This window comes from Zingiber officinale, chromosome 3B, assembly GCF_018446385.1.
Source record: "Zingiber officinale cultivar Zhangliang chromosome 3B, Zo_v1.1, whole genome shotgun sequence".
Taxonomy (NCBI): Eukaryota; Viridiplantae; Streptophyta; class Magnoliopsida; order Zingiberales; family Zingiberaceae; genus Zingiber; species Zingiber officinale.
In genome coordinates, this window is record NC_055991.1 from 72,902,969 (window position 1) to 72,975,057 (window position 72,089).

Below are 72,089 nucleotides of genomic sequence, written 5' to 3' on the forward strand. Positions count from 1 at the left end.
TTAGTTGTACGCTGTTTTTCAGCACGTAAGGTGTGTTTAACCTCCTTCGCGACTTAGGGATTTAGTTGAACACCTCTAGATGGGCCAAACACGTCCTTCCCCTACAGTTGGAGGATGTAGACGCTGTCGGGTGCCTAGAGGTGGTCTCCCTAGTAGAGGAGAGGGTTGGAGCACACCAAGTGTTTGATAAAATGCTTAGCCCAGAAAAGAAATGCAATTTAGGCATTTTAATAACTTAGTTAAATGCAATAGAAGCATTCATTTAGCACATTCAGCTTTATTACAGCTTATATGGGACGAGATGTCCAATGGGTGGGCTCCCGCAGTCGCCTCTAGGTTCAGACAACCTAGCTTTAGGTTCAGATAACCTAGAAATAGCAAGAACGGCCAAGAATACAGCTATAATCAGTATTTTACTTTTCAGTGGCACTGTACAGGATTAGATATCCATTGGGCTGGACTCCCACAGTCGGTCCCTAGGTTTGCAAACCCAGGTCTAGTTAGGGATGCGCGCACAGCAAGTACAGTTGCCGGGCCCAACCAGCAGCATGATTATGTATTTTCACATATTATGTATATAGTTTTCAAAGGTTCATAAAATAGTTATATGAATTCAGTACAGTTTTAGTATCAGATCAGTAATAGCTTAGCTCAGTATCATGCTCCAGCTTAGTTTTTTTTCCTATGATTATGCATGATAACTCTATGTTCAGTTCGATATACATGTTTGGATGATTGTATGCCATGCCATCTTTTACATGTTCAGCATATGTTTTAAATAGCATGTTTTAAAAACATTATTAGCACTGTATGCATATTTTTGTGAGGTAGATGGTTTCTTACTAAGCTTTAAGCTTACAGATTCTATTTTCCTTATACTGCAGATAAGGGTAAAGGAAAGATGGACTAGCGGAGGCTGGAGGTCAATGCAATGATGAGGATGTGTGTGGATGGAACATGGAATAAAGATCCTAGGGATCCAGTAATTTCAATTAAGCATATGAACTTTAGTATTTCTATTACTCTTTGTTTTAGCATGTTAAACGCCATGAGCTAACGAACCATGCTTTATATTATGCTTAGAATGTTAAATATATGATGTTAGAATGTTAGTTGTCATTGTTAGAGTGTTTCCTAGCCATCTTAGAATATGTAATGTGATTGAGGCACGAAATAGTGCTGAAATCAGGAGTTTCAGTGCGAAATCAGAACCCAGATCGGTCTACAGACCGATCAGAGTCGAGTTGTGCCATTGGATCGGTCAGCTGACCAATCCATGCACGAACAGAGAGTTTATGGATCGGTCAGCCGACCGATCCAGAGGCGAACAGTGAGCACAGAAGTTCATTGATCGGTCAGTCGACCGATTAGTGAGCCACTGGATCGGTCAGCCGACCGATCAGTGTGCTCCTGGATCGGTCGGTAGACCGATCCAGCAGCATACCATGCAAGCTGGATCGATCACTGGATCGATCCGACAGGCCAATCGATCCAGGGATCGATTGAAATACCTGATTACAGCTAGCAGGTCATCCGAGAGGCATAGATTCTCTTCCCTAGCATGTGTACAACTCCTAGGTACACTTAGAATGTTAAGTTCAGATTTTACAGTAATTAGTTTAGCAAAATTTTAATCAATCCAGATTTCCGCAATAGTAATTTAGCACAGCATTACGTAACGATCGGCCTCGCAGCCTAGTCAGTAGGAGGCGGGTCGTTACATCTCGTCCCTCGAATGATATAACTATTAGAAGTAATCTTGAAGCTACTAATATTGGGTATTTTTAGCAATGGTTCTGTGTCAAACGCTGTTAATAACCGTTTATATTGCTCTAACTTCTAAGAACAATTATCAAACTATTCCTACTAAATACTTTTAACATCATTTTGTGTAAAGTGCCACTATAAACCAATTCTATTGCTCCATTATTTTAGAATTAGTTTTCAAACTCCTCCTATTGCATAGTTTTAACATCAATTTGAATAAACCATCACTGTAAACTGCTCTTAATTATATAAATATTTGAAATAATCTTGAAACTGCTGATATTGGATAATTTTAGCAGTGGTTCCATGTCAAATATTGCTACTAACCATTTTTATTGCTCTAACTTCTAAGAACAATTATCAAATCATTCATACTGAATACTTTTAACATCATTTTGTGTAAAATACTTCTATAAACCGCTTCTATTGCTCTATTATTTTAGAACTAATTTTCAAACTGCTCATATTACATAGTTTTAGCATTGATTTGTATTAATCGCTACTATAAACTGCTCTTATTGATACAACTATTAAAAAATAACCTTGAAACTATTAATAATGAGTACTTTTAATATTAATTCTATATCAAACATTGTTGCTAATCACTTCTATTGTTCTAACATCTAGGAACAATTTGTAAATTGCTCATATTGAATTTTAAATTTCATTATAAAATATTTTATATTTTATATTTTTAAAAAGTTTTAAAAGGTATCCCGATGGCATTGAATTGCTTATTAAGCTCTAAAATAGTTTATCTACGTGGCAATCACTCATTGGATAAAAAAGGGCAAGATGGAAAGGAACAAACCATTGGAAGGTCGTAGTGTAATTAGGTATTAGTTTATCTTAACTATATAATTACACTAGTACACTTAGAGTGTATTGAGTAGGACCATTAGAGGTCGTTTCTTTTATACTGACTTTATAAAGGAACAAAGACCTCAGTTATTATGGAAGTGTGTGCTCTTAATCCTAATATAATAACAATCATATATATTTGATATTTATTTCTTTAATTTATCAATGGGTGAGATTTAGTTCGATAAATCAATAAGTCCGATAAGTTGGGAAATGATATCACTTATAGTGTGTGTTGTTGATTATAGAAGGAAACTGTGTCCTAGTAATCTAGGTTGAGAATGTCCCCAAGAGAAGCTCATAAGGATTGTCATGTTAAACCCTGCAGGTGGACTTAGTCCGACATGACGATAAGGTTGAGTGGTATTACTCTTGGACTAAGATATTAATTAAATGAGTTATCAGTAACTCACTTAATTAGTGGACATTCGACATCTTAATCACAGGGAGACTAACACACTCATAATAAGAAGGAGCCCAAAATGTATTGCAAGTAAGGTGCTCCAACTTTGATATTATTTATCATTAGATTAAAACTAATCCAATAATTGAAAATTTCTATCTCTTCCATCTTACTCAATATCACTGAAATAGTCAATCACTATCTTCCCTTTCTTTCCTATTTAAACCACATGTTCGTTTACCCTTTTCATCGCATCCAGCTCTTGATCTTCAAACCCTAATAGTGCACTCTCTTTTCCTCAGTCATGTGATGGCCAAAGTTAGATTTGACTGAAAATGTATACTTTATTTATTGGTCAAATTTTTTTTTACTAGACAAACTTAGATTTGATCGGTAATATTTAATTTTTCACTGACCAAAGTTAGATTTGACTAGTAATATTTAATTTTTATTCTTGTCAAATCTATTTGTCGATAATGTATATATAATTTTTTATAAACTTTGGCCAATAATATTTAATTTATTTTTATAATTAAAGTTAGATTTGACAAGTAATATATAATTCTTTACTAACTAAATTTATTTTTTCGTAATGTTTAATTTATTATTTATCAAAATTAAATTTGAACGATAATATTTAATTTTTTACACTACTAGTGTAAGTTAGGTTTCACTAATAAATTAAAATATTTATTGGTTATAGTTATTATTAATTTTTTTATAATTTTTTTAAAAAATTTGGACATATGTTTAATATTTTTTATACAAATATATTTAATATTAAAATAGATTATTTCTTTTTAAATTTTATTTCTTTCTCAATTTCTATCTGTTGTTAATTTTTATACTATACTTTTCATATTCTCATTTATCCACTAATTGATATAAGTATTTTTTTTTATCATGGATGCTAAAAAAAAAGAATTAATTATTAATTAAATATTTTTGACTAGATAAATTTAGTTAATAACTTATTGAAGTTAAAATTGATCAATAATATTTTTAAAAAATAATAAGAAAAGTTTATCAATATGACGGATCCAACTTGACGGATCCAAGTTAAATTGATAGCCCTATCCCGAGATAATGGTGCAATGGATCGCAAGACATTGATATTATCTACGTAGCAATAGTTTTGTTATTCACCATTTCTATTGCTTAACTTCTAGGAATAATTTTCAAATCGCTAACAATATTTTTTATAAAGTACTATTATAAATCATTCTCTCTTCTAATGGATAAGAATTAGTGCGACAATAAACCACTTATATTCTCTCCTCTAATGGGTAGTGCCCTTAGGGTATAATACAGATAGTGGGCGCATGACATCTCTAACTTAATGGCTAGGAGTCGATTATCAGGAACTGACGATCTATAGTCACCCCACTATACGTCTAACACCTGTGTATCTATATTTACCTTCTTTTATATCCGTGGGGCCGATACGATGAGGGCGATACGAGGGGGCCGCTAAGATAGTCGATACGAGGGGGCCGCAAATGACATCGGCTTCAAACTGCACTCGTCTAAATTATACTAGTAGATAAATAAATAATATAAAAAAACTTGTAAAAAAATTAAAAAATAAAAACGTGCAGAAATTTTTTTTTTTTTTAAAAAAAAAGAAAATGCGAGGAAAAGTGTGTAAAAAATTAAAAAGGAAAATCGTGTAAATAATAAAAAAAGAAAATACATTTAAAAATAAAAAAAAGGAAAATGTGTAAAAATTAAAAATAGGAAAAATGTGTAAAAATGAAAAAGGAATACTTGTAAAAAATTTAAAAAGGAAAAATGTGAAAATAATAAAAAAGAGAATACGTGTAAAAATATTAAAAAAGAAAAAAGAAAAAAATCAATGATTAACTACTATTGCCATTTATTCTGTATTATTGATAATGAAGGATTTGTGGAGCATATTTTACTTAATTGTAAAGGTGGATTACCACCATGTGAAAGTTAATCGTGGCAATCGGATATCTAAATTTCTTACATCATCTAACACCTTTAGTTGTTCCACGCTGGCAATCCGAGTGATGACCCATTTAATAAAATCATGTGCAAACCCTACCCATCTGGCATCAATTGTTGTTGCTATTTTTTCTCGTCGAAGAGCTTTGATCTCTTGCGATGAGTTCGACGATAGTGGGGGCGACGATGACTAAGAGTGGCCATAGCAAGGCCAATGGGACGAAGGTTGTTTCTTGGTCGCAAAAGGTTGGCCTCCAGTTCCTGGTGGGGAGCATCGCTCACTACCTTAGGGTTAATTGCATCGCTCACTACCTTAGGGTCAATCGATACTCTCAGTGTGTTGGTTCCGATGCACCAGTCTCTCTCTATAGTCCTCAAGTACATAGATGCTGAGGTAAATTGCTTCGTTGTTTTGTACTTTCAATAGGGATCCCTTTCTCTACCTAAATTTACATTGCTTTATTGTTCAAGGTGTTGGAGGTGGCCGGAAATGACGCGTCATCCCAAGGCACATTCAATTGCTCATGAAGAACAATGAGGAGTTTGGTAAGCTCCTAGCGTGTGCGACAATTTCCAATGGTAGGTCGTGCCCAACATCCATTGGGCTTTACTGCCTAAGATGCAAGGCGAAGGGAAGAGTAAATCAGAGATCAGATCACCCTCACAAGAATTCTATGCTTTATTTTGTTCATCTTCATGTTTTGATTGTAAAAGAATCTTTAGAGTTAGTAATTAAAAATATCTTTTAATGGTAGTATTCGCAAGTATCTAATCTCAAATCATGTTGATTTATTCATCATCAGACATGATTAACATGATAATTTGGATTTACATAATTAATCAGGTAGTTTAATCCGTAAAATTATTTAGATCACTTTTAATCAATCAATAGATTGTACTTTTAAGCATAGTTTGAAACAAATCTAAAATTTCTAATATCAATTTTGAAATTACTCTTATTTTCATGACGTGTAAGAGCACGAGTGGTTTGTAGAGCTCTTAAAGTGTTTTAAAATGCTCCTTTATCCATGACATTTAGAAGTGGTTTGAACCCACTCATATATTGTGAAAACTGTTATTAAACCTTATGGATTCTAAAGCAATTTGAACCATTCCTATATTTCTACCTTTAACAACGTTTTGAAGTGCTCCTATACCTATGACATTTAGAAGTAGTTTGAACTGCTCCTAAATTTCTAGCATCAATAGTGTTTGAAAATCGCCCTTATATTCATGGCATGTAGGAGTAGTTTAAAATTGTTCTTACACCTAAAGGGTTGTAGAGTGGTTTAAACTGCTCCTGGATTTATACCTATAGAAGCGGTTTGAAACTATTGTTATATGCACAATGTGTAAGATTGGTTTCAAACCGTACCTACATAGAATAATATGAGAAATTTTTTAACTTGTACTAACGGTTACAAAAACTACTACTATAGGATATAGGGGCAACAATAAGAGGAGCGGTTTTGCAACCGTTGGTAAAAGTGTAGGAGCGTTTGAAAACCGCTTTTGAAAGTAAAAAAAAATCACTCCTATATGGGGTTTTTTTTGGAGTATGTCCATGGTACCTTGTCTATGGTCCCTCAGATGCTCCATCTTCACGGGACCCGAAATCATCAAGCTGAGTCATATCACTACAACAAAAACCCTCATAGACATCGATTTTCCACCGCTGTCTATTACATTTTCGATCGATGTCTATGAAGGCGATGTAAAAGGTCTGCCATTTTAGACATTGGGTTAAAACCGGTGTAGTATCACTTAACAACACCGGTTTTCGAATCGGTTATTAACCGATGTAATATCACTTAACGACACTGTTTCATCAACGGTGTAAAACCGATGTAATATATGTTAATAACACCAGTTTTGGCAGCGGTGGAAAACCGATGTAATATCAATATTATTTAACGATACCGATTCGATTTCCGAAACAGTGAAAAACCGATATTATACAACATTTTAATAGTACAAAATTTAGTTAATATTATTATGCATCGGTGTATCTAAACACACCAAGTAAATATCCATGTTACCAACACATAAATATTATTCTTACAATATAAAAAGATAATAGATATTGTACACATCAAGTCCGTATCCACAAATTACACAAATATTCCTCTTACAACATCAAAAGATAATTAACTATGATGCCTAAATCGCATTGGCTGATGACAAATCACTGACAGGGGCTAAATCACCTTGAAAAATTATATCAAGCTTACAGTTGCAGGGAGCAGTGTTGCCATTTTCAGTCAACTTCTGTAAAAATCTTCTACCATTGTTGAATTTATGTTTGTAGCTGATGCTAAACACATTTCATCAATTTCTATTGTAGGGCACTTACCTGCAACTGGGCATCGAGGATGTGGTTTCTTTGTGCTTATGTAGTGGATTACTGGCTCCTTCTCATAAATGTGCTTGCAGTCCATCCTGCTTGATGAAGAACAACAAATAGAAAGAACACGGTTTATGACTTTAATAATAATAATAACATACCTTTTGTTTGGGAAACAAAAAAAAAAGTGAAACAGACTAGTCATAAGCTTCTTCATCACTTGATAAATAAATATACATCAAGCATTGTTCAAGGAACATGAACAGTTGAATCAACAGAATCTGTTAAAAGGTTTTTTTGAGTTATTAAAATGAAATATAAGTAGAAAACTATGGAATGTTGTCTACGACATTAACATATCTCACATTGCATTCTACAAAGCACACAAATTCATAGTTCGCAACTAATCAAATAAGGACTCACCGTTAGGAATATAACAACTATCATCAAACATACCACACAAGATATTCTTGATGATTTACCAAACTTGACTGCTTCATCCTGTATTTGAGTGGCCAACTCCCTCGTTGGTGACAAAATTAGTACAGTAGGACCCATCTTAGAATTATTATGATTGCGTTTGAGAACAACAAACCCTGGCATTAGAAAGCCTACTGTTTTTCCTGATCCTGTCTTTCCAATGGCCACAATGTCACACCCCCTTAAGACAATTGACCATGACTGAGCCTAAATTGGTGTAGGAGCCGAGAAGCTGGCATGATGTATCTATGAAAGCAACAGACAAAAGAAGTTCAGTACCATTGAAAATTAGTCATACACTAACAGACAAAAGATATACAGGTATATTAGAAAATTAGTCAAACGTGTCAAAAGAAGCTAACACTAAAAACAAGAATAGCTAAGTGATTACGGGTCACAAAATTCAAATAAAATTTGAAGCGATAGATCCCATTGAAATTGAAAAAAAATAGACACAAAAAAAACAAACAATTCTAAGACAATGCCATTATAAATTAAGTTTAGACGCTGATCACCAACAGAATGACGCATCACTTAACAAAAAAGAGTAAGATCAATGACAAAATGGTAATACCAGAATGACATAAGATATCAAAGCATGATCTAACATAATGAAACAATAACAAGAGTAACTCAGAATTATCCTACCTAGTCTTATATCAAATACAGAATCAATCCCTATCTTAACTGACATAAAGTGTTGTCATAATTACTGACTTAGTGTGATATCATGGTTATATAATGAATCCATATATGCTCAACTATGATGTCGGCATTCAAAGGGAAAACAAAAAGTCCCATATCATCCCACCCACAAGCTGTTTATATCAGAAAGCATCCTCATCAATGTTGCTAATTACAATATAGACAAATCATTCAAAAGCAACTCATCTCAAAGCCATTCAAATCCCACACAAAATGTTAGTGAATGTGCTGATTAGAAGGTAGAAATTGTTAGAGGTAATAAGTTAATAGATTATTGGTAATTAGTGGGTTTAATCCCACCTTGATATTTTAGGTTTAGGATTTCTATTTTGGTATGAGATGATTGAGGTCATTGAATAAAATGGACCACTTAATAATGACCCCCTTGCCACCATGATGCTATCTTCTAGAAGGGCATTTTACATCTCTAAACAATCTAAAGAGAAGGTTATTGGCGGATGTCTTTATAAGCACATGATTATAACAGGAAGCAGAGGCAACTGTACAACCCAAAAAATAGATAAATCACTTACTCATCTTATGATATTTGTTAGTGGACCAGTGGTCATACACACTGGACTGTCAAACAAGGACTGGTGACCTTTTCTTCCATACCACCTTTTCTTAGTTGTTTCATATGTTTGTTAAAAACTGAACCTTAAGTACAAACTATGCAAGAACAAAGTATATAACGACAAAATACTATGAGTTACCTCTTTAAGAATATCAGGTGGAAAACCAGTAGATTGAAATGCCATATATGGATTTGGAGCAACATCTCCCTGTAAAAACATCAAAAGAAAGAGAGGTGTCTACCTTTCTCTTAGTATATTTTATGAATAGGAAAAATCCTAAGTTTATAGTTCAAAATTAGTTTTCAATAAGTGAAAATTAACAAAGAAATAAAAATAATAGAAACATAGCAGCTAAACCAGCAAAAGAACCATATATACAAGCATAACCATGAAGCAAGATGCATACAGTTACAGTTATTTCATGCTGACTTCGATATACTTCTGCAGTTGAAGCAGCTGGACCAGATTTTGCTGAACTTTGCTTGTGATGTTTCACTATGGATGGCTCTTGCACAAACTCAGTTGAATCAATGATTGAAGGATTACCAATGGATCGACTACCTACATACTGAAAGGCAAAGATTCATATCACCAAGACTGGCCTAACCTGAATATCAAGACAATGACAGTACCTTTTATCCAACTAATAAAAGGAGGCACTTCACTGTCTGTAGAAGATGAACAAGCATATAAGTTGCATCTTATGACACTCGTTTTAGCAGTGTACTACTCCCAATATCTACATATGCTGGGTAGATGATTGATATCATCATCAATAAGTAAGCATGGATCAATATATATATTAATGGTTCAACAACTCTAGAGATGCTTGTTATCATCAATGAGCAGTGATAGACCATTTTTTACATCACTAGCAAGTATATATAGAACAGATCTATTTTTTTTACAGCATTAACCGCCTTAAGAGAGAAGGCATCACTGCCAATTGAAGCAAAGCCTTCTTACATTAAATACTTATCTTCCAATCTTTTCCAACACTCAGTGGTTAGTAAGGTATCCAATTTCTTTGGTTGCATCATATGAAAAAAAAAGAGTGGTTACTTGAAGTAGTTCTCGATGCTCATGTCTAACCTTTCTCCTCGACACATTAACACATTATCGCATAATCTCTTCAATGTAAAAAATACCTGATAGGGATTTTGATTCGCATTCTCTTCAGGGACATCTAAAGGCGACTGTTGCTTAGGCTGTTGCATGGATGAGCTCACTCCAGGTCCTAGTTGTGAAGCAACCAAGGTCAGTGGTGGGTCCTCAAAGATCGGACGCTCGTACTGGGTGACCTTGGTCTCCGAATTCCAGTAGTACAGGTAATCAATGCTGCCGTCGATCAAAGCTTGCCAAGGACTGGGAAGAGTTGGATCTGGCGGAGCATATTGTGGCCTCTTTGAGGGAGGAGAGTTGGGAACTGAAGATGTAGCCATTCCCCTTCTTCACTATGAAAATGAAAATCAACAAAAATCTTGTGAATCAAGAAAAACAAATGGATCGATGATAAATCATAAACCCTAGCAAATCACACGATGGTACAAGCAAACCAAAAGCTAAGCAAAGATGCTGGTGGTTGGGTTAAACTAGGAATGTTCCCTACAAAGAATCCCCGAAGGGCACACCGATCGATTATAAGAGAGATGACGAGGAATGCGCCGCGGCTTCGGCTACATCCCGCGGTCCCTGCCTCCCAACAGCCCTCTGCCGGCCGAATGGAACGATGGAGAGTTGCTTAATCGAATAGCCACCGGCGCAGAATCCTAAATGACGGTAGAGTTACAGAAGTTGTCGCCGAAGGGAACCTACCAGGGTCTAAAGGTGATACCCCGCTACCTAGGTATCAATGCACTTATGCACCAAGACCTGCCCCTGCCCGATGTCCGCTCCCCTGCCTGATAGACTGTCCAAAGGGAGGAGTTGGAGGAGATGCGGTGTGGTTGGACGGAGAAATAAGGGCATCGTGTGTTGATCCTGATTGGGAGAGGAAGGGGCGTCGATCTAGGATGGGGAAGAGGGAGATGAGGCGACGGTATACGGTGGATGGCGCGATATAGGTTTAGGTTTGGAGGGAAGAGTGAAGTGTTGCAAATTTCGGCTAAGTATTGGTGGGAAAATTATATTATTTTATTTTATCATAGACACCTGGTTTTAAAAACCGCTGTTAAAATCGGTGTCTATTAACGAAAAAAAGACGCTCATAGACATCGGCTTAAAAACCGATGTCTATGAGCGAAAATCTGCTCTTATAGACACCGGTTTTTAGAAAAACCGGTATAAAATACTCAAAGACATCGATTTTTGCTTAAAATCGTTGTTGTTCCACCGATGTCTATGAGGGTTTTTCTTGTAGTGTATGTATATCCTGCAAACCTACATAACTCAAATATGCATATCAAATACAAGAATAAACCTAATTAAAATCTTTTGCCCAAACCATCAAAACCCATGGTTACACTGGACCATCTTAAGGTAAGATTACTTCCAACAATGCATGCATGCATTTATACAAACTCTAGACCCTATAACAAAAAAAACCTAATATATGGACTTCAATTCCAATATTATAGAAGAGAGAGATCTTTCTAGAAAATGAAAAGAAATAAAAATTAATAGAATAGGACGTTGATATAGACAAACCAGGATCTATAAATACTAGAAATACTAAAATTACTCTAAATTCCATAAAATAGAAATTACTAAAAATAATAATAAAATCTTCAAAGGCTCGGTTGAGAACCAGAATTTAGGCCCAAAAGTTTGTGATTATGGATACCCATTAATAAATGTAGATTTTTAAATTCTGCATCGATGAGATTTGACAGGGCCTGATTCCAAGTTCTGAGTAAAAAGTTATGCTCCTTTAAAGCTTGGGTTAATCCTGCATCAAAGTGTTTGTGTTGTAGCACTCATAACTGCTACCTTAGTACCCCAAGGTAGTTTTGATATGATCAACCAAGTCAGGTTAGGTCCTGTTGGTATTTAACCTCTGTGTCTAAGTGTGTAGGAACTTAGGAGCACAAGAAGTCGAGCGAAAGACGCAGTTAGTGAAATGAACAACACGGATGAGAGCCGACGGGCTCGGTGCGTCCAAGGGACGAGGTGCTGCAGAAGAGTACTCGAATGGATGAGAAGGAGGTGCATGGTGTTTCTGAGGGACGAGAAGCTTGAGCGAAAGACTGCTTGAAGGCCAAAAAAATATGTTCGGGTGAGCCCTATTCCGGATGGCCGAGATCATCCAAGCAATCGAAGCTGGAACAGAAGACCCGGACCAATGCGAGCAGAACCGGAGTGGAAGACCAGGACCAAAAGTCAATGAAATGTTGACTTTTCGGTCTGGGGTGCCCTGACCTGGTCCGGGGTGCTTGGACTTGTCCGGAGTGCTTAGAACCCCTCCGATCGCCCGGACCCAAAAAATTAGTCAAACATGACGTGGCACATTGCATTACAACAGGAATAAAGTTTTATCCCCCTAGAGGCACCTGGAACCCTTCCAGGCGCCTCGACTAGAGTTATAAATACAACCCTAATCCTAATGGTTCAATACAACATTTGTAATTGATTCCATTTGAGTTTAGATTTACATTTTGAGTGCTTTAACTATTGTAAGAGGTTTTTTCGCATGAAGGAGACATTAGTGAGCTTTTCATCTTCCTTAGATTAATAACCTCCTCGGTTATTTCTTTTATGCAAGTGTTGATTCTTATAAAACTATAAAGTTCAATGAAGGAAGGTTCATTTTCCTTTGTAGGGCTATTCATCTCCCTTCCAGTCGCCCGCCAAAGGTCCTACAATTGGTATCAGAGCGGGTTCACTTCAGGAGGATTAACCATTTAACGAAGCACACAAGATGGTCGGACCAAGCATCTAACCATCGAAGTTCAAGGGAGAATTTGCGAGCTGGAAGAAAAATATGGAGGTATTCTTTAAGACAGATTTCGACTTACTTTTAATAATGAAATTTGGTTTTGTAGCACCTAAGGGTAAAGAAGAATACCAATGGACGAAGAAGGAGCAAGCCAACTTCATGGAAAACGACAAAGCAGACTTTCACCTACTTAGCATTTTATCACCTCAAGAAGTCAACCAGATCAGAACCTACGAGTCAGCTAAGGAGCTCTGGGAGAAATTCTTGGAACTACATGAAGAGACCTCGGAGGTAAAACTCGCGAGACGTGATCTACTCAGGAACTAGATTAGCAACATCAAGTTAGAAGAAGGTGAAATATTTGCACACCTTCACTCAAGAATAAAAGAACTCATCATCGGCGGACTCACGAATCTCGGAGAAAATGTAAGCAACCGAGATTTACTAAGGTACGTGCTTAACGTATTTCTTAGGACTACTGAATGAGCATCATTAGTAGATGATTATTATATATCTAATGATCTAGAATTAAGTATGTTAGAAGAATTATTTTCAACATTTGAAGTCTATGAAACAAGATGTGCAGATCCGAAGAAGGAACCAAGGTACAACGTTACCTTAAAGGCAAAAACGGACTAACGAGACTCTGAATCTTCTCTCGACGATGACGAAACAACACTCATGGTAAGAAAATTTAAAAAATTATTTAAAACTAATAAATTTAAATAAGTGCAGGTTAATAGAAGAGAAAGAAAGATAAAATGCTAGCATTGCAATGAAGAAGGGCACGTGAAAGATAACTACCCTAAATTGAAGAACAAGTACAAGAACAAGGACCAAGAAAAGAATAAGAAGCCAACCCAGACCAAGTATAATCTAAAAGCAATGTGGGACGAAATATCGTCCGAATTGGAGATAGAAGCCCTCACCGGACTTGCGCTAGTGGCAAGTCACCAAGAAGACGAAGATGAAGCAAGCTCGTCTGAAATGAGCATCGAGAGTATCGATGAAGGGGGAGAGACATCGGAAGAAATCAACACTTCAGGGGGAGCTTCAGATTATGGGATTGACAAGGTAAGTCAGGTACGATATCTTCCTCTTGACAAGTTATTTCAGTTCGTAAAAATGTTATTGAAAAATTGATGTAAGTTAGACAAAGAAAATAAAGAGTTTAAATCAACCTTAGCTATATCTTGTCGATTAGAAGATCTCGACAAAATAAAAATGAAAAATAAAAAATTGAAAACAGAAATAGAATATTTGAAGGAACGTACATGCTCACATGTTCAAAATATTAGAAGATAGAATGGTTTAAATTGACATTTTAAATACCATAAGGGCTAAATTAGGAAAATATCATAAAAATATATTTCTAAGAAATTTTTTATTAATCCTCTAGGAAGGAATCTATTTTGGGTTTCAAAATCATATTTAGATTAATTATTTTTTGGGGGGCTTTCAGAGAGAAAATTAAATATTTACTTTCATTAAAAGGATTTGTCTAGAAGTGGTTATTGTTCCAATATCCAAGAAGATCTAGTGTCTCGCCACAGTCTGAAAGTCAATTATTGAAATGAGCATTTAATTAACTAACTATTAAACATTTAGTTGTTATAAAAATGCTTTCAATTGTTTGTTAAAAACTTTTGTTAGAAATTAATTATAAGTTAATTTTTTTTGAGAAAAATAACTTTATCACTTATCTGTAAGAAAAATTTTAAAATTTTTTGAATGTTAAATTTTTTAATTATTAATAAAAAAATTTTAATGCACAAAAGACTTTATTTCTACTTAAAAATAATTTCAACTTCATATATATATTTTTTACCTTATATATGTTAAATTTTTAAAAAAAAATCTAAATTTTTCAAAGGTTAAACTTTAATATTTTTCTAGAATTTTCTCTTAGACTTTTATTTTTTCAAATAACATTTTTAAAGTATCCCATTTTTAATGTGATCAAAAGGGGAAGTAGTGAAGATTAAGTCTAGGGGGAGGGTAATACAATTTAATTTTTGTATTTGCTATAAATACTTGTAAATTTTATAACTATTATTTTGTAACTGTTATTTTTATGGCTGCTATTTTTTAGGTTTACCCTAACTTAATTTGGGTTTGTTCATATAAAAAAAGAAGAAATTGTTAGTACCCCAAGGTAGTTTTGATGTGATCAACCAAGTCAGGTTAGGTCTTGTTGGTATTTAACACCTGTGTCTAAGTGTGCAGGAACTTAGGAGCACAAGAAGTCGAGCGAAAGACACAACTAGCGAGGAGGATGCCACAAATGAGAGCCGGCGGGATCGGTGCGTCCGAGTGACGAGCTGCTGTGGAAGAGCACGCATGCGGATGAGAAGGAGGTACTCGACGTTTCTGAGGGACAAGAAGTTGGAGTGGAAGACTGCTCAACGGCTAGAAAATGGGTTCGGATGAGTCCTATTCCAGATGGCCAAGATCATCCAAGCAAGCAAAGTCGGATCGGAAGATCCAGACCAATGCAAGCAAAATCGGAGCGGAAGACCGAAACTAAAAGTCAACAAAATGTTGACTTTTTAGTCCGGGGCGCCTTGACCCACTTCGGGGTGCCTAGACCTGTCTGGGGCACCCAGACCCAAAAAATTAGCCAAACGCAATGTGGCATGTTGCATTATGGTGGGGATAAAGTTTTATCCACCTAGAGACGCCTGGAATCCTTTTAGATACCCCGACCAGGGCTATAAATATAGTCATGGTCCTAATGGTTCAATACAACACTTGTAATTGATTTCATTTGAGTTTAGCTTTGCATTTTGAGTGCTTTAACTGCTGTAAGAGACTTCTCTACCTGAAGGAGACATTAGTGAGCTTTTCATCTTCCTTGGATTAACAATCTCCCCGGTTGTAACCAAGTAAATCTTTTGTGCCTCTTCCTTTCTTTATTTAGTCTCTTATTTCTTTTATGCAAGTATTGATTCTAATAAAACTATAAAGTTCGAGGAAGGTTTATTTTCCTTTGTAGGGGCTATTCACCTCCCTTTTATCCGACCGCCAAAGGTCTACACATATCAAATATAAGGGTAAACATAACTTAAATCCTTTGCCCAAACCATTAAAACTCATGGTCACACCGGACCATCTTGAGGCAAGATTGTTTCCAACAATGCATACATGTATTTATATAAACTCTAGACCTTATAACCAAAAAAAAAAAATCCTAATATATGAACTTCAATTCCAATATTATAAAAAAAAAGAAAAAAATATCTTTCTAGAAAATGAAAAGAAATCAAAATTAATAGAATATGACGTTGCTATAGACAAATCAGGATCTATAAATATTAGAAATATTAAAATTACTCTAAATTTCATAAAATAGAAATTACTAAAAATAATAATAAAATCTTCAAAGGCTCGGTGAGAACCAGAATTTAGACCTAGAAGTTTGTGATTATGGATACCCATTAATAAATGTAGATTTTTAAATTCTACATGAATGAGATTCAACAGAGCCTGATTCCAAGTTCTGAGTAAAAAGTTATGCTTCTTTAAAGTTTGGGTGAATCCTACATCAAAATGTTTATATTGTAGCACTCATAATTGCTACAACAACATCAAAATTAAGGATGACACTCTTGAAAAATAAAATGTATTGACGTGGGATAAGGTACCGCTTTGATAATAAATGAAAAAATGGTATTCCTTCGTGGTATTTGCCATGTTAATGCCCCCTCACAACTGTCCAACATCATTGAGAGAGTTCAGCAGGAATTCAAGTTGGTAAGTACATGGGTAGGAGTCCACAAAGGTGATTAAATCTCCTATTGAGTTTCAACGCCGACCACTATAATTATTATTTCATATATTTATCAACAAAGTCGGCCCTAGGCGAAAGGGCATTCCTTCGATTCCAATAAAAGATGTGCTCTTCCTAGTTTTTCAAATGGGATTAAAAATTGATCTAGTTTTTATTTGAGATGTCTTTTTATATATATATATATATATATATATATAAAATTTCTTAAATCTGAAATATCCAAAATACATATATTATATCATGTGAACACTTAAATTTTTTTTTATCTTGAATATTATAATCCAAAAGTTAAACCTGAACATTAGAAGATCTTATTAGTTTAAATTCATTATAATTTAATACCTAAATTTTAAAATTTTAAACCCTAAATATATATAATATATCCCGTAAGTATCTAACATTTTTAATTTTAAATACTATAGTCTAAAAATGAAGTTTGAATCCTAGAGGAAAAATCTTATTAACTCAAATTCATTATAATTTAACTCTTAAATCCTAAAATTTTAAATACTAAATATATATAATATACTCTAAAATAAATTTTTTAAAAATATTTAAACAATACTTGAATGAGTCTAGACGTCTGGAATGACTCGACCATATAACCTATGAGTGTTTGAATCAATTCCAAACGTCCCAAATTCAATCCGAACGAATCCATAAAAATCCATAGCAAATATATATATAGTCTACTAAATTTGTTGACTATGATGAAATCGGGGATTTTATCTGGCCGTTGATTCTGTTCGTATTCCCAATCTCACTTTGAACGGCTACGATTGGGAGCAGGGGAGTGATTTATCCTGTATAAAAGCCCTGATGGGGTGCTCTGTTTTTTGTTTTCGTCGTATCCTATCTTGATCGCGATCTCCGTTTTAGGGTTGGTGGTGATTATCGATGGACGCCTTAGACTCTGTGGTCGATCCCTTGAGGGAGTTCTCCAAGGACAGCATCCGTCTCGTGAAGCGATGCCACAAGCCCGATCGCAAGGGTGAGTTCGCCATCAATTTTTCTAACGTTTTTGTTGATTCGATCGGTGTCTTCTCGGTTGTCTAGAATTTTGTGTATATTGTTTGCGTTCTTATGGATCTACACGGATCGGCCTTGCAGAGTTCACTAAAGTTGCTGTCCGGACTGCGATTGGCTTCGTGGTGATGGGGTTCGTCGGGTTCTTCGTCAAGCTGATCTTTATCCCGATCAACAACATCATCGTCGGTTCTGGTTAGGTAATTAATCAGATCAAAGGAAATTCTTCTGATGCATTTGATTTCGTGGCCATTTAGTTTGAACTCAGAAAGTTTTAATTTTTTCATTAACACTTCGGAGGTTATTTTTTCTTATCGTTATGCCTTGTTTCGCTATCATTGTTCCATTGTATCCCGATTAGCAGCATCGACTTCCGGTTCTTGTTGTGCAATCAATTAGATCAGAGGAAGTTCTGATGCATTTGATTTACAAAATGATTGTTTTTAATTTACATGCCTGATTTCGTAGGTTTGTATTTAGAATTTAGAAAATATTACTCTCCTTACAATTCGTAGGTTCTTTTTTTGTGGGTTATTTTCTCAGATCTCTGTGCCTTTGAATGCTGTTATTTTGTTATCTTTGTTCCATTACTCGCTTCCTTGTTACATTAAACAATCCAATACATAATGTGTTTAGCTGAAGAACTTTTAAAATTTGATTGGTAACTTATTTACATTATGTTGTTAATATGGAACCTGTATTGTAGTTATATATAGCTTATCCGAGAGTGACTATATTAAGAACTTGCTGATGCATTAAACACACTAGAAAATACTGTATGATTTCTGTTTCATGTCAACTCTGATTTATCATGATTGAGCAGACTTCCAGTTTTCTAAAATGTATGATTTCATTGAAGACCTGCATTAACTACTATGCATTTAGCTGAAACTAGGATGCTAATTTTTTAATAACAAATAACAAAGATGTGTTATTTTTGAATCATTCATGTCAAATTGGAATTTTTGGAATATCTATTGAATGGCACACTTCCCTTATTCTTGCTAAGATGAACTGTAATTTGTGGAGTATTGTGTAAGAAAGTTTTTTGTTTATAGTATTCCTGACTAATATGAATTTGTAGGTTTGGGGAATATGAATTAACAATGTTTGTACTTACTGGTTGGCTGAAATAAAAGTTGTTAAGAGAAATCTGGTTATCCTCTTCTCCTTCAATGATTTAAGAGGCCATTTCAGGTGGCAAACCATTGGTCCATTTCAAACAATTTTATAGTGAATGCAGGGGCATAAGATTGGCATTAAAAATCGTAAAATAACAGTTTAATCAATATAGGCATTTAAAATAATGACTAAACACTAGGCATATAATTCATCATATCACATTGTAAGAAAACATATAACACAATAAAACAAAAAAATGCATAATAAAATAATATATGCCCAAGAAAATAAGTTATAAATAAACATATGAAGTCCAAGGTTTTAAAGCAACAAGCTATGAAGAGTTTAGTTTTATGCTTTGTTGTAATAGAACAAACTTGTTGATACGATGTAAAATTGCTGTCAATGTAAAAAATTGACAGCCAAAGTTGTTTTCCCCACTCTTTTGCTCCATTCTGATACAAACCTTTTCATTCCAAAGCAAGTCTCTGCCCTAGTGTCAATATCAACAATTTTAATTTACCTGATTTTTAATAATGTTCTGGGTTTTACTATTTTTGTCACACACATCAGCAGGTAATGCATCACAACAGGCTTCAAACTAATAACACCCCACCTCAATAGAGCTGTAGAAGTCCTATTTCGAGACTGAAAGTTAGTTGTATGTGATTGTACCAGTTTTTCTGGTTTTTACCAAACACACAATAGCAGTTAATGGAATCACAGCTGGGCTTCAAAATGTCCCAACCCAATAGAGGTGCTGAAGGCCCAGCATGAGCTAGCCACACCTCAATTACAGAAGCTGCACCATGAGATTGAAACCCAGCTGTATGCGATTGTTCTGGTTTTTAAGCTTCTCCTGAACACTCAGGAGTTAATGGTGATGTAGAAGGTCCACCAGGAGATCAGAAACTCTGTTGTATGCTATTGTAACAGGGTTTCTGGTCTTCAACGGTTTTTGAAATAATTGGTTGAGTCAAATCAGATCTGATTTGGTGCTAGTTCCCTATTTAACCAGTTGAAGCCATTGCCCTAACATAGATTGATGCTAGGATGACTTATGCATGCTCCTGGGATTGCCTAAACATATTGTGAATGACTTTTATAACATTAACTAAGGTGACGTTTGGTTAAATGATGAGAATAATTATGAGTATGTGTTTGATAGTAAGGTATAATGGGAATGGAAATGGAAATGAAACCCACCTAGTTATATGAGTTTGGTTGATTCCCATAAATTTAGAAATCATTCCCAAATTGTCATTCTCAAATCCACAATCTAAACACCATCTTTTATTATCATTCCATCCCCTTATCTCAAACCCATCAACCAAACATCCCCTAAAATTTGAAAGCCTCATGGAGACCTTCAACAGCTAGTTACCTGCCACTGCATGACCAACCTACAAGAATCATGCTGACCATCATAATACTTATACCTTACAAAATCCATAAATTATTGCATCATATTACTATAAATAATATATGTCATCTATATTCAACCACCTCTACCATGACCTTAGCTAAAGCCCATTCAAATGTATGTCTCAAACTAAGGTTAAAGAAAAAAAATTGTTAAAATTCTGGAGCTAGGTTTATTGTTTCGTTCCACACTAGTGTTTTGGTCTTTAGTCAGTTTTGTACCATTTGAATAGCATATTATGCCGACATTTGACACGCTTAGGAAAACTCTAAGGTTCTAATATTCGTTAGGTGCTAGTCGGGCGTTAGACCAGTGCTTAGCTCCAAGGTCGCTTAGGCAGGGACTAAGCACCATTAGGCAAATTCTACCGTATCAATATAAATTACATAATAAATCATATTCTATAATTCCAACACAATAATATCAAATTTAAAATAAGTTCAAAATTACACAACTAATAAAATATCACAAATTTATTCTACTTCTCATTCTCCATAATTTTCAACAACTTGCTATATCGAACAGAAACTCAATATCATCATCTGACACAAACTCAAGGTTCTTTCAGTTTTTTTTTAATTGGGCTTTACATTTAAAAGCTCAAACTAAAACAAATCATGAAAATTCTATACGATTTCTGCGGTGCCTAGAAGATTCAATTGATTAGTTGACACTTAGGGCGGCCTAATCTCACCTAGGTGCCAAGGCCGCCTAGGCTGGCCCACTAGTATGTTTTTAATGAGGCTGACTGACTCCTAACTGCTAGGCGGCTTGTTTAGGTCGATTTTTAGAACACTGAGAAAACTACTACTATGAGTTTCAATGCTAGAATTCTTTGTCTTCAAAATGTAAGCATATAACAATATAACTGATCATGTCAGAAAACTACAGAGATGGCGCGCTGGGCACAGTGGCTTAATGATTGACTGGTAAAACACCTTTTACTCCACTGAAAAGCTTCCTACGTCTATAGTGCATACGGAGACGAGCCAACAAAATGTCAGCCCCTAAAAACCTGGGGGGAGTCCCTAGTGAAGGCCCTCCGACTTTCAAGTTAGTACAAGTTAGACGGGTGAATTAAGAATAGTAGAATGTGTGCACGATAGTAAGTTACAAATGTTCAAAGAACGTATCTTCACAATGGAGAGAACTCTCCATTTATATACCATCTCACATAATCTCCGTAATCATGAGGTGGTAAAGTGTATTATTAGAGTTTGTTAGGTAAAGGGAAGTGTACAACTTAGGCAATATGCAATAATTATCCGAGAAATCTTTCCTTTACCCACATGTATACCTCTTTTGTCATTTATAACTTCTGCTATTGTTAAAATTGCTGAAGGAATATGCTATTATAAATGGTCTGCTGATGGGAGACATGATTGTCCTTGAAGAGGTTTTCAAAAGAATATTCCTTGACACAGTTGTTATTCTGACAGGCTAGGATTCTCTGATTATGGTGTTGGTTGAATATATCCAGGCTGACCATCTTTATACATGTCCTCGCATTAAGATGCCTTGTTATGTATTGAAGGCTATGTGGAAATCTGTTTAGGAAATAATATGATGCCCTAGGCGTATTGGAAATCCATCTAGTAATCTGTGTATTATAGATCCGTTTGGATAATAATATGAAGGATAAGCATCTTAGACCCGACCGGTCTTTTGTCTGGTCGGGCGTATAATGGGCTTCTGCAGAAATGAAACTGTCCTCTGAGAGGTTCGATCGCTATTTTGAGCCAAAGTACTTTAGGCCCGGTCGACCCTTTGTCCGACCTATATATAATAACTTATAGGTAAAGTGCACTTGACATTTTAACCAGATTCATAAAGCTATCTTATACTAATGTATAGAAGAGATGGGTATGAAGTCATATAAATTTGTCCGATTCTATTATTGAACAGATACCCTTAGGGATGACCGGTGATCAGGTCGACCAGGTGTATGTAGAGAGGCTCATACAGAGTAAGGAGTTTGACCTCCCTTTGACTAGGTCTGGCGGGTCGAATGTAAGGTGGACCAGTCATTCCGCCCGGACTGTAACGACGATCGTCCTTAAACTTGATCAGCTATTGAGTGACCGAGCATGTTATCTCTTTAATTCAAGGGTAAAGCACTGAATCCCTTATGTTCGATTGGCTTAAGGGTCGGTCGACTTTTTTTTTTGCACGGCTTGAAATTCGACCAGGCCGATTCGGCAAGCCTTAGCGTTAGGCAACCAATCAGATCCAGATGGGGAGATGTCTTCGTCCATTGACTATGATCGCCATGTCCTCTTGACTTTGACCGCCACGTCATCTCCTGCGATCGTTCATTATAATCCGTATCATTAGTCTCTTTTTCAAGTCTAATCAAAAGAGGTGTAGCCGACTGACTGAATCCAAGTCCAATTTCCGCCCGCTCATCCCTTTTATTAGGGACATCCAGAAAATCACTTGCCCCCTCGCGCCTTAGCACTTAGTAGTATTTTTTCAAAAATTGCTTGTTAGTGGCTAGTTGTCTCGGAGCGATTATCGAGGGCGTGCGGAGAGGTGTTTGGACAAAAAAAATGATTTAGTTATCATCTACATCATCAGTGCCTATTTATAGGTGGACGCCATGTGGCGTCGTTCCTCATATTTTGAAACGACCTTTGACACGCTTCTTTGTACGGACCAACGACATCTCTCCCCTTGTAGATCAACAGTCCGCTGCATATCTTTTATTTTGATCGAACGACAGTGATTAAGTTATACTTCATAAGAACCCTAAACGACGCAAAATCTCAACACTTTACCTTTCGTCTTCCCTGATTTTATCTTCGGCGACCATTCTTCTACAACCTTCTTCCTTGCGACCTAAGTGCTCTAAGTGCTGGTTCTTTGTTTGTTTTGTAGTCTCTCATGGATCAGGAATCTTTTGCCCTTGGTATACTTTCACTCGTTCGGATTTCAATGACTCCGATAGGGCATATATCCACTCTCGCTATGAAATCCCTAGGAGTTATAGCATCACCATCAGTTCTCTCAACGCTCAACCTTATCATCCTCTTGCTAACTACATTACTTTCTTTAAAGACCAGTTAGCAGTCGGTCTACGTTTTCCTATTTATCCCTTTTGATCAGAAGTATATCCATCTACAACAATTTACCCCTGCATGCAATTCGTGTTGTATGTGGCATTTTCATGTTATTTTGCCTATATGATGTTCCTTTGGCTGCTCGCAATCTTTTTCTATTTTCTTACCCTAAGAAATCAGAACTAGAGGTATTCCCTTTTCAATCTCGTCCCAAATATGTTTTCTTTGAGGATATGCCCTCTTCAAACAAGGGTTGGAAATCTTGTTTCTTTTTCCTTGAGATGCCAGATCTTGCCACTTGGTCTATCAAATGACAGTCTTCCCTCCCTCCTCTCCCTAATCTTGGGAGTTATAAGAGCGACCCCACCTTCATCTCATACTCCACTACACTGAGCGGCTAACGTTTGAAAATCCACAAGTGGCTACGCGAAGGCCTCCTGTACTTGTTTGGCCCTATTTGACAGAAACTTCCCTGCTCTTTTGGTAACTTTGATAACCTGGTTGTTATCTTATCACTAAAGTATTTTTTTATTCTATGCAGTGGACGTTATTTATGAAGTCTTGGTCGGTGGCGAGATTCACATAGAAGAGGCGACATTGTCACTAAACGATGGACACTGCTAGTTGAGCGGGTTGCTCAACCAGTTGGCCCTTCTAGTGGAGCTTCTAGCAGTCGAACGGTTGAGTTTAGTGTGACCACTGCTTCTGGGGAACTATCTTCCGATCCCCTTGCAGTACCTGAAGATTCTTCCACGGAGGCGGAGGATGTCTCGAAAAAGGGGCGTAAGAGGCGCAGGCTTGTTTGCACTCAAATCCCTGAAGAACAAGTGCCCTTTATTGAAGTGTCCTCCTATTTGTCTCCCGTTGGTGAAAATCTTGTCCTGAAAGAGACACTAGAATAATCTTCTGAGTGGACCTTGTCCGCCATTCCTTCTTCCAGTCTAACATCAGTATCCATTCAAGCACATGAGGCCACTTTTCCTCTAGCCAGCTCTCTAACCCCTACCCCTCGCACGACTCCTCATGGGAAGACCTTCCCGATCTCTACCTCTATTGCGCCGAGGAGGCCTCACCAATTTTCAATCACCTTCGCTCTACTGTCTGCCCAGGTCATTGTCTCATCTTCGACCACCCCTTCACTTACTAGCCAAATACTTCTGACGGGTCATTTAGCAAATGCCTGGAAGGGCGCCGGGAATCAACTTAGCGAGCTTAGTCCTATGGAGCTGTCTGACAAATATTTATACAAACAAACCAAGGTAATACGACTTTATTTATTGTTTTTCATATTAGATGTTTCTAACGTTGTTTGTCTCAGAGGGCTTGAACTTTGCTCGGGTTGGCTTCTATCCCTCGCTCAGTCACAATGTATCCTAGGAACCACCCGCTCTTTGCTCCGAACAGACATTTGCTGGAGTTGAGCTTCAGCTCGGATTGCTTTATAGTCTGGCAAGTTTCTTCCACATCGGCATATAGATTGGTTGATCGGAGGGACTTGATCAGATGTCATTCATATAAACTTTCATATTTTCCGCAATATGTTTTTGGAATATTTTGTTCATAAGCCGTTGGTAAGTAGTACCTACATTTTTAAGTCCGAACGGTATAACATTATAACAGTAAATGCTCTTAGCAGTTATAAAGCTATCCTTCTCCAAGTCGTCCTTGGCGAGCGGTACTTGATGGTAACCTTGATAGGCGCCCAGCATGAAAATTAACTCGCATCCAGAAGTTAAATCTACTTCCTAGTCAATCTTTGGCAAGGGGTAGTAATTCTTGGGGCATGCTTTGTTGAGATCCCTAAAGTCCAAACCCTCTAGTTGTTTCCTAGCTTGGATACCAGGACCACGTTGGCTAATCAGCTTGGGAATTGCACCTCTCAGATGTAGCCGACCTCTAATAGCTTATACACTTCTGCTCGGATGATTTTATTCTGATCCATCCCGAAGTCTCTCTTTCTCTGCTTGATCGGCCGAGCTTTAAGACATAGAGTACGTGCTCCATGACTGTGGGGAGACACTAGTGATCTCTTTGGGCTCCCAAGCAAAAACATCATTGTTGCATATTAAACACGCAGCAAGCTTTTCTTTGAGGTCTTGAGGTTAGTCGACCGCTACTTGGGGATAGCGGCTCCTGACTGGCTTGGTCAGATTTAAACCTCGTCTTTTTCTTTATAGACCAGGGTGTGTGTTACCTCTTGGATGGTGTTGACTTTCATCCATTTCATCTTCCGAGTGACATTGGTCTCGATCTAGACAATTTCTATGTAGCACTTACGTGATACTAGCTGAGCCCCCTTAACTTCCCCCATCCGGTTGTCTATAGGAAATTTTACTTTCTAGCGGAAGGTTGAGATAACTGCTCGAAATTCATTTAAGGTTAGTCGGCCCAAAATGACATAGGCTGATGGCGTGCCCACGACTATGAAAGTCAATCGTCACGTCCTCATTAAGGGCTCATTTCCTAAAGATATGGTCAACTTTATTTGATCGAGCGATTGGATCTCATTGCTTGTGAACCCATATAAAGGAGTTGTCATAGGTTAAAGTTCGCTTGGGTTTATTTGTAGCTCCTCAAATGTTTGTTTAAAGATGATATTGATTGAGCTACTTCTGTCAATGAAAGTATGAAAAATATTATAATTGGCTATAATAGCCATAATTATCAAAGTATCATCATGGGGGACTTCCACCCCCTCTAGGTCTGAAGTTGATTTCAGGCCCGACCGCTTACTGTGTATTGCAACTGACCGCGTGAATCTCTAATCGACGAGCGTGTGATTTTCTTGCTCGGTTAGAATCTCCATCAGTTGGACTCTCGACGATCATGTCAATATCGCCCCGGGCGGTGTTATTGTCGTTCTCCTCCTGCTAGATTGGGAGCTCTGGTTGGACTCAGGCGGGAGCTTACGCTCGGTTGGCGGTGGGGGCGTTCTTTAGCGCTGCTTGGCCTCTCGTCGATTTCGACGAGCCGTTCGACCTTTAATAAGGGTGGCGATTGGGTGACAGTGAACGTCGACGGAATCTTTGATTGTTGTTCTAGCGATTTGTCAGACTATAGCAATCCTCAATGTTGTGGGTAGTTGATCGGTGGTATGTGCACTGCCGTCGCACGATTCCTCGAGGGGGCTCTGGATATCTTTCTCGCTCGGCCTCCACATGCTCCACGACCTGGGGCCGTGGTTCTTGATAACGAGGTTGAGGATTTGTCCGAGGTCCTCTATGTGGTTGAGCAAGTAATGTTTGGCGTTCGGGCATTGGAATCGCAATTAGTGCGGTGACTTCCTTCTTCTGAGCGGTCTGTGCCTCCTCGACATTAATAAATTTGGTCGCCCGATCCAGCAGATGATCGAAGTTCATCGGAGATTTCCTCACCATGGAACGGACGAAATCATTATTGATTAGGCCTTGGAAGAAGACACTCACCAAAATTTTAATGGTGGCAGTAGGAACATTCATGGTCACTTGATTGAAGTTTTTGATACAAGTCCTGAGTGTCTATTTGGTCCCCTGCTTGATCGAAAAAAAGACTCGGGGGTGTCTTTTGGTAACGGCGACTACTGGCGAAGTGATGAAAGAACGTCTTGCGGAAATCCTTAAAACTGCGAATGGATTTAGCCGGTAGTTACTTAAATCATCTTTGTGCCGAGCCGGCAAGTGTGTTGAGAAATACTCGACACTTCACATTGTCAATATATTGATGCAGGAGGACGGCGTGCTCAAATTTGAGGAGATGATCCTCAGTTGACCCTGAGTATTCTCCTATCACTAAGGATTGATCATGTTTCGGCAATTTGTCTTCTAGCACCCTCTGGGAGAACGAGGTGCTAATTTGCTCAGGGGAGCTACAAGTTGTCGTAGCCTTTCCCCTACGTACATCTCGGACAGGTGCTTCTCCAGAGGTCCTTGATCCATATGCTTAGGTGGCGTGCGAAAGAGTGCCTGATGGCGTGAAACTGGTGAGTGAGATGTCAGAGGCAAATAAGTTGGGTCTGTCTCCCTAGCTTCTTTCTCTCTCTGATGGGCCGTTGTGGATGTGACAGGATTAGGTGGCGGCAGGGTACCGTCGGTAGCAACTTCTTGTTGTTGTTGCTGTTGTAATAATTTTTGTGCTCGAGCGTTGATGAGCAGATCCAGATCTTGTGTTAGGGTAACAGTGGTGAGTCTTCCAGCTTATTTCATATTTGATCTTCAGATTCAGGCGAAAGTCTCCACAGACGGTGCCAAATTTGAACATGTCTGAAAACTGCAGAGATGACGCGCTGGGTGCGGTAGCTTGATGGTTGACTGGTAGAAGACCTTTTACTCCACGGAAAAGCTTGTTGCTGCTATTGCACACACGGAGACGAGCCAACAAAATGTCAGCGCCTAAAAATCAAGGGGAGTCCCTGGTGAAGGTCCTTCAATGCTCAAGTCAGTACAAATCCGGACATGTGAATGAAGAACAGTAGAATGTGCGCACGAGAGTAAGTTGTAGATGTTCAGAGAATATTATCTAGACTCCCCCTTTATATGCCACTTCACTTAACTTCCGCAATCATGAGGTGGCGAAGTCAGTTGTTATTTTGACAAGTTAGGATTCTCTGATTATGCTGTCAGCTGAATATATCTAGGCCGGTCTATAAGGTCGACCGTCTTTATGCATGTTCTTATATTAAGATGCTTTGTTATGTATTGAAAGGAGACCAGATCTCTTGGTCCATTTTTTTTGTGGACCAGGGGATGGATAACTCGTAATTGCGATCGAATTGTGTCCGCAATTCGACTGTAATTGGTTGCGATTTCTCCTTGGGTTCACCGTTCCCCCCAGGTTATAGTTTGGGTTGGGGTGACCGACAGGAGGTTGCTGGAGGTTGCCGGAAGTGGGCAAGTGGCTAAGCTACCAGGCGCTGAGCAGGGGGCGGGTTCCGACCGCCCGCTCTAACCCAAACTATAACTTGGAAAGACAGTGAACTTAGGGAGGAATCACAACCAATTGTGATTGGATCGTGACCATGATCCGACCGTAATTATGAGTGGTTCATCCCCTAGTCCATAAAAAAGTGGGCCAGGAGATTTGCTTTCGTATTGAAAGCTACGTAGAAATCCGTTCGGGGAGTAATATTGTGCCTTGGGCATATTGGAAATCTATCTGGTAACCTGTGTGTGTTATAGATCCGTCCCGGTAGTAATATGACAGATGAGCGTCTTAGGCTCGGTCGGGCGTGTAATGGGTTTCTGGAAAAATGAAAATGTGCTCTGAGAGGTTCGGTTAGTATTTTGAGTCAAAGTGCTTTAGGCCTGGTTGGCCCTTTGTTCGGTCGATATATACTTCTAGGAAAAGTGTACTTGGCATGTTGACTGGATTTATAAAGCTATCTTATACTTATGCATAGAAGAGATGGGTATGGAGTCATATAAACTTGTCCGGTTCTATTATTGAACCAGTAGGGGTGTAAATGAATTAAGCCGCTCATGAGCTATTCGAATCTCGATTCGATAAAACTCGTTTCATGAAGCTCATTAAGATAAACAAACTAAGCTCAAGCTTCACAATATTCGGCTCATTAACTCGTAAACATATTCGTTAAGCTCATGAATCAACTTTTAAATAAAAAAATAATAATTTTGATATTGAATTTATAGATTTTACACTCTACTTATGAAACAATACAAATATATTAAATTTATTTATTAGAATAAAATTATAAATTTAAAAAATTATTATAATTTTCTCTAAATATATAATTTTATTTTTAATGAATATTTAAATTTATAATTTATTTTATTAAACTTGTTTAAGCACGAATAAGTTCGTAAGTCATGAATATATTCGTTAAATAAAACTCGAGCTCGGCTTGATTATAAACGAGTCAAACTCAAACATTTAAGAGTTCGGCTTGGCTTGGCTCAATTACACCCCTACTGACCGGTGATCAGGTCGACCAGGCGTATGTAGTGAGGGTCATATAGAGTAAGGAGTTTGACCCTCCATTTGATCAGGTCTATGACTGGTCAAATGTGAGATGGGCCGGTTATTCCGGTCATACTATAAGGGTGGTCGTACTTAAACTCGATCAGATATTGACTAATCGGGCACACTCTCTTTAATTCAAGGGTAAAACACTGAATCCTTTATGTTTGACTGGCTTAAGGGCCGATTGGCTTTCTTCCGCACGCCTTGAAATTTGACCAAGTCGATTCGGTGAGCCTTAGTGCTAGGCAGCCAATCAAAGTCAGATGGAGAGATGTCCTCCTCCATTGACTTTGACCGCCACGTAATCTGCTCCATTATAGTCCGTATAAATAATAATTATAGAGGCGATTCAATTTGTCTTGAACTTTAACAATGGATACATAACCGCTTGATATTGGCTTAGATTATTAACTTTTTCATTAAACATACTAGTTGTCTCAGATTCCCATTGTTCGTGCGTGGATTTGGCTTTGTTACTCAATCTTTTTGTTTTCCTTGTTTCAGGTCCTGATAATTCTGCTTACCTTAGAGGTAAAACAGACATGAAACATAATTTTAAGAGTCAGCTCCAGTTGTGGAAAATCGCCAAAAATCTTCTTTCGCATCGTCATCGTAGGAAACCTCTCGGTTTGTTTTCAGAATTTCAAATCGTTCAACTTTCGTTTTGTTACACTGTTATTTAACTTTGCTTTACTTGTTTTGCTGAATTAGTTTATCATGACTTGTATCATTAAATTTGAATTTAAATATATATAAATCTAAGTAGGAAGATATGGGAACTTTGATCTGCTCTTTTAATATTGTAAATACTTAATTCCAGCTGCTTGAGTATAACTGAGAACTATTAAGTCACCTAAATATAGGATTATAAATAAATATGATATTCGCAAACAAAATCAATGTTGAATTAAATAACACTAGTGAGTTGAGTTAATGTTTCCTTCCAAATTCTATAATCTTATTTTTATAATATATATTTTTTTTCAAAAAAATATAGGATGTGCAAACATCATACTATTTGTATCTTCTTTTTTTTTAATACGGTAAGAATCAATACAGTTTCAAATTATATATGATGTGTTAAAAATGAATAATTATATGTTTTATTTATTAGACTAATAATTTAACTAAACTTTGCTAGTGGAACTTGAGAAGTTTAAATTTGTCACCCTCCCTAAATTTGGGGAGAATTAGACTTAAAAGAAATAACGTAATTGGTAAACACCCCATGATTTTTTTCGACTATGAATGTTGTTTTCATTTATTTATCAAAATGATTGTTCGGCATATTTTATTCTCCATATTTTTTACTTATGTGTTTTTTTATTTTTACCTAAAATTTTAATTTTGTCGAACTATCTATCTTTAATTTTCATTTAATTTTAATTTTATTCTCCATATCTATCTTCAATATTAGTGTCGAACTAAGCTGGGACACCTAGATCATTAGAAAAATGTGAAAAATGTGATTTTTTCATGAATTGTGTTTTGGATTTATTTGGTATGCGAAATCATCTATCTCCAATATTAGCGGACACTTGAATATTAGAAAAATATGTGATTTGCTTTTCATGTGAAACATAAGTAATTCGGTAATTTATCAAAGGACGCATGTAAAGATCTAAATTTACCAAAAGATATACGCTATTTTGATATTTACTAAAGATCGTACTTTTTAAAGTACATTTCTTATTTTACTCTCATGACAATTTGATTTTTTCTACGATTTTTCTTTTCTCCACTGTATTTCTCTCTCTTTTCTTTTTTTGTATCGACATGCAGAACAAATGAATAACATTAGTCAATTTTTTAATAACATTTTAATACATTTGAAGAAGGAAAAATAAACAATGAATAACATATTTTAACTCCTTGAAATTTCAGAAATCTACTGGAACTAAAATGAGTAATCGGAGCTCTCTAGGTCGATTAATGAATTTTGGTCAAAATCCACTGATGGACCTAGAGAACTCCGATTGCACTCATTTCAGTTTCTATGAATTTCTGATATTACAAGAGTTCAAATATGGTGTTCATTATTTATTTCGACTTTTCATAGATCCTAACATGTAAAATGAAAGATTCGTCAAAAACGTCCACGTTGGACCTGATATGAGTCCATATAAGGTCCAACGTGGACTTTTTTGCCGATTCTTATATTTTATATATTAATATCTATTAAAAGTTGAAATAAATAATGGACATCATATTTGAACTCCTTGCAATATCAGAAATCCATAGGAACTGAAATGGGTGTAATCGGAGCTCTCTAGGTCTATTAGTGGATTTTGACCGAAACCCACTGATGGACCTAGAGAGCTCCGATTGCACCTATTTTAATTCCTATGGATTTCTGATGTTGCAAGAAGTTCAAATATGGTGTCCATTATTTATTTCAGCTTTTAATAGATATTAATATATAAAATCAAAGAATCGACAAAAAAATCCACGTTTGGCTTGATATGGACTCATATCAGGCCCAACGCGAGCCTGATATATTCTATATTAGGTCCGTGTTGGGCCTGATATGGAATGATATCAGGCCCATGTTTGGCCTGATATGATTTCATATCAGGCCCAACGTGGGCCTGATATGAAATGTTCCAAATGTATGTATTTAAATCGTTCCTGGTAGTACTTCTAAGATTATAGATATTGAGACACACAATCTTGGGATGAATAGTCGGGTGTGAGTGGATTGCTATTCATCAGTTTGAATTTCAGTACTAGGCTAACTAATTTTTAGTTATGAAGAGTCAATGCGGCCATGATTCAAGACAAGCAAAATGTTACATTCTTAGCTATTATTGTATTCTTTGGTGCAGTACAATGTCACATAATGATCTCCTCATACATTAATTGCTTTCGAAAATATGTAATGTTATGATACAAGAACATTTGTTGTGGATTACCATCCTCAGTGTTATATTTTTAGGACATTTTTACTTTATGATAAGATAATGACATAATCTTATGTATTGTATTGAGACAGCAAAACCATGATTGTGAATTTAGTTTTATAAATAAGGGAATAGTGATCAAACTTTTTTACTTGTCTTCCAAGAAATATTGGAAAAATTGAAAAGTATAAATAATATAAAAATGAGTACCTACAAACTATTCATTAGTCTGTCATATTTTTATGACAATCATTCAGCAGCCCTTTACCTTTCTTGTGTATTAAAACAACTGTTAGTGTTTATCTCAACTATGTGTCGTTAAAGGTGCTATTAATCCTCATTGATAGAGAACTTAAATTTTTGTTTATATGTTAGTTGGGTCTGATATCATTTCATATCAGACTCACGTTAGGCCTGATATGAGTCTATATAATGCCCAACGTGATTTTTTTGCTGATTCTTTGATTTTATATATTAATATCTATTAAAAGTCGAAATAAATAATGGACGCCACATTTGAACTCCTTGCAATATCAGAAATTCATAGGAACTGAAATGGGTGCAATCGGAGCTCTCTAGGTCCATCAGTGAGTTTTGACCGAAATCCATTGATGGACCTAGAAAGCTCCGATTGCATCCATTTCAGTTCCTATGGATTTCTGATGTTGCTAGGAGTTCAAATATGATTTCCATTATTTATTTCGGCTTTTGATAGATATTAATATATAAAATCAAAGAATCGACAAAAAAGTTCACGTTGGGCCTGATATGGAATGATATCATATTAGACCCAACGTGAGCCTGATATGAAATATTCCAAATGTATGTGTCTAAATCGTTCCTGGTAGTACCTCTAAGATTATAGATATTGGGACACACGATCTTGGGATGAATAGTCGGGTGTGAGTGGATTACTATTCGTCAATTTGAATTTCAGTACTTGACTAACTAAATTTCTGGTTATGAAGAGTCAATGCAGCAATGATTCAAGACAAGCAAAATGTTGCATTCTTAGCTATTATTGTATTCTTTGGTGCAGTACAATGTCACATAATGATCTCCTCATACATTAATTGCTTCCGGAAATATGTAATGTTATGATACAAGAACATTTGTTGTGGATTACCATCCTCAGTGCTATATTTATAGGACATTTTTACTTTATGATAAGATAATGACAGAACCTTATGAATTGTATTGAGACAACAAAACCATAATTGTGAATTTAGTTTTAAAAATAAGGGAATAGTGATCAAATATTTTTACTTTTCTTCCAAGAAATATAGGAAAAATTGAAAAGTATAAATAATATAAAAATGAGTACCTACAAACTATTCATTAGTCTGTCATATTTTTATGACAAAATCATTCAGCATCCCTTTACCTTTCTTGTGTATTAAAACAACTGCTAATGTTTATCTCAACTATGTGTCGTTAAAGGTGCTATTAATCCTCATTGATAGAGAACCTAAATTTTTATTTATATGTCAATTGGGTCTGATATCATTCCATATCAGGCCCACGTTGGGCTTGACATGAGTCCATATCAAGCCCAACGTGGGATTTTTTTGTCGATTTTTGATTTTATATTTTAATATCTATTAAAAGTCAAAATAAATAATGGACACTATATTTGAACTTCTTGCAACATTAGAAATCTATAGGAACTGAAATGAGCGCAATTGGAGCTCTCTAGGTCTATCAGTGGATTTCGATCAAAACCCATTGATGGACCTAGAGAGTTCCGATTGCGCTCATTTCAGTTCCTATGAATTTCTGATGTTGCAAGGAGTTCAAATATGGTGTCCATTATTTATTTTGGTTTTTCATAAATATTAATATATAAAATCAAAGAATCTGCAAAAAAGTCCACGTTGGGCTTGATGTGGACTCATATAAGGCCCAACGTGGACATGATATGATTCCATATCAGGCCCAACGTGAACATTTTTGACGAATCTTTCATTTTGCATGTTAACATCTATGAAAAGCCAAAATAAATAATGAACTCCTTGCAACTTTAGAAATTCATAGAAATTGAAATGGGTGCAATCGGAGCTCTCTAGGTCCATTAATGGGTTTTGACCGAAACTCATAGATCGACCTAGAGAGCTCCGATTACACTCATTTTAGTTCCAGTGGATTTCTAAAATTTCAAGGAGTTCAAATATGGTCAAAACTCACTGCTAAACCTAGAGAGCTCCGATTGCGCTCATTTCAATTCCTATGGATTTCTGATGTTGCAAGGAGTTCAAATATGGTGTCCATTATTTATTTCAGTTTTTCATAGATATTAATAGATAAAATCAAAGAATTTACAAAAAAGTCCACGTTGGGCCTGGTATGGACTCATATCAGGCCCAACGTGGACCTGATATGATTCCATATTAGGCCCGACCTGATATGATTCCATATTAGACCCAACATGGATATTTTTGACGAATATTTCATTTTGCATATTAACATCTATGAAAAGTCAAAATAAATAATGAACTCCTTGCAATTTCAGAAATCCATAGAAACTGAAATGATTGCAATCGGAGCTCTCTAGGTCCATTAGTGGGTTTTGATCGAAACTCACTAATCGACCTAGAGAGCTCCGATTACACTCATTTTAGTTCCAGTGGATTTCTGAAATTTCAAGGAGTTCAAATATGCTAATCATTGTATATTTTTACTTCTTCAAATGTATTAAAATGTTATTAAAAAATTGACTAATGTTATTCATTTGTTCTGCATGTCGATAAAAAAAAGAAAAAAGAGAGAAATATAGTGGAGAAAAGAAAAATCGTAGAAAAAATCAAATTGTCATGAGGATAAAATAGAAAATGTACTTAAAAAAGTACGGTCTTTGGTAAATATCAAAGTAGCATATATCTTTTGATAAATTTAGATCTCTACATACGCCTTTTGATAAATTACCTTAACTAATTTGCTTAAGCTCAAGCAAGTTGATTTTAGAGGTGAATTTTGAGTTGATTTTCACTTGAAAGTTCTCACTTCGTAAAGGAGTCTAATCAGTTCGTTTATGCTTTAATATTAAAAAAAACAGAAAGAAAACATAAATGTATTTTGGTAAAATTATTTACCAGAATATGTTAAAGGACGGGTAAATATCAAAGTAATCTACACTCTTTAGGTAAATTTAGATTTCTAATCTTAACTAATTTGCTTAAGCTCATTGATTTTAGAGATGAATTTTGAGTTGATTTTCACTTGAAAGTTCTCACTTCGTAAAGGAGTCTAATCAGTTCGTTTATGCTTTAATATTAAAAAAAATAGAAAGAAAACATAAATGTATTTTGGTAAAAATATTTACCAGAATATGTTAAAGGGCAAATGACAATCTAAAATATTTTTTATTGTATAAAAATATTCTTTAAAAAAATTGATTGCTACTCGGAATCTTTTTTTAGCAAAAGTTATGAACTTTCTGTGAGATAATAATTTTTTTTTAAAACAAATAGAAGTCATTGTCCTTTGTTAATGCACAGTCAACCAGCTTCATCTTCTTCGTATGTGTGATGTCTCGAGATAATAATAATTTTGTTACGATGGGTCAATTTTTAACGTGCATATCCTCGATAAAAAAATTATCTTTTAGTTGAAGGTCGACTATAAGTTATAATTTTTTTTCTTTCACGTCTTATAGCGACGGACGATTGGAGATACTTAATGTGCTAAAAAACGTGTGATCAACTCATTTGCCATCCTCTCTTCACGGCTAACTGTTGTAACCTTTCATCTTCCAATATTTATTTTATTTTTTTACATAATTTTAAAGTCTTCTTCGGTGATAAATAGGTTGCTCTATAGAGGACAAATACTTGAATTTTTGCCGTTGTAAAAAGTTTATTGGTGAAGGAAGTGTTATCATATAACTTTGTAGTCATAGATTCAAGTTGTAAAAATAGTTTTTTTTACAATAACAAGGATAAAATTATATACAATTGATTTAATATGGTCGACTCTGTTTTCGAATCACATATTGAATGAAATTTCGTGCACGTCTTTTAATAAAAAAGCTTATTGATGTTATTATATATAATCTTTTATACGTTAAATAATTTTCCAATAGTATATTTTAGGGACTCTAACTAGGGGTAGATATGAGTATGAGTATAGATCGAATTTTGTTAGGTTTGGATAGTTATTATTGTGATATTTTTTAAAAATATATAAAACATTAATGGACTAAACTAGAAGAATTTTAACACCTAATAAAAGTTAAACAAAAAATAATCTTAAGGACAAAATTAGTAGAAAAAGATAAAATCATAAAATCAAAACTTACTCATAGTAATATCATCCTAATAAATGCATTTTATGTATGACCTCATACAAAAAATACTTGATGAAATTGCTATTATAATGTAGTTATAATCATTTGCCAGAAACATAAGTCTCTAGTGTTTACAATTTAATTGTCAAAAATATCATTCGTCAATACATATTTAATCAAGAATAAATACACAAAATAACTTCAGCTTTAAACAATTATATTCTATTGGTGAATAAATAATAAATTAGGTTTAATTTATATATAATAATAGGTGGATATTCTATTGAATTTTGGATAGAAAAAAAAATTATCCAAGCTTGATCCGATAATAACAAATACTACAATAATAGTCAGGAATAACGATTGAATTTTTTGTCGGTAGTTGCGGTTTTCGACAAAATACCGACGAAATTTATGATATCGGGAGGAATTGGGTCAACGCTCAATTTACCGATGGAAATGATATTCAGTCGGTAATTACCGTCAGAATATTTAATTCCGTCAGTATATTTTAACGACAGAAAATTTATCCTGCCTGCAGAGGACAAATGGAAGGAAACGGATGTTACCGACGGAATCATAACTTCCGTCGGTAAATTACCGACGGAATCACAACTTCCGTCGATACATGCCGACGGAATCACAACCTCCGTCGGTAATTACCGACGGAGTCACAACTTCCGTCAGCAATTACCGACAGAATCAGTAAATCAGTCGGAATTTACTGATGGAAGTTATTATTCCGTCGGTAATTGTCGACGGAATCACAACTTTTGTCGGCATTGTATCGCAATTCCCTGTTGTAGTTCGATATATTACCGACGGAATGCTTCATTCCGTCGGCAATTACCGACGGAATTAAGCATTCCGTTGGTAATATTCAATAAAAATTTGAAATACCTCCTTTTAATTTCCCACTTATCGTGTATATAATTTTTATACAAATAAAAATCATCACAAACGATGATAACACAAACACAATTCATACATCAATCACAATCCATACAACCAACTCACAACATACAATAAGCTCACAACAAACAAATGACGAAACTATCTAAAATATAATACAAAACATAATAATAAGTGGTCATATCTCCAAAATTCAATACAAAATAAAGCATAACTATTCAAATATCAAGTACTCACAATCATAAGCATCCAAAAGTGACTGACAAGTGAAAGTCAAATACAAAATATCCAAAATACTTACCATATGATATATCACCTACACATATATCCAAATATAATCATGTAAAAGTCAAATATAAGAGATTATAATTAGAATGAATCGATACAAATGTAATATATAACTTAAAAATTGTAATATATAACTAATTTTACATGTAAAAAAATATCTGGATTATATTTTAGATATCTAATGATAGTATGATGGTGAATGTATCAATATGGACTTATGAAAAATGTAATATAATTTAAGATAAATATCTAAGAATATTCAAATAGAATAATTATATTTGACTTAATTAATGGATGATAAATTAAAATAAAAATTAAGTTGTAATTAAACATACCTCAGAAAAATTTAATCATCAACAGGGTCTGATGAGTCTTGAGTCTCCTGTGACTCAATACCATACTGTGACTGGGGCTGCTGTGATCGGTCCCATCTAGCAATGGCTGCTCGCATCTGGGGCAATGTCTACTCCTGAGCAGCCCACCTCTCCTCCCACCTCCGATCTATGGTAGTCATTTGAGTCTTCAATTCTTGATTTTCTTTTCTTAATGACTTCAATTCAGAAGAAGAAGAAGAAGAGGAATTGACACGCCCCCTAGGAGTCCTCAAGCGATCAAATACCACCTTGGCCTGGGAGCCAAGACCGTAGAGGGAGGAGTTCTTTGTCCTTTCACCCATAACATCATAATAAATTTCATTTATTTATTAGGTGGATAGATCCTGTGACTCCCCTTGCTCTACCGGTGGCTGAGATGTCTGAGCAACCCTACTTGTCATTTCCTCCTATGTAGAAAAAAATATACAATTTATATCTTATACACAATTACTAGAGCTAATTAATCATTATTAACAATTAAATATAATAAAGTTAATAATTCAAACCCCAATGTTCTTGGATCGAAGATCAACATATGTGTCATCCTTTCTCTTATGAGTCTTGAGAAAGATCTATTGGCAAGTGGGTTGTCTTTCTAAAGAACACTCCTGCATGCACAAATAAGTTGGGCCAAAATTATATAAGTTTGTTAATAAATAAAAATTTAATTTACATAACCTCAACTAAATTAAATTCACCAGATCGATAATGTGCTCAACAATAGATCGAGATCTTGATGTATGCCGAGCAGATCCGGTACTCGGGTCACATGGCTCTGTATTCCTATTTTCTCGAGCTTTTAGAGTGTTTGTCTGCCATCTTTCTGTAGACCAAGTGGCCGTCCATACATCCCAAATCTCGTCGGACACATAAGCTGGTCTAGTGTTATCCTTTCTCATATAATATAATTGGTCTTTGTATAACTTGGCACAGTAAATATTCCAAGTCGTCGCAAATTCTGCCTCGTGTCCATCCTCCCATGTATATTTTTTTTGCAATTAGAAATAAAAAAATTAGTATATTCAATTTATTTACCATAAATTTTTTATAATAAAAATCTTTAGTCTCACTGTCTATATGTCTCCATGTAGTAACAGCAATGCAGATCCTTTCTTTAAATTTTCTGATAATATATGTCGATACTCGATGATCCTCAGGAGTAAACCTGCATATAAACAATTTTAAGACATAAGATATATGTTTAAAAAAAGAACTTGAATTACTAATAATAAAAAAATACTTACGACTGTCCAACAATCCTAAGAATCATAGTTTGTAGAATCGCGATCCTACGCAGAATCGATTTAGGGTCAGGATTGGATCGGTCATGATCGGATCGTAGAATCATACGATCCTATCAAAAACCCTTAAAATCTTATCATACATGATTAATAATTAGAAAAAATACATAAAAAACTCATTTACATATAAATAAATAACTAATTATGTAATCATTTATACTCAACACCTCAAATTACATTACTACATGTACAAATTTAAATTAACTTGTAATTCAACTATCATTTTCGCATAGTAATAATATTTATATTTTCATATAATAAAATAAAAGAATATAAAATTTATTAACACAATAATAATAACACATTAATGCAAAAAATATTTCCTTGGTTTATAAGATAATTCAATTTAAAGGTCAACAAAACACCTAACGTATATAACATAAGCTATTGAAACGCTAGAAATAATCTTCTAAAGACTGGTTGATGTCACATAATACTAGACAATAGACATCTATAAATTTATTATTTTGGAGAAAAGAAATGACAGAATATTATTGATAAAAACTAACTCAAAAATAATTAAACATATGTTTAAATAATTTAAAATCCTAATAAGATGAAAAGCAGATAATAAAAAAAAGGATAAAATTTTCTAGACAATCGAAAAGGATTTAAATGATATTTTTTGGATTTGAAATAGGGTGGTTAAGGATAAACTTTGAAATTTATTAAAGATCTCTGAAAGAACTTTGATTTGATATATTATAGGCCTCGTGGTTCAATCCGAGTCAAAAGTTATGACCTCTCAAAGCTTCCACCGATCTTGCTCTGATTATGCTCCGATCCTACCGATTCTGTTCCGATCCTACCAATCCTACCGATCCTACTGCGATCTTACTGCAAAAAGTGATTCTGCACGATCTTGGATTGATTTTGGATTTTCGGATCATAGGATCGTATGATCCTACGATCCAGATCGCGATTTTGCAAACTATGCTAAGAACTATAGATCCACGGAGTGGTGGTGTTGGATGATCTGCCATGAGATATAATATCTACAAAATAACATTACAGCACATCATAATAAAGTTTACTAACATGATAATCGAGCAATAAAACATGATTGAAGCATAACTTACTTGATGAATAATAATGGTAAAATTTAATTAATGCTAGACTCTGGAAGCATTTCTACTCAACATCAATAGTTTGTAAGGCGTCGTCGCTAGACTTTGTTAGGTCAGCAAAATCCTCACTGCTGGATGTCTCTCTAGCATCTATCTCCTCGTCAGTGGCATTAACATCTACAAGTAATTGTGATGTAGATTAGAGTTGTGAATCAACGGAATGTCTCTCTACTTCATCATTCTGAAATGCATCATGGTTTTGAGCAGTAACGGTGTTCGACATTTCTATGGTCGAACAAGGCTTCATTCGACAAACAGACAACCATTCACTAGATTTTCTTCTCTTCGTAGGATATTCAAGATAAAAAACTTGACCCACTTGTATTGCAAAAATGAAAGGTTCAAACTTATTGAACCTTTTATTTGCATTAACCTCAACTAAATTATAATTTGAATGTATTCTTGGGGTCGGATCATACCATGAACATTTGAACTACACACACCTTTTTATAGGTAATGCTGGATATTCAACCTCTATAATTTCCTCAAGTCTACCATAGTAATCAAACTCAGTGTTATTAGTGTCGATAAATCCTTTAACACAAACACCAGAATTATAAGTTAATCTCCGTGAATCTCATTGTGTCACATGAAATTTGAGACCATTAACATAGTAACCAGAGTAGACCATTATTTGGCAAAGGGGTCCTGATACAAGATTCAATATTCTATCATCTTGCACATTTGATATTCTGCGGTCTTTCACCTATCAAAGATTTATGATATAAATTAGGACCGAACTTAATTTAATGAAGAATTATGAAAATTTCTCTAACTTACATATATTTGAAACCATAATGCAAATTCAGTCTCTAACTTTTCAACAACCTCACTTGCACTTATTGATGGATTTTGTAGATATAATTATTGTTCATACAAGCTGTGAAATAAGGTAATTTTGAAACAATTAGGATATTAAGAAAACAAATATAATGAGATAAAAGTTTGTGTGGAGAAGTTAACTTACTTGATGTATGGTTTGACCTCATCACAGTTTAAGAGTATATATGTTCTTGCAACATGGTATTCTTGTTGAGTTAACCATCTAGAAACAGATGCACCCATTGGTTTACCAGCAAATTTGAAAATAGAAAGCATCGATGAGTCTATATTCTGAGTATCATCAGAATTTCTAGGACATTTGTTCCGTCTGGTTTTAACATTATCAGCAAAATAATAGGAGCAGAAGGAAGATGCTTCATCAACCAGATAAGCATTACATATTGACCCTTCAACTCTTGCTTTATTATGAATATTATTCTTTAATTTTTTCAAAAATCGTTCAAATGGATACATCCATTTGTACTGAACAGGACCAGTTATTCGTACCTCATATGGTAAATGTACTGGTCGATGTTCCATTGAATCAAAAAAACTATGTGGGAATATGCGCTCAAGCTTACAAAGTATGAGAGGAATGTCTATTTCTAGCCTAAGTATATCGGTCGTCATAATATACCTCGCTATCAAATCTCTGAAAAACAGACTTAATTCCGTAAGTGTTTGCTAAACATTATTGGGAAGTAAATCATGAAAAGCTATTGGAATAAGTCTTTGCATGAATACGTGGCAGTCATGACTTTTCATTCCAAACATCTTTAACTTGTTCATATCAACACATCGAGCCATATTCGAAGCATATCCATCTGGGAATTTCATTTCTTTTAACCAATTACATAAAACTTGTTTACCATCTTTGTCCAATGTATAACATGCTTTTAGAAACTTATTGGTTGTTTCATTCTGATGCAACTCTGATCTGTTGACTAATTTTTTTAATTCCTCACGTGATTTTGCAGTGTCCTTTGTTCTTCCAGGCACATTCATCACAGTGTTGAAGATATTATCAAAGAAATTTTTCTCAACATGCACCACATCTATATTATGTCGAATGAGTAGATACTTCTAATAAGACAGCTCCCAAAAAAATGCTCCTTTTTTTTCCAGCCGTACTTGCACATCCTAACAAGATATTTATTTATCTCATCATAATTAGGCTGAGATACTGCGAGAAATCCATAACTATCTATTTGTTCAATGATTTCTTCACCTGAAGCATGAACTGTTGGGGGAGATTTTCTGACTACAACATTCTTTAGAAAATTTTTCTTATTTCGCTTAAAAGGGTGATCAACTGGTAAAAATTTATTGTGAGTATCAAACCAAGATACCTTCCCACTACAAGGTAATGAAAATACATCGGACTCTGTCATGCAATGTGGGCATGCTAATTTACCAGTCGTGCTCCATCCTTACAATATTGAGTATTCTGGAAAATCACTAATCGTCTATAATAAGGCATCATGCAATGTAAAATTAGTTTTACTTGCAACATCATAAGTCATCGACCCTACATTCCATAATTCATTCAGCTCGGCAATTAAAGGTTACAAGAATATATCTATCTTATCTTTGGAATTCGTTGGACCAGGAATAAGCACGGTAAGGAATATAAATTCATCTTTCATGCACATCCATGGTGGTAAATTGTACGATGTTAATATAACTGGCCAAGATGAATATTGCTGTCCTGGTTGACCAAATGATTGAAATCCATCTACAGAAAGTCTCAATCTCACATTACGTGGTTCCATTACAATGGAAGGAAATACAACATCAAGATGTTTCCATGCAGGAGAATCACAAGGATGACACATTATACCTCCTTCGTGCTCATGCTCATGCTCATGCTCATGATGCCACATCATGTGACAAGCTATAGCTGCAGATGAATACAAGCATTGAAGTCTAGCAGTTAATGAAAAATAATACATCACTTTCCAAGCAATATTTTTCCTCTTCTTCCTTGGTATTCGAGTACGATGCTTAAAACGAGGGTGAGTACAAATTTTACATTCATTCAGATCGCTATCTTCATTTCAAAATATCATACAATTGTTTATACAACAATCAATCTTCTCTATAGGCAAACTTAAATCTCTGATCAATTTCTTTGTTTCATAAAAGCTATCAGCCACTATGCTATCAGTAGGGAGCACCTCTGACATCAATTGACAGATGTCATCATAACATCTTTCAGAAAAATGATGTTTTACTTTCATATTCAATAACCTTGCAGTAGCTGATAGTTAACAATGACCGGAAGAAATGTCTTCCTACACTTCTCTTTCACTAGCCTTTAACATCTCATATAGTTGCTGATATTTAGGTGTTGGTATTTCATTTATATTGGAATAATCAACTGCATTCATCGCATCATTAACCATTGATTACATTGTAATATCAATATTAGTTGATGTTTCAAGAGCGATAACAGTTGTCTCAAATGACAAACCACCAGAAGGCCCAATTGGTTCATATATATAAATAAAGCTCTCCGTGACAATACCAATTGTAGTAATTTTACACAAAACCATTTCTACATAGATGCATTTTTACGGTATTCTCATCACGGAAAGCTCTATTTTGACATTTTTTATGATTGCACGGACACCGTAATTCGGCACCATTTATACATTCTGGATGACTTTTAGCAAAGTTCATAAACTGTTCAACTTCAGCAATAAAATCAGCTCTGAGAAATCCATTTTCTAATCGATTGTACATCCAAAATTTGTTCATATAAATTGTTACCTAATAAAAATATAATTTGAAACATTATTAAACTTGTATCACTTGAAATAAGCTTAAATAAAGTATTTTGAGCTCAGTTTCATCTCATGATCTTCTTATCATTACAAACTTAGAATATCATGTTATTGCTTAAAGAACCATTATAAACTTAGACTTTCTAATAAACATATGTTGTTGCTTAAACATTCTATACATTAGATTTGTTTTACTTGCATTATCTTTTGTTTATTAGACTTAGTTTCATTATATATATTGTTATTTCATTTAATGAACGAGGCCAACCGCAAGCAGGGGCCTACGGCCAGCCGCGAGCAGGCGCCTGCGGCGACCTGCTGCCGCGAGAAGGCGCCTGCGGCGACCTGCTGCCGCGAGCAGGCGCCTGCGGTGACCTGCTGCCGCGAGCAGTCACTTGGGGAGCAGGCCCTTGGGGAGGAGGCGCCGGCGGAGCAGGCCCCTGGGGAGCAGGCGTTGGCAGAGCAGGCCCCTGCGGCGGTCGACCGACCGCCAGTAGGCCTTGTTGCGACCGACGTGACCCATACTTGAGTCGCCGGTTGTTGATGAGAGGAGCATACTTGAGTCGCCGGTTGTTGATGGCCGAGAACGGGAGAGGAGGACACGAGGCTGCTAATCGCGGAGGACGCGAAGATCGCCAGTTGCCGATTGTCGAGGACACGGAGAGGAGATCGAGAGAAAGATTTGTTCGTGGGGAGAGGAAACTGAAATCGCGTGCCCTAATTTTAATTGCATTTACCGACGAAAATTGGATTCCGTCGATGCATTCCGACGGAATTCATATTCCGTCGGTAATTTCTGACGGAATTTGAATTCCGTCGGTAATTTCTAACGGAATTTGAATTCCGTCGGTAAATATTGAACCCGCTCCTCCATGACCCATTATAAATGCTTCTCTGTGAACCCGCACCCGAATTTTCCAACTGAATAGACATTTCAGTTGGTATTTACCGACGGAATTTGAATTCCGTCGGTAAATATTGAACCCGCTCCTTCGTGACCCGTTATAAATGCATCTCTGTGAACCTGCACCGAATTTGCCGACTGAATAGACATTTCAGTCGGTATTTATCGATCGAAATTTTCATTCAGTCGGTATTTCCCGACTGAATTTAATTCAGTCGGAAACCACTGAATGAATTGAAATTAGTTGGTATTTTTCCGACTGAATTTAATTCAGTCGAGAATGTCGATTTTTTTTAATGAAATTTAAGTTTTTGGATACCGAACCTGAATTCCATCTCTAACTCTGACATTGAGAAACAACTAATACAATATTTTGTCTTTCAAATGAAATGAATATTATAGAGGTTGATTTTTAAATATGTATAAGTATATTTTAAATTTATCCCATGAATTAGGAAAGAAAATCATTTACTAGATTGGTCGGACGGAATCTTGACACGTCTCTTTTTAGGGGTGAGCATTTGGTCAAAATTGAACCGACCGAACCGAATAGACCGAAAACTGAATAAATCGAATTTCTTTTCAACCAACTGAATCGATCGAATTTCCCTATGAAACCGAACCCGACATAATCGATTCGGTTAATTCGGGTTTTGATCGAATTAACCGAATTTTAAAACCCTATTCGGTTTTACCTTTAAAAAAAAAATTTTATTTAATTAATTATATTTTAATATAAAAATTAATTAAAATAATATTCTTATTCGGTTTAACTGAATTACTAAATTTAAAATCGAAACCGAACCAAATTAATCGAAAACCGAACCGAATTTAAAAAAAAAACCGAAAACTAAATTAACCGAACCGAATTTCTCAATTCGGTTGGTTCGATTCGATTAATTAGGTTTTTTCAAATTTTTGCTCACCCCCTATCTCTTTTTACTAACCAATCCTGCTTTGACCATTGTGTCATTAACCTCCTTATTAATCTGCACTTGGTAATTAAATCAGCTAATTAGATATGGTATTCTCAGCCATTAGCGTGACAGCTTAGCTCGTAGTTAAGAGTGTGCCTATGTGAGCTGTTGGCAAAAAATAATGAATTCAACAGTCAGGACAAACTTAATGAGCGAACCACAGCACACAACCCTAATGCCAAAATCCCACATGCAAACGATCCTGTCTGGTCAAAAATTTGTTGGTTAGGTTGCCTGTCCATCTCAACATCCAGCGCCATGCTCGACCGCATTGACCGACCGAGCAGTGGCGGGGATTTGTTAATGTTGGCGGTTTGGACGGTAGTTCGGTTGGTCTCATTGTTTTCCATAAGGTGGTTTCAGTTAGTGGTTTACCCTTCAGGTAACCCTTCAGAATCTATCTCGTCCTATCCATTTGGTTCATCTCTCATTCTATCATTCCTCGGACTTGAACCTTATTGAGAGGAAGGGTCTCTATGAGCACCAACATCTATCTAATTTGTTGCCCTAACCTATGAGCGATTCCACAAACCAACTTAGCATCAAAGCACGATCGAACTCACACCGTTTGTCTTTGACGACTCAATAGAGACGTGTTTAATTCTTTCTATTTCATGTCCATGGAATCAAATCATTCCAACTCATTGTACTTGAATGAAACTGTCGGTGAGCGAGTGGTGTGGGTCAGTGACAACCCTTTTCTCATGCATCCTTAAGCACATGGCCATGGCCCCATTCAGAGAATTGCTTGGACTCAACCACTGCAAAGGTAAATAACCCTAAAAGCAGTTATAATAACCCTAAATCGAATCTATGTATTCAATATACAAGAACTGAAACGATAAATTTGCATACAAAAATATCGAAACTCATCTCGCGTCATTATACTGATTGTTGCTATGTTAAAATTGTTAAAAATAAACTTTATATCATAGGTTTTGAGATTCTTTTTCTCTACTTAGTTATTAGAGATTTGAGTAGCAATGTAAGTGAAGTGTGGTGGCCTTTAGGTTTAGGACCCTTCAATTTATGATTGGAGGTCCTACCTGAGACATCATCTCGAGTGGCAACGATAGAGCCACTCGAGACATTAAACCGATTTGTAAAATTTGTAATATAGATATCTAACTCTTTGAACCGATTAATTTTAGAAGTGACTAATTCAACTCTACGAAATTTTTCACTAGCTATTAAAGTAAATTGGAAAGCATTTGTAGTGATCCATCCAAACAATCGACATTCTTAGGCTTGTCATCCAACTAGAGGAAAATTCTTACAGTGCACCGTAACAGAGAATAAAACATTGAATACTTGATTAATCGTTGGAGGGTCTTAATTGTTGTACCATAGAGCCAGGGGCAAGAACTGATTTATGTTATGTGGCAAAAGCTGATTCGCTTGTCCCAGCGCCCTCCTCAACTCGTCTCTAGGTCAACACGGAGGAGATAAATCACGGATGACTACTAGCTATTAGTACAAGTGACCAATGTATGAGAGAAGGTATGCTCAGACATGTCGAGTTTTGACCCTAAGACCTCATATGGTAACATTTCATGCCTTAACTACCGCATCGCCCCAAGTGGACCAAGAACTAATTTATGTTAGTTCAATAATCACAAGGTCAATTAAAGTCAATTAAATGAATAAGGTTCACAAGCAATGTCAATGAATATAATTTGTATATTATGTTCATCAATTCTTATCAAACTTATAAAAAAAAACTTATATCAACCTTACTAACCAACCAACATAACAAATTAAACAATCATATAAATTTAAATTGAAAGCTCCATAAGATTTAAACGAATCAAGCTGATAAAAAAAATTAAGCAAGACTTGAATAATTATTTTAATTGTTTAATTCATTTTAGGTTTTGTTCGAGTTAGTTATCTTAACAAACAAATTTGGACAATACAAAGTTTAGTTGAGCTTGACTCATTTACAACCATAAATCATTGTAGGGATGATAGTTTAAATTGTATGATATTAATTATATTAATATAAAAAATATTGATGCAGTAATGATGAAGGGCCTCACCCCGTTACCACGGTGGAGGTCAAAGGAGGTCAAAGTCAGGGCGGTCAACGCATAAATGACATCGGTCGGTCGGGTGAAGTATGTCCCGACCGGGGAGAAGGCTCCGACCCGACGCTGTCTTCGACATGGGGAGCAATCAAACAACCGACGCTCAAGGGAGACAATGTGTAGAAGCCGAGCCGAACGACTACCCCGCTCGGTCAAACAACAGAGATGCAAAGTTCAACTTTGGGCGAGTGGCTGTTCTGCTCGGCCTGACAACAGACTTCGGCCGAGCGGTTACTCCGCTCGGCTCGGCAACGGGCTTCGACAATAACATAGTGGACCTTCGGTCGAGCAGACACACACGGAGGAACAACTAGGTTCTGGCCGGCCAGACGGGGCACCAGGGCGGCGGAATTCAGGCCGAGCGACCAACCCGCTCGACCTAGCAGTACACTTCTGATGATATCTAGTGATATCCTTTTTGGGAGTTGGTACCGCCGACATCGAGCATGGATTGCCAGAAGATCATACAGCAGAAGCTTCCACTGTCACTTCAGAGATATGCTCGACCTGTTAAGGTACTGTGTCAGGGACACTTTACTGACAATTTTTTTTAGGGAAAGATTTGAGAAGTGTGCTCACCTTGGGAAGCGTGCACGTGCGCTACTAAAGCTCTATATAAAGGGGGGTCCAAGTATCGACAGAGGTACACAATACATGCGAGATTCACTGTTTATGGTACAGTAGTCTTCTTGTTACTCCGTTTTCCACTTCATCGTCGGTGACTGACTTAAGCGTCAGAGGGCTAACATCGGGGACCCCTTCCCTGGCTCGGCACTGACATAGTCTGTGTTGTAGGTCCGCACGGAGTCCACAGAGGTCAGCGTGAGCGCCACATCCCTAGCTTTCCGTCTCTTCGACTTTCGAACAGGATCATATTTGGCGCCGTCTGTGGGAACGTCACCTTTATCCGAGCCAAGAAGATGGAGGACGTTAGACGACTCACCACCGTGATGCTCACTTAGGAGGAGCTTGAGATGCTCATTCAGGCCCGAGCAGCAAAAATGATCGAGCAACAACGACAATAGGCACTAGCCGATTGACAAGCGCCACAACCTGCAACATCGGTAGCTGGCAAATGAGCGGGGCCGGAAGACCGAGCGGAGCAAATCTCCATGTAGGGATAGAACCGAAGGACGACCGACACACAAGGGGAAGCGCCGCCCGCGGCGATTCCCTTCCATCGAGTTTTGTTCCAAACCCCCTCGGAGATAGCCCAAGCGCATCAGGAGCGGGGATCATCTTCAGATGATGCTCCCGTTCAGGATGCACGGAAAGGCAAGGCACCCCGAGTTAATGCTATTAGTTAGAGCCCTAGAGCCAATCATTTGATGATTGTTGTATGGACTCGTTGTATCATATTCTTATATATATATAAAGACATTTGTTTAAGATTATTATGCTTACTTGTATTGGTGCCAAATAACTAAGTATAATAGTGTCATTGAGTAGAAGGTTCTTACCTATATCAATCGGTTAGTTGAATCGATAGTGAGATGATATAGTGAACACTACTCTTAATCATTCCTAGTCAAGTATTATAACATTCAAGGACAATGTTAATGCGACGAGACTAGCATGTAGGTCAACTCGATGACTTGATCTCACAAGTCATGGATATAGAGATATCAAGTTGACACATGAGTATGCATTGGAGAATGTATACTGAATGACCCGCTATGAGAAAGTATCATGGATCGTTATATGAGTGTCATATACTTTCTCATGTGACTATTAGTATGACTATTAGTCATTGGACCTGAAGTCACCATAGTTCCCTACATAATGAGTTACATACTTTGGCTTCGTCAAACGTCACCCGTAACTGGGTGAACTATAAATGCGATTACTGGGTATGTAACAAATTATGCGGAGGGATGTGAGTGATGTAGATGGGATCTATTCCTCCTATATGACGGGAGTGACATCATTATTCTTGATAGAGTGAGACCACTAAGTGCATGACAATGCCCAAATGAGTCAATATGAGATGTTGAGCTCATTTGATTGAGTGAGTCTACTTGGGATTCAAGATTTAGATTGATTAGAGGATGACACAGTCTATGCCTCATATTGATCAATCTAGATGTCAAGGATAGAAGGACACTTGTCATATATTGTGAGGGGTCACAATTAGTAGTCACAAGGTGATGTTGGATCTCAACATTCTTGTAATTTGGGTAGTAAAGATGTGTTGCTAGATACCGCTCATTACTTATGCTTCTAAAAGGGTTTGGGAGCATTGCCAACGTTACAAGAAGCTATAGGGTCACACACAAAAAGACAATTAGATGGAGATTAGGTTCATTTGATGAACCAAGAGGGTTAGATTCATATGATGAACCAAATTGGATTAAGAGTAATCCAAATTAAACTAATTGAGTTGGACTCTATTTGATTCATGTGTTTAATGGATCTAATTTAGATTATGTTTCATTGAATCAATTTAATCAATGAATAGAGATTCATTATATTAAATTGGCTTGAATCAATGGTTAGATTTGATCAACCAATGGGAGAATTTATGTCAAGTTTGACTTGACTTGAGAGGAAGATGAAGGGTCAAGTTTGACTTGACCATTTGCCACCTCATTTGTGAGTTGGCATTAAGTGGGCCAATTATGATGTGCCACTTCATCAAGGCTAGCACATGTGTGTGCCACCTCATGAGGGAGATTAGGAGTTGTGACTCTTGATATCTCATGGAGGTTTAAAAGTCTTTCTTGGAAGTGGTCGGCCACTTTAGTGCTTGTGTGAGTTTCATTTTGTTTGTTAACTCCCATCTTCTTCCTCCTCTCATCTTCTTCTCCCTCTCTTCCTCCTTGCCGAGACCTTCAAAGGTGCTAGCACACCTTTTTGTTTGGTTTCTCCATCTTTTGCTTGTGTGAATACACATAGAAGAGTATCTACTTTGATACTCTCGAGATCCGGCGAACCTTGGACGAGCGGGATTATCGAAGGGCATCGCATCAAGGGTAAAGCTCTTCTCCTTTGTAGATCTTGTTTAGATCTAGGCTAGAAACTCGTACTTAAAGTTTTGCGTAAATTTTATTTCTTCGCACGGATCCGGTGGCTGGGTTTCGGGGTTTCCGCAACGCAAAAAGCCGTTTTTGCGGTCCGAAAAACTCAACAGTGGTATCAGAGCCACATGCGAAGCACGTACTAGTTTTTGTTTGTATTTTTATGAAAAATATCAGTTCTGTAATATTATGTAAATTTACTTTTTTTATAGATTTTATGGGTATTTTTCTCGTAGAAGCGAAGCACAAGAGTTTAGACACTTGTAGGCTTCGACTACCGAGAAAATTTTTCCGAAACGGCAAGGTTTCGCCCCAAATCATTTTGGAACAGCGGGCTAAGGCGCTGTAGGATCGCTTAGGAATACTCGCGATTTTTATATCGCGGGTAGCACCCCAACCCTGCAAGGGGCTTCGTTCCGCGATTGCGCCCGAAAATCGCTAAACGGGACCGTCTGGAATTTTTACTCATAAAATCATAAAAATATTAGGCAAAAATTACAAAAATTTATGGAAATTACATAATTTAGAATTATGTATCATTTTGTGATGGTCATGACCCAATAGACCCCAATTTGATTGGAAATTGTGTTGTAATTCATAATACGGCCTACGTGCCGTCATGTGATTATGCGTGTTGTATATTTGATACGCGACCTGCGCGTCGTGCCTTTTTATTTATTTATTCCTGTTGTAAATAGTTTAGACTCGAATGTAACTTGAGTTTCACCTTTTGTAATGTACAAAATGAGGTGGTAGAAGGTTCACTCGAGACGGAGTTACGAGGAGGGTGCGAGCAACACAAGGTGGTCAAAGGAAGGAGCTTGAGAAGTTGTTGACCTTAGGTTGACCATCCGATCTTCTCATTGGCTTGAGAAGATCATAGTAGGGCCATGACTAATCACAAAATTAATTAATTACTTGTGTGTGTATATGTGATGCATGCTAGATTAGTAATTAATTAGTGCCTTAACGATTAGATTATATCTAAGTTGTGCACATGATGCACCTCCACGATTAGATTAGATCTAAATTGAGTATATGATATGCATCGTCGATTAGGTTAGATCTCAATCACGTCAACTCAAAAATACCTACCATGCCGTGATACCTATCACTATCTCAATCACATGTTGTTGTTGAATCTGCCAAAGCAGAGCAACACATATTATCTTGGTAGGGTACGGAGGGACAATCTTGGTTCCGCCTATCAACGCATGGGTGAGTAAAAACTCAATTAGATTGAGTACAACTAGTTAAATTAAGTTTAACTGTAGACATTTATCCAATAGTTGGAAGATGGGACAAAATCACGTTTATATTAACTTTTGGGCGTATTAGCCAAAACTAACTCGAGTTTTAATATAAATACGGATCTTGATCCTATATACAAGAGTTGCATAGAGATGTAATTGGTAATTAGTTACCTACCGATCATACTAAGTCTTGGGTGATTTAGCCAAAGCTAACTCAGGGCATAGTATGATGTGGATCTTGTCCCACATGAATTATAGAATTCAGTGGGAGCATCATTTAATTAAAGGCCTAATTAGATGATTAATTAGAATATGATATTTATTTTCTGTATTTTTCTGTTGTAGATTACCATGTCGTCAAACACGAACTTCTTCTCCCTGCGTTCTGTCCTCGATAAGGACAAGCTCAATGGAGCTAACTTCCTGAACTGGTACAGGAACCTGAGAATAGTTCTCACACAGGAACGAAAACTGTATGTCCTGGAGCAACCCATTCCTGAGGCACCTCCTGCCACTGCCACGCGAGCTGATCATGATGCTTACAAGAAGCATCAAGATGACGCATTAGATGTGTCATGTCTTATGCTCGCGACCATGAACTCTGAGCTTCAGAATTAACACGAGTTGATGAGCGCTTATGATATGGTTGAACATCTTCGTCAACTATATCAAGGACAAGCGAGGCACGAGAGATTCGAGATCTCTAAGGTACTGTTTCAGTGCAAGATGCAAGATGGGACTCCCGTAGGCCCCTATGTACTCAAAATGATTGGGTACATAGAAAACCTACAGAGGTTGGGATTCCCGCTTGGCCAAGAGCTGGCCATTGACCTAATCTTGCAATCCTTGCCAGATAGCTATAGTCAATTCGTTCTAAATTATAACATGAACGAAATTGACAAGCCACTACCCGAGCTACTTAGCATGTTAAGAACTGTTGAGCTCAACCTTAAGAAGGTTAAGCCCAACTCTATTCTGATGGTTCAGAAACACAAGGGCAAGGGAAAGCCCAAAGGCAAGGGAAAGTCCCAAGCCAAGGGCAAAGGCAAGACACTGAAACCCAAAAGAGGGGTTGCCAAGGATGCTACTTGCTTCCACTGCTGTCAGACCGGGCATTGGAAGAGGAACTGCAAAGTTTACCTGGAAGATCTTAAGAAGAAGAGAAGTGAGACTTCTACTTCAGGTATCTATGTTATAGAAGTCAATCTATCTATTTCTTCATCATGGGTATTAGATACCGGATGTGCTTCTCACATTTATACTAATGTGCAGGCGCTGAGAAATAGCAGGGCATTGACGAAGGGCGAGGTGGACCTACGAGTAGGCAATGGAGCACGGGTTACTGCTGTTGCTGTAGGAACTTATCATCTATCTCTGCCTTCTAGGCTTGTATTAGAATTAGATGAATGTTGTTATGTGCCTGCTTTAACTAAGAACATAATTTCAGTTTCTTGTTTGGACAAGAAAGGATTTTCATTTACAATAAAGAACAAATATTGTTCAATTTATTTAAATGATATGTTCTATTGTAGTGCACCTCTGATGAACGAACTCTATATTCTAGACCTTGAGAACCCTATCTATAACATAAGTACCAAGAGGTTCAAGTCAAAAGACATGAACCAAACCTATATCTGGCACTGTCGCTTAGGTCATATAAATGACAAACGCTTATCCCAGCTCCATAAATATGGTTTGCTAGACTCATTTGATTTCGAATCATATGAGACATGCGAGTCATGCCTACTGGGCAAGATGACCAAGACTCCCTTTAGTGGACACAGCGAGAGAGTGACTGACTTGTTAGGACTTATACATAGTGATGTATGTGGCCCTTTCAATGTCGCTGCTAGAGGTGGTTATAGGTACTTCATTACATTTACTGATGACTTCAGTAGATATAGTTATGTGTATATGATGACACATAAATCAGAATCCTTTGAAAAGTTCAAAGAATTCAAGAATGAAGTACAAAATCAGCTTGGTAAGAGTATTACGATACTTCGATCAGATCGAGGTGGTGAATACCTTAGCCATGAGTTTCGTGACTATCTAACTGAGTGTGAGATTCTATCTCAACTCACTCCTCCTGGAACACCACAGTGGAATGGTGTATCCGAAAGGAGGAATCGTACCCTATTAGATATGGTACGATTTATGATGAGTCACACAGATCTTCCCATGTATCTTTGGGGCTATGTTTTAGACACAGCAGCCTTCATTCTCAACCGAATTCCATCTAAGGCTGTAATAAAGACACCATATAGGATATGGACTGGGAGAGATGCTCATGTGTCTTTTATGAGGATTTGGGGTTGTGAGGCTTACGTTCGACGTCAAGTTTAGGACAAATTGGGGCCCAAATCCAATAAGTGCTATTTTATTGGATATCCCAAGGAAACGAAGGGATATTACTTCTATATTCCCAATCAACACAAGGTAGTTGTGGCTAAGACTGAGGTATTTCTAGAAAGGGATTTTGTTTCTAGAAAGACTAGTGGGAGTACGTTTGATCTTGAAGAAGTTCAAGATGTGAACAATAGTACTGAAGCCTCGATGGAAGTTGAACTGGAACCACAAAGTGTTGTGGATGATGTTGTTCCACAAGGAGTTGAGGAACAACAACCAGTTCAAGTAGACCTACCTCTTAGCAGGTCTGATAGGGTGCGTCGTCAACCTGAGAGATATTCATTTCTCTTGTTTGACCATGATGACGTTGTGCTCATTGAGGATGAGCCTACTTTCTATCAGGAAGCTGTGATGAGACTAGATTCTGAGAAATGGCCAGAGGCCATGAGATCCGAGATAGAATCCATGTACACTAACCAAGTATGGACTTTGGTTGATCCACCTGAAGGGGTCAAACCCATTGGGTGTAAGTGGGTCTTTAAGAGAAAAACTGACATAGATGGACTTATTTATAAGGGTCGCTTGGTAGCTAAAGGTTTCAAGCAAATTCATGGTATTGACTATGATGAAACTTTTTCTCCAGTAGCGATGTTTAAGTCCATTCGGATCATTCTTACTGTTGCAGCGTACCACGATTATGAGATCTGGCAGATGGATGTCAAAACTGCGTTTCTGAATGGAAACCTGCTCGAGGATGTGTACATGACACAACCTGAGGGTTTTGTAGATCCACAGCATACTGGTAGAATATGCAAGCTGCATAGGTCCATTTATGGACTAAAGCAAGCTTCTCAAAGCTGGAATCTTCGATTCGATGATGCAATCAAATAGTTTAGTTTCATCAAGAATGAAGATGAACCTTGTGTCTACAAGAAGGTTGTTGGGAGCACAGTTGTCTTCCTTATATTGTATGTGGATGACATACTACTCATTGGGAAAGACAACCCTTTACTGCAGTCTGTCAAGACTTGGCTAGGGACTTATTTCTCAATAAAAGACTTAGGTGAAGCATCCCGCATTCTAGGCATACAGATCTATAGATATAGATCTACGAGATTGCCTGGTCTGAGTCAGAGTACATACATTGATAAGGTATTACTTCGGTTTGCCATGCAGAACTCCAAGAAGGGATTTCTGCCGATGTCACATGGTGTAAGTCTTTCGAAAACTCAAAGTCCTTCCTCTAGAGAGGAGAGAGACCGCATGGATCAGATCCCTTATCCTTCAACCATATGATCTATCATGTATGTCATGCTATGTACTCGTCTTGATGTCTCGTATGCTTTGAGCATGACGAGCAGATACCAGTCAGATTCACGTGAAAGTCACTGGATAGCAGTCAAGAATATTCTTAAGTACTTGAGAAGGACTAAAGAATATTTCTTGAAATATGGAGGCGATGACGAGCTAGCTGTAAAGGGTTACAGTGATGCTAGCTTCCAAACTGAACAGGATGATTATCGATCGCAGTCTGGGTTCGTGTTTTACATAAATGGTGGTGCTGTGAGCTAGAAGAGTTCGAAGCAGGACACAGTTGTTGATTCTACAACAGAGGCCGAGTATATTGCTGCATCAGAAGCAGCAAAGGAGGCAGTTTGGATCCGCAAGTTCATTACTGAACTTGGGGTGGTTCCTAGCATAGCTGATCCCATAGAGCTCTATTGTGACAACAATGGAACAATAGCGCAGGCCAAGGAACCTCGCTCACACCAGCGGACCAAACACATACTACGACGCTTCCATCTCATTCGAGAGATCATCAATAGAGGAGATGTGAAGATTTGTAGAGTACCACTGAGACTAACATCGCAGATCCCTTGACCAAGGCTTTGGCACAGAGAAAGCATGATGGTCACACTAGGTCATTGGGCCTTAGAGCCTATACTGATTGGCACTAGTACTAGTGGGAGATTGTTAGTTAGAGCCCTAGAGCCAATCATTTGATGATTGTTGTATGAACTCGTTGTATCATATTTTTATATATATATAAAGATATTTGTTTATGGTTATTATGCTTACTTGTATTGGTGCCAAATAACTGAGTATAATAGCGTCCTTGAGTAGAAGGTTCATACCTATATCAATCAATTAATTGAATCGATAGTGAGATGATATAGGGAACACTACACTTAATCATTCCTAGTCAAGTATTATAGCATTCAAGGACAATGTTAATGCGACGAGACTAGCATGTAGGTCAACTTGATGACTTGATCTCACAAGTCATGGATATAGAGATATCAAATTGATACATGGGTATACATTGGAGAATGTATACTGAATGACCGGCCATGAGAAAGTATCATGGATCGTTATATGAGTGTCATATACTTTCTCATGTGACTATTAGTATGACTATTAGTCCTTGGACCTGAAGTCACCATGGTTCCCTACATAATGAGTTACATACTTTGGCTTTGTCAAACGTCACCCGTAACTGGGTGGACTATAAAGGCGATTACTGGGTATGTAACAAATTATGCGGAGGGATGTGAGTGATGTAGATGGGATCTATCCCTCCTATATGACGGGAATGACATCATTATTCTTGATAGAGTGAGACCACTAAGTGCATGACAATGCCCAAATGAGTCAATATGAGATGTTGAGCTCATTTGATTGAGTGAGTCTACTTGGGATTCAAGATTTAGATTGATTAGAGGATGATACAGTCTATGCCTCATATTGATCAATCTAGATGTCAAGGATAGACTGACACTTGTCATATATTGTGAGGGGTCACAATTAGTAGTCACAAGGTGATGTTGGATCTCAACATTCTTGTAACTTGGGTAGTAATGATGTGTTGCTAGATACCGCTCATTACTTATGCTTCTAAAAGGGTTTGGGAGCATTGCCAACGTTACAAGAACCTATAGGGTCATACACAAAGGACAATTAGATGGAGATTATGTTCATTTGATGAACCAAGAGGGTTAGATTCATATGATGAACCAAATTAGATTAAGAGTAATCTAAATTAAACTAATTGAGTTGGACTCGATTTGATTCATGTGTTTAATGGATCTAATTTAGATTATGTTTCATTGAATCAATTTAATCAATGAATAGAGATTCATTATATTAAATTGGCTTGAATCAATGGTTAGATTTGATCAACCAATGGGAGAATTTATGTCAAGTTTGACTTGACTTGAGAGGAAGATGAAGGGTCAAGTTTGACTTGACTATTTGCCACCTCATTTGTGAGTTGGCATTAAGTGGGCCAATTATGATGTGCCACTTCATCAAGGCTAGCACATGTGTGTGCCACCTCATGAGGGAGATCAGGAGTTGTGACTCTTGATATCCCATGGAGGTTTAAAAGCCTTTCTTGGATGTGGCCGACCACTTTAGTGCTTGTGTGAGTTTCATTTTATTTGGTAACTCCCATCTTCTTCCTCCTCTCATCTTCTTCTTCCTCCTCTCATCTTCTTCTCCCTCTCTTCCTCCTTGCCGAGACCTTCAAAGGTGCTAGCACACCTTTTTGTTTGGTTTCTCCATCTCTTGCTTGTGTGGATACACATAGAGGAGTATTTGTTGGAACCCCAAGGTTGTTTTGGTGTGATCAACAAGTCAAGTTAGGTCCTGCGTTGTATTTAACCTTGTGTCTAAGTGTGCAGGAGCTTAGGAGCACAGGTACTCGAGCGGAAGATGCAGCTAGCGAGAAGGACGACACGCTGTGCGTCCGAGGGATGAGGCGCTGCGGAAGAGTACACCGGCGGACGAGAAGGAAGTGCGCGCGGTGGTTCCGAGGTACGAAAGCCAGAGCGGAAGATTGCTCGGGGAGCAAGAGACGCAGCTAGCGCGAAGGTCGGCACGGGGTGCGACCGAGGGACGAAGTCTGCGGATGAGTACTGTGGGCGAGAAGGACACGCGACAATTCGAGGGACGAGAAACCGGAAGGAAGCACGCCGAGAAGACCGGAAGTTGGGTTGGGTGAGCCCTATTCCGGATGTCGAGATCACCCAAGCAAGCGGAGCCGGGCGAAAGACTCGGACCGAGGCGAGCTGAATCGGAAAGAGGAGAAAAAGTCAACCAGGGTTGACTTTTGGCCCGGGGCGCCGGAACCCCGGCCCTGAGTTTTTCACAGGATCGAGCTTTGACTCGATCCAACCGTTGGGGGATAAATTTTATCCCCCCCAGGGCGCCCGAAACCCTTCCAGGCGCCCCGACCAAGGCTATAAATATAGTCTTGGTCCAGAAGCTTTTTCAAGAATCACGATCATTCTATTTCCAAACACTTGTATGCTTTAGTTGTAGTTAAGCTTCTGTTTTCTGTGCCTAAACGCTGTAAGAGGCTTCTCCGCTTGAAGGAGTTTTTGAGCTTAATCTTCCTTGGATTAACAACCACATCGGTTGTAACCAAGTAAACATCTGGTGCCTCGTCTTTTATTTTATGCTTTTATTTATCTGCTTAATTCATTTTACAAGTGTTAGCTTAATCGTTCGAGGAAGGGTTGCCTGTTTTTAATTGACAGGTTATTTACCAACCCTTCTAGCCGGCCCAACGGTCCTACAAGTGGTATCAGAGCCGAGACGCCTCAGAAGGACTAACCGCCGTCTGAAGCAATAATGGCCGGAGCTAACGACTACCCACCAACATTCGAGGGGGAGCTTTCTTCATGGAAGCAACAAATGAAGGTATTCTTTAACTCTGATATTGGTATTTCTCTAATAATGAAAACAAGTTATGAAGCACCGAAAGACACGAACGGAGAGAAAATCGGCATACGCCTCTGGAACGAGAAGCAACGTGAAGAGTCCATGGCAAATGCTCGGGCAGAGTTTCACATTCTAAGCGCAATACCAACTAAAGATTTCGACAGAGTCGGAGAGTACAAAAGCGCGAAAGAACATTGGGAAAAGTTCTTAATGCTCTACGAAGAACCGGTTGAAGTCGTCTCCTCAATAGACATCGAGCCGTCATCAGAAGAATCCGAGATGGAAGAAATTACCAAGACAGCCCCAACAGCCGAAGTACATCCCGAAATCGATGAAGGGGGAGAATCTTCGGAAGAAATTAATTCAACAGGGGGAGAACCAACGGCCGACGAGGTAAGTAAGGTATGGCCTCTACCCTCTGAACAACTGGTTCAATTAATCAAATTACCTGAAGATTTTTGCGAACCAAATTTTGAATTATCGAAAGAACTTTTCGGATTAGAAAATCTTCGGTCGAATAATTGTTGCAAATTACAAAATATTTTTACGAAAGAATTATGCAACTTATAAATATTATCGAAAACTTTTTTCGGATCTAAAAATTTGTTCGAATTTCAAAGTGTCTTGACGAAAGATTCTTGCAAATCACAAAGTAATTTTTCGAAAACTTTTTCCTAAAAATTTTTCCGAAGTACAAATTATCTCGTTGAAAGAGTTTTTCGAATCGCAAAATGGTTTGACAAAAGAATCTTGCAAATTACAAAACATTTTTTTAAACAAAGTTTGCAAATTAGAGATATTATCGAAAGAGTTTTTCGGAGTAGTAAATCTATTATCCACAGATTGTTGCAAATTTATGTTGTCAAAATACTTTTGCAAATTACAAAATATTTTGTCGAACGAAATTTGCAAATCAGAAGTATTGTCGAAAAACTTTATCAAGTTTATATTATCGAAATATCTTTTCAAATTAGGAATTCAAAATGACATGTTACAATTTGCACAAATTTCTACATGCTCAAAATTTCTTGCTTCAAAGTTAAGAAATTATGATAAATTAAAATGAAAATTTAAAATTTTCTGATAAAAGCATTAGAATATATAAATAAATAAATGCATAGAAAATTTCTTTTAATGTTATCAATTCTCTTAAAATTTTCTTGCATAAATTTTTCGGCTTAGAAAGTTTTTAATTATTGATGACGAATACTTGAATTTTTTTTTTTTTTTAAAAAGTTATTTCTTGACTTAGAAATATTTCCCTGAAAATTATTGAAATATATTTTCAAATTTTTTTTAATGTCAACCCTTAGATTTTGGTTGTTCCCCATTTTTATTGTGATCAAAGGGGGAGAAGGAAAGTATAAGTCTAGGGGGAGGTAGAAATTGAAAATTAAAATTTGGAATGTTTGAAATTTAATTTTTTTCTATCATGTTGCATGTTATTGCAATAAACTGTTTAATTTCATATCTATTGTTGACCCTAGCTTAACTTGGGTTGATCACACCAAAAAGGGGGAGATTGTTGGAACCCCAAGGTTATTTTGGTGTAATCAACAAGTCAAGTTAGGTCCTGCGTTGTATTTAACCTTCTGTCTAAGTGTGCAGGAGCTTAGGAGCACAGGTACTCGAGCGGAAGACGCAGCTAGCGAGAAGGACGATACGCTGTGCGTCCGAGGGACGAGGCGCTGCGGAAGAGTACACCGGCGGACGAGGTGGTTCGAAAGCCAGAGCGGAAGATTGCTCGGGGAGCAAGAGACGCAGCTAGCGCGAAGGTCGGCACGGGGTGCGACCGAGGGACGAAGTCTGCGGATGAGTACGCTGGTGGACGAGAAGGGACACGCGGCAATTCCGAGGGACGAGAAGCCGGAGGGAAGCACGCTCGAGAAGACCGGAAGTTGGGTTCGGGTGAGCCCTATTCCGGATGTTAGAGATCACCCAAGCAAGCGGAGCCGGAGCAGAAAGACCCGGACTAGAGGCGAGCTGAACTGGAAAAGAGAGCACGGACTAAAAGTCAACTAGGTTGACTTCTGGCTTCGGGGCGCCTGGAGCTGTCCGGGGCGCCCGGAACCCTTCCGGGCGCCCGGAACCCTTCCGGGCGCCCGGAAGTGACTTTTTCACAAGATCGAGCTTTGACTCGATCCAACCGTTGGGAGATAAATTTTATCCCCCCAGGGCGCCCGGAACCCTTCCAGGCGCCCCGACTAAGGCTATAAATATAGTCTTGGTCCAGAAGCTTTTTCAAGAATCACGATCATTCTATTTCCAAACACTTGTATGCTTTAGTTGTAGTTAAGCTTCTGTTTTCTGATCCTAAACGCTGTAAGAGGCTTCTCCACCTGAAGGAGTTTTTGAGCTTAATCTTCCTTGGATTAACAACCACATCGGTTGTAACCAAGTAAACATCTGGTGCCTCGTCTTTTCTTTTATGCTTTTATTTATCTGCTTAATTCATTTTACAAGTGTTAGCTTAATCGTTCGAGGAAGGGTTGTCTGTTTTTAATTGACAGGTTATTTACCAACCCTTCTAGCCGGCCCAACGGTCCTACAGTATCTACTTTGATACTCTCGAGATTCGGCGAACCTTGGACGAGCGGGATTAGCGAAGGACATCGCATCAAGGGTAAAGCTCTTCTCCTTTGTAGATCTTGTTTAGATCTAGGCTAGAAACTCGTACTCGAAGTTTTACGTAAATTTTATTTCTTCGCACGGAACCGGTGGCGGGGTTTCAGGGTTTCCCCAACACAAAAAGCAGTTTTTGCGACCCGAAAAATCCAACAAATGCGTCTCCCGAATGGATCAACTGACAGTTCTCATAGGAGATCTTACAAGATTCTCTGCCGAGACACTACACCCCCGTTGGCGATCGGGACGTACAACGGGTCGACCGATCTAGATGATCATCTGGATCGGTTCGATAACGAAGCCATGCTGCACCAATATACAGACGGAGTAAAGTGCCGAGTCTTCGTCACGACTCTCTCCAGATCGGCACAGCGCTGGTTCAGAAGACTGCCGAACGGCTTGATCGATACGAAGCTTCAAGGATTTCCGAGCCGCGTTCTAGCATTATTTTCGCCAGCAGCCGACGCTACCAGAAGACGAGCATCATCCTATTTGCCCTAAAGCAAAGGCCCAAGGAAGCGCTCTAAGCGTACATCCAGCACTTCAACCAAGTGACCATGGATATTCCCTCGGTTTCGTCCAAGACAATGATGAACGCCTTCACCCAAGGGCTCGCCGAGGGAGATTTTTTTCGATCTTTCATCAGGAAGCCGCCCAGGGACTTTGACCACATGCTCAAGAAGGCCAACGAATTTATCAATGTGGAAGAATCCCAGGCGGCTAGAAGAAAGGAGGTACAGACCGAACATTCGCCGCCGACCGAGCGTGGACCGTCAAGCAGCCATCAACCACTCAAGGGGCCAAGGGCTAAAGGAGCACGACCACATTAGGAGACAAGGGCACATATCTTGTAGCATGTGGCATCTAATCGGCCGAAGGCGTCAAAAGACAAGGTATGAACACCGATGTTTTGTTCTTTCTGTTAGAAACTAGGGCGCTAAACACACGAAAGCGCAGTGGAAAACATCTAGTTCCTTTCCAGAAGATCCATGCGAAAGTAAACCATATACTAAGTACTAATTCTTCTACATGAGAAAGTTATACCTTTGTTGCGTGCCCTTCACAATCCCGACAGCAACGTTTCTTTAAATGCGGATCTCAGCGCGATCAGTACGTCTGTGCATCTACGGTATCCACACTAACACGTTCTCCGTTCGTCTCACAAACTCACAACTTGGAGAAGAAATAACCTTCGTTGTGCCAGTAACTTTACAAGGTTGTTTTTGGCCAAGAGAAGAAAAGGAAGAAGAACAAAACCAAGAAGAGCACATTCACTCAAAAGGTCAGTTCATCTATATAAGGTGACTTCACAAAAGGGTTACTTTACCAAATAGGTTACTTCACCAAAAAGGTTACTTTACCAATAAAGTTACTTTACCTAAAGGTTACTTTTACAAATGTCTTTTGTATTCATCCAATGAATACGAAATACTTTTGTCTCTTGATCTTCATTTTGATTAATGATATATTACTCTCTAATAATATTCATTAATTTTAATGGGTTGAATTTAACATATTCGATTAACTATTAACCCAATAAATCATTAACCCAATAAACCAATGAGTCTAACCCATTACTCAATGAGTCTAATCCGAATTCATTCGAGTCTAACTTAATGTGTATAATTCGGATTAGATTTAACTCTATAATCCATCTCCAAGTGAATGTGTTCTTTGTGTGTGACCCAATAGGCTCTCGTAACGTTGGCTATGTATCTAAAACCATTTTAGATACATAAACAATGAGTGACATCTAGCAATGCATCATTGCTACCCAAGTGACGAGAAAGTCGAGATCCGACCAAACCTTTCCGTGTCTATTATCTTGTATGACTTGGTCCCTCTATCCTTGATATATAGGTTGATCAATGAGGAATAGACGTGTCATCCTCTTATCAACCTTTGTGTTTCTTGATCTCTAAGTAGACACACTCAATAAAATAAGCTCAATATCTCATATTGACTCATTTGCCCATGACCATGCTTTCTTGTGTCCTACTAATCAAGGGGCCCACAGATATCGCTTCCGTCATATGGAAGGGATAAATCCCATCTACATCACTCACATCCCTCGGCATAATTCATTGTATACCCAGTGATCGACTTTATTGTCCACTTTGTTACAGGTGACGCTTGTCGATACCAAAGTACACAACTCCTTATGTAGGGAACCGTAGTGACTTTAGGTCAAAGGACTATTCATACCAATAGTCACATGAGAATGTTTATGACACTCATATAACGATCCATGAAACATTCTCATGGAGGGTCATTCAATATATATTCTCTAATATATACCCATATGTCAACCTGATATATCATATCCATGACTTGTGAGATCAAGTCATCCGTTGACCTACATTCTAGTCTCAACGCATTAATATTGTCCTTTGTATATTAATGCTTGACTAGGAATAGTTAAGAGTAGTGTTCTCTACAATATCTCACTATCAATTCAACCAATTGATATATTGCAGATAAGAACCAACTACTCAAGGACATTATTATACTTATTCAATTGACACTGAACTGAAATAAATATAATAACCAACTTTATCTTTTATTAATAATGATATATGATACAATAATGTGCCCTTTATAATCATCTCATAATTGGTACTAGGGCTAATACTAACAATATTCCACTAGTACTAGTGCCAATCACTAAGATATCGAATACCCATGGACCTAGTGTGACCATCATGCTTTCTCTGTGCCAAAGCCTTGGTCAAAGGATCTGCAATGTTAGCATCGGTCGGTACTTTACATATCTTCACATCTCCTTTATCGATAATCTCTCGAATGAGATGGAATCGCCGTAGTATGTGTTTGGATCTCTGATGAGAACGAGGTTCCTTAGCCTATGCAATATCCCCATTGTTATCACAATAGAGGTCTATTGGACTCGCTATACTAGGAACAACATCAAGTTTTGCAATAAACTTCCTGATCCAAACAGCCTCCTTTGTTGCAGCTGAAGCAGCAATATACTCGGCTTCTGTTGTAAAATCAACGACTGTGTCCTGCTTCGAACTCTTCCAGCTTACAGCACCACCATTTAAGCAAAACATATACCCTGACTACGATCTATAATCATCCTTATCTGTTTGGAAGCTAGCATCAGTGTAACCCTTTACAACAAGCTCTTTATCACCTCCAAAGATCAAGAAATAATCTTGAGTCCTTCTCAAGTACTTAAGAATATTCTTGAGTGCTGTCCAGTGACCTTCACCTGGATCTGACTGGTATCTGCTCGTCATGCTTAAAGCATATGAGACATCTGGGCGAGTATAAAGCATGACGTACATGATAGACCCTATAGCAGATGCATAGGGAATCTGATACATGCGGTCCCTTTCTATCTTAGAAGAGAGACATTGAGTCTTCGAAAGACTCACACCATGTGACATAGGCAAGAATCCCTTCTTGAAATTCTCCATGGCAAAACGTTTAAGCACCTTTTCAATGTATGTACTCTAACTTAGGTCAAACGATCTTTTAGATCTATCTCTATAAATCTTAAGGTCTAAAATATAGGCTGCTTCACCTAAGTCTTTCATTGAAAAATAATTCCCAAGCTAAGTCTTCACTGACTGAAGAGTAGGGATATTTTTTCCAATGAGTAGTATGTCATCTACATACAATATGAGAAAGATGACTGTGCTCCCACTAACCTTCTTGTAGACACAAGGTTCATCTTCATTCTTAATGAAATCAAACATTTTGATTGCATCATCGAATCGAAGATTCCAGCTTCTAGAAGCTTGCTTTAATCCATAAATGGATCTTTGCAACTTATAAACCTTTCCAGCATGCTTTGGATCTACAAAACCCTCAGGTTGAGTCATATACACATCCTCGAGTAGATTTCCGTTAAGAAATACCGATTTTGATATCCATCTGCCAGATCTCATAATCATAGTAAGCTGCAATAGCAAGTAAAATCCGAATGGACTTAAGCATCGCAACTGGTGAAAAAGTTTCATCATAGTCTATACATGAATTTGCTTGAACCCTTTAGCTACCAATCTACATTTATAGGTATGCTTATGCCCATCCATGTCAATCTTCACTTTGAAGACCCACTTACACCTAATGGGTTTGATCCCTTCAGGTGGATCAACCAAAGTCCATATTTGGTTAGTGTACATGGATACCATTTCGGATCTCATGGCCTCTAGTCATTTCTCAGAATCTGGGCCCTGTACAACTTCCTGATAAGATGTAGGCTCATCAAGACCAATAAGCTCTATATCACCGTGGTCAGACAAGAGAAATGAATATCTCTCAGGTTGACGACGGGTCCTATCAGATCTGCGTAGAGTGTGTGCTACTTGAACAGGTTGTTGCTCCACAACTTCTTGTGGTGTCTGTTCAACTTCCATCAAGGCATAAGTGCTAGTTTGTGTATCTTGAATTTCTTCAAGATCGACTTCACTCCCACTTGTCTTTCTAGAAATAAATTCCCTTTCTAGAAAGACACCAGTTCTGGCAACGAACACTTTGCTTTCTGTGGGATTATAGAAGTAATATCTCTTTGTTTCCTTGGGATATTCTACAAAATAACGCTTGTCTGATTTGAGTCCAAGTTTATCTGAGATTTGTCATCGAACGTAAGCCTCACAACCCCAAATCTTCATAAAAGACATCTTGGGACTCTTCCCAGTCCATATTGTATATGGTGTCTTTATGACTGACTTAGATGGAACTCGGTTAAGTGTGAAAGTGACCGTCTCTAGAGCATGTCCCCAGAAGGAAGTAGGAAGATCAGTATGACTCATCATCGATCATACCATATCTAATAAGGTGCGATTTCTCCTTTCTGATACTCCATTTCATTGTGGTGTTCTAGGTGGAGTGAGCTGAGATATGATCCCACACTCAATGAGATGGTCATGAAACTCTTGGCTAAGGTATTCCCCACCTTGATCTGATCGAAGCATTTTAATACTCTTACCAAGTTGGTTTTGTACTTCATTCTTGAATTCTTTGAACTTTTCAAAGGATTCTGACTTGTGTCTCATCAGATACACATAGCCGTATCTACTGAAATCATCAGTGAAGGTAATGAAGTAATAATAGCATCCTCTAGCAGCTATTCTGAAAGGCCCACATACATCTGTATGTATGAGTCCTAACATATCATTAGCCCTTTCGCCATGTCCACTAAATGGAATCTTTGTCATCTTGCCTCGAAGACAAGATTCGCATGCCTCATATGATTCAAAATCAAATGAGTCCAGAAGTCCATCCTTATGGAGTTGGGATATGCGACTCTCATTTATGTGTCCTAAGTGACAATGCCAGAGATATGTTTGCTTCAAATAATTAGACTTGAACCGTTTGGTATTTATGTTATAAATATGGTTGTCAAAGTCTAGAACATATAGTCCATTCACGAGATGTGCACTATAATAAAACATTTCATTGAAATAAAAGAAACAAGATTTGTCCTTTATTACAAATGAGAATCCTTTCTTGTCCAAACAAGAAACAGAGATGATATTCTTAGTTAAGGCATGCACATAATAGTACTCTTCAAGTTCTAAAACAAGCACAGTGGGCAAAGATAAGGAATATGTTCCTACAACTATAGCAGCAACTCTTGCACCATTGCCTACTCGTAGGTCCACTTCGCCCTTTGTCAAAGATCTACTATTTCTCAGCCCCTGCACATTAGTACAAATGTGAGATGCACACCCGGTATCTAATACCTATGAAGAAGAAATGGATAGATTAACTTCTATAACATTTATACCTGAGCCAGAAGTCTCACTTTTCTTTCGTTTCACTTCCTCTAGGTACAACTTGCAGTTCTGCTTCCAGTGTCCTTTTTCACCACAGTGGAAGCATGTTCCTTCCTTAGCTACCCCACCTTTGGATTTCAGTGCATGAGTCTTGCCTTTGCCTTTGGCTTGGATCTTACCTTTAGGCTTCCACTTGCCTTTTCCCTTTGGTACCATCAAAATGATACTAGGCTTTACCTTCTTAAGGTTGAGTTCAGCAATTCTTAACATGTTCAACATCTCAGGTAATGACTTGTCAATTTTATTCATGTTATAATTCATGACAAATTGACTATAGTTTTCAGGCAATGATTGCAAAATAAGGTCAGTGGCCAATTCTTGGCCTAGTGGAAATCCCAATCGTTGTAGGTTCTCCACATACCCGATCATTTTGAGCACATAAGGTTCTACAGGACTTCCTTCTTGCATTCTACATTGAAATAGAGCCTTGGAGATCTCAAATCTCTCATGTCTTGCTTGTCCTTGATATAGTTGTCTAAGATGTTCAACCATATCATAAGCATCCATGTTCACATGTTGCTTCTGAAGCTCAGAGTTCATGGTGGAGAGCATAAGGCATGATACATCTAATAAATCATCATGATGCTTCTTATAAGCATCCTTATCAGCTCTAGTAGCAGTCGTGAGGGGTGTTTCAGGAATGGGCTGCTCTAGGACGTATAATTTTCTTTCTTGTTTGAGAACTGTTCTAAGGTTTATATACCAGTCCAGGAAGTTAGCTCCATGAGCTTATCCTTATCAAGGACAGATCGCAGAGAGAGAGTATTTGACGTATTTGATGACATGGTAATCTACAACAATAAAATGCAGAAATAAGTATGATATTTTGATCATTTAACTAGGACTTTAATTAAATGATTCTCCCACTAAATTGCAAAGCTTTAGTAGAAGCAAGTCATAGATGTGGTTTTACCCACACTACTAGCTTCAAATCCAATTGTGATAACATTAATGTGGGACAAGATCCATATTATACCTCATCTTGAGTTAGCTTTGGCTAATCACCCAAGACTTAGTATAACTTAGGTAGGCAACGTGTACCAATTGGACAAGATCCATATTATACCTTTTCTTGAGCTAGTTGTGGCTAATCGTCCAAGATTTATATAACTTAGGTAGACAACGTTTACTAATTACATCTTATGTAACTCTTGTATCATTAGGTGAACAAGACTATTTATTCATTTGCCCATCTTATGAAATCCACATTATAACACATCTTGAGTTAACTTTGGCTAATCGCCCAAGACTAGTATAATTGAATTACATTGTATGGGTTATGCCTCTAAGTTCTCAACTTAGTTAAGTCACACCCAAAGTTTAGTAGTGGGACATCACAATTGTCCTGTTGCACTCTAGCAAGATAAATCGAGTCACTTTGCTTTGGCAAAACCTGACCACAATTGATCGAGCTAGTAGTGAGTACTAAACTTTGGTAGACATATTTAAAAAGACCTAATCATGATTAAACTACACATTCATCACATAGCATATCATGACACATATCACATATATGCATAAAAGAAATATAACATGGTTATGACCTCATTATCTATGATCCTCTCAAGCCAATGAGAAGATCGAAAAGTCAACCTAGGCAAAAACATCTTCTCAAAGTGCTTCAAAAGCATCTTCTCCAAGTGCTTCCTTGGTCGTCATGTATTGTTGACCTTCTCCCTTTTCACCATCGTCAAGTAAACTTATTCTTCTCTAATTTGTGCATTACAAAATCTAAAAAAAAGTTGAGTTACATTCGAGTGTAGTCTAAATTTACAACCAGAATAAAAGAGGAGAGGCACGACACACATGCCATATTATGAATTACAACATACACATCCAATCACATTGGGGTTTAAGGGCCATAACCATGCACCATGTCATATAACATTCTCAATCTATTATGACAAAATTTACTATGATTTAAACAACTAATTGTTGGTGCAGTAAGCATCCGACGATCGAACCTCAGTTTTGATAATGACAAAGGGATTCAAAGTTAAGATTCCTTGTTATCTAACATGGTTAAATAAGGTTTCAGGAAAGTCCTAACTGCGGTTAGGCAGGGAAAAATCCTAAGGGGGGTAACCTTAGGTCCTAGGGGGTGGTAACCCTAGGTGAAGGAAAATCCTAAGGGGGGGGGGGGGGTAACATTAGGTCCTAGGGGGCGGTAACCCTAGGTGGAAGAAAATCCTAAGGGGAGGCAACCTTAGGTCCTAGGGGGCGGTAACCCTAGGTGGAGGAAAATCCTAAGGGGCGGCAACCTTAGGTCCTAGGGGGCGGTAACCCTAGGTGGAGGAAAACCCTAAGGGGCGGCAACCTTAGGTCCTAGGGGGCGGTAACCCTAGGTGGAGAAAACCCTAGGGGGCGGTAACCCTAGGTCCTAGGGGGTGGTAACCCTAGGCGGAAAGTCCAGTCGGTCTGGAGGACCGGACTGGCATCAGGTAATCTCTCCTGAGGGGAGTAGGTGAGGACGCGTTCCCCGTAGAGGGAACAGTAGGCGTCGGGTCGACCTAGGGTTTCCGGTTGGAAACCCGAAGTTAGACTCGGACAGTCCGGAGACTGTCTATACTTTATTTTATGTGTACTGTGCTAACTTTGTTTTGCAGGGTATGTGTTTTGGGACTAACACATTTTGCAGGAACAAAGGAGCAAGTTACAACTCGGATGAACAGTGTCCGAGGCGCCTCCATGGAGCTTGGAGGCGCCTCAGGTACAAAGGAAGAGCTGGCTGCGAAACAGTGTTCAAGGCGCCTTGAGTGGTGATGGAGGCGCCTTGGACCTGTTGAAGGCGCCTTGAGTGGTGATGGAGGCGCCTTCAATTGTGATAAGCGCAGAATGGTCAGCGCTTATCTGCACGATGGAATCGGAGCAGTGGAGGCGCCTTGGATGGCTTTCAAGGCGCCTTGGATGCCCTTTATAAGGGGACTTCGAGCAGCTTCTTGAATCAACAACTTACCAGCGATCTTTCTACTACAAGCTGCTCACGAGACGATTCCGAAGTGCTGCTACGAGACACCGACGACCCGGAGCTCCGAATTTTCAGATTACGATATTATCGTCGGTATAAATAATTGTTGTCATTTATTGTACTTCAAATTGTAATTATTATCGAGTTTATAGTTGTTGCCCACCGGAAGCGATCAAGGATCGCGGGCCTTCGAGTAGGAGTCGATCAAGGCTCTGAATGAAGTAAAATCGACCTGTCTCTGTGTGATTATTTCGTTACTTCCGCTGTGTAAATTTACTTTGATAGTTTTACGATTCCGATAATCGAACGAATAGCCGCGAGCGCTATTCACCCCCCCCTCTAGCGCGTCTCGATCCAACACTAATTATGAGCCACAACGTCATGATGGTTTCGCTAAAAACCTCTTGGCCGAAACTTGCTCATAATCATGCAAATCATAATAAACATGTCATGCAATTTCTATATCACATATGAAATTCTACTACAGCTTAGTATATGCTTTCGCAAGTGGCTCTGATACCACTGTTAGGAACTAGGGCGCTAAACATGCGAAAGCGCAGCGGAAAACATCTAGTTTCTTTCCAGAAGATCCATGCGAAAGGAAACCATATACTAAGTACTAATTCTTCTACATGAGAAAGTTATACCTTTATTGCGTGCCCTTCGCAATCCCGACAACAATGTTTCTTTAAATGCGGATCTCAGCGTGATCATTACATCTGCGCATCTACGATATCCACACTAACACATTCTCCGTTCGTCTCACAAACTCACAACTTGGAGAAGAAATAACCTTCGTTGTGCCAGCAACTTTACAAGGTTGTTTTTGGCCAAGAGAAGAAAAGGAAGAAGAGCAAAACCAAGAAGAGCACATTCACTCAAAAGGTCACTTCATCTATATAAGGTGTCTTCACAAAAGGGTTACTTTACCAAATAGGTTACTTCACCAAAAAGGTTACTTTACCAATAAGGTTACTTTACCTAAAGGTTACTTTTACAAATGTCTTTTGTATTCATCCAATGAATACGAAATACTTTTGTCTCTTGATCTTCCTTTTGATTAATGATTATTAATTTCTATTAATATTCATTAATCTTAATGGGTTGAATTTAAAATATTAGATTAACCATTAACCCAATAATCCATTAACCCAATAAACCAATGAGTCTAACTCATTACTCAATGAGTCTAATCTGAATTCATTCGAGTCTAACTTAATGTGTATAATTCGG

General features: G+C 37.6%; 1 protein-coding gene across 1 annotated transcript; it reads left to right on the forward strand.

Annotated features, from left to right (window-relative positions):
• Positions 1-17,596: 17,596 nt before the first annotated feature.
• On the forward strand, positions 17,597-30,134 carry LOC122056548 (protein transport protein Sec61 subunit gamma-like). The gene is made up of 3 exons (XM_042618550.1): positions 17,597-17,758; positions 17,878-17,993; positions 29,857-30,134. The coding sequence occupies exons 1-2, from the start codon at positions 17,665-17,667 to the stop codon at positions 17,991-17,993; spliced, it is 210 nt and encodes a 69-aa protein (XP_042474484.1). The 5' UTR covers positions 17,597-17,664; the 3' UTR covers positions 29,857-30,134.
• The last annotated feature ends 41,955 nt before the right edge of the window (positions 30,135-72,089 follow it).

What these genes read in the sequence shown, in the direction of transcription:
- LOC122056548 (XM_042618550.1), top strand. Translation starts at nt 17,665, where the DNA reads ATGGACGCCTTAGACTCTGTGGTCGATCCCTTGAGGGAGTTCTCCAAG. An exon ending in CCACAAGCCCGATCGCAAGG is followed by an intron (nt 17,759 to 17,877) that starts GTGAGTTCGCCA and finishes TCGGCCTTGCAG; the next exon opens with AGTTCACTAAAGTTGCTGTC.